The sequence below is a fragment of the Solenopsis invicta genome, chromosome 3, assembly GCF_016802725.1.
Source record: "Solenopsis invicta isolate M01_SB chromosome 3, UNIL_Sinv_3.0, whole genome shotgun sequence".
NCBI classification, from domain to species: domain Eukaryota; kingdom Metazoa; phylum Arthropoda; class Insecta; order Hymenoptera; family Formicidae; genus Solenopsis; species Solenopsis invicta.
Window position 1 is genome coordinate 11,138,022 of NC_052666.1, and position 72,089 is coordinate 11,210,110.

Below are 72,089 nucleotides of genomic sequence, written 5' to 3' on the forward strand. Positions count from 1 at the left end.
AAATTATTAGAAAACGCAATTTTTAAAAGGGTAAAGAATTCTAATGGAGAATCAATAAACTGGTTAAAAATATGTTGGATGCGTTTTGTTAGAAATAAACTGTATAAAATTTTCTATAAGACATCAATGAATGAGAATGAAAATTTTAAAGTCCTGGATTTATTACCACGTCGGGGTAGGCCAAGAAAGTTCGAAAATATTGTATTGACACCACTGTATAAAAATATCAGACAAATTACAACAGCAAAATTCAAGGACATAATTGACCTATTACGATATATACCACCGGAACATCATGATTTCTTCAAATCCCTTTCACACACACAAAATGTAGATGAATAGTAAATTGTTTTGTAATAAATTTATGTTTTTTATGTTTTGTACGTTATGTAGTTAAAAAATGTTTTGAATCGCATAAATTAAGTTTCCGAAGTGTTTTAAAGATATGTAAAATAAATTAAGTATGATTTTTTTTAATTTGAAGCATCTTAAATTATGTTGAATGGACTTGGGCACCTTCAAATTTTATAATGAATCTGGATGTTAATTTTGAAAGTGGCCTAACTCCATTCTTGATAAGAAAACGCATATTATTCACTTAATAATTGCCACTATTTTAATAGGAACTATAAATTTAACACCCTTAGATACATTTAAGCAGTATGACTCATTAGTATCCTATACGTATATTTTTAAATTCATTGTAACGCAAACCCTTAAATATCTCGATTTGAAGATAAATGGAGTTAGGCCACTTTCAAAATAAACGGCTCATTTATAGGTCTGTATAAGTTCCTAGAAAAATTGAATAAAAAAGTAAACAATGTAAGATCGAAGCTTGATGTTATACTTATTAATCAATTTAAATTTAACAGAATTTTAATGCCAGAAGAAACAATTTTTTCTAAACCTTTAAACATGCCTGCACTTCTTGTACATACTACAGAGCAAAATCACAATGTTTGAGACATTTATCTTAAATAATGTTAACTTTTCAGACACAGTGAGTAAGGTTTAATATGCTTTTATGGTAATATTTATTATAATAAAGCTAATTCTATTTCTATAATCTATGCAGCATCTTCTATACATCCTATTAAAATCATTCAGTTCTTAAGATTTTGTTTCCTTTGTACTGTTTTAGCATTTCTGTCATTCTAATGTAAGTTGATAAAAAAGTTGGTAATGGAACGTTGCAAGTCTCATTTATTATTGCACACTTAATATTTCTTTACTTAATGTTGTAATAAAAAAGGATGACTTTTGTTTTTGTTTTTGATTCTAAATTCTCTTTATATTTTAGTGTTACTATTTAAAATCTCTTCTTTTGGGAAATGATGAGATTCGAGCGACATCTAAACTTATGTCGTATCTCATTAGTAATTCTCTTGCCGAACAATTTAACTTTGATGATCATGGAGCAAAATTGGCTTTTAAATCCACCAAATTATGAGAATTGGTTAGTAATTGAGTAAATAAATAGAAAGCGAAAGAGGAAAAGAGAGAGAGAGAGAGAGAGAGCATCATATTTAATAAAAAAAATTTTTTTTGCTTCTTATATCTGCTACTAGCTTAAACAATAATTTATTAATTGAGTTAATTTTTTTTTAGTTAATCGTATCTAATTCGTGTCTTTTTAAATTATTAATATATAAGGCGATTCAGAACGACCCATGTTTTCCTGTAAAGACGTGTTCTTGAATAAATTCTGAGACGATTTTTCCTGTACGAAAATTTTGTCCGACACTTACTTTTTGAATAATAAGAGAATAAAATTAGAGAATCACAGGCCGTGTACTCATGGTAGACAAAGGCGCCGCAACTCACCGTCCAACGCGGACGCTTACCCGTGTAATCATACCCGTATAATCATATCTGCCGAGATATAATTATATCTGGTTTATCAGATCTGGCCAGATATGCAATTTGTCTGTATCTAGTCAGATCTAAAAGATCTGGCCAGATGTAATCAAATATGACTAAATATAATTATATTGTTGAATTCAGATCTGTTGAGATATGATTATATCTAGTTTATCAGATCTTGCCAGATATGCAATTTGTCTCTATCTGACCAGATCTGAGAGATCTGACCAGATATAATTATTTGTTGAATTCAGATCTGCTGAAATAGGGATGTTATAAGGGAAGTAAAATGATATAAAATCATATACATGTCTAATGTTTTTATTTTTTTTGTGAATATAGATACATATTAAACATTTTTGTGAATATATATATATATATATGTATATATATATATATATATATATATATATATATATATATATATATACATATATGTAAATATTTAATGTATCTAAAATTTAACATATCTAAAAACATAAAATAATACGGTTTCTTTTGTTAGAGATGTTATAATAAAAGTTAACATAAATTTTCTTTACTGTTAATAATAAATAGAAAATGTAAATTAACGAATTGACTAATTTTTATTATTAATTACTTTTATAACCGCGCTTTGGTCTCGGTCTACAATGGGAGTAGTAAGCCTTAAGTCTTAGGAAATTAACCAATCACAGATTAATATGAAGACAATAATTGACTATGATTGCTATTGTATATCAGGACTTACAAAAATTAACAATCCCTATAGCACACTGCTATTGTTTGTCGTCGTTTTGGCATCAAAACAACATCAAACATGTCACTTGATGTCATTTTGATGTAAAAAATTACTGAATACTAACGAAGTGTATATCTCAATAATTGTGGCTCCGTTATTTATAGCTGATGCGCCAGCAAAAGCTCAAATACAAAATATAGTTAATTTTAATTGAAATTACGGTTGCAAATTACATCTGCGAGATAAAAACAGAAAGATACAAGCCAGTTTTCGGACAAAAAATCATTTGTGTTTATAATTATCCAAAGAAACAAATCAAACTAAAGACAGCGGAAAAAATGGAAGATCAAGTTGAAAGAGTATTAATAAAAAAGAACGAGATATTAAAGGTATCAAGAGTTACTCCGTAGTTTCTCTATTACCTTCTTTAGATTTTTCCACTTGTCTCTTGCCTGAATACATGCATTTAGTTTTGTTAAGAATAAGCAAACAATTCATTAATATTTGGTTTCATAAAAAAGGTGCATGGAACATTGTACAATATTTAAGGGAAATTGATAAAACAAGCACACAAAAAACAAAAGTGTTATGTCCGAGAGACTACACCTATGTACCCCTATGTATTTTGACACCCTGAAATTGAATACGACCTCAGAATTGCTCCATCAGATCAAGATTTTTTTTACACTCAAAGAATTGCTAAACGTTCCTTAAAATTACACACTATTTAACCTGGTAAAAAAAATCCTAACCTAATGGAGCAATTCTAAAGTCATATTCGGTTTCAGGGCGTCAAAATACATAGGGATACATAGGTGCGTAGTATCTCGGACATAACACTTTTGTTTTTTTGTATGCCTGTGTAATTACCAACTCGAATAAGAATTATCAGAGATTTCATATTTTTAACTTTAATTAATAAGAACTTATTTATGTGTTAAATATATGTTTAATTTTAACTTAAAGTTTTCTGACGATGAAAGAACATTTTAGTAAATGTAACGTTATAAAGTTGAAAAATAAAGTATAAATTATTATCTATTTCCAAGAAGAATGTAATAGATCCATATTTCTTTTTTTTATCTATTTCCAAGAAGAATCTAATACCTATTCCAAAAAGAATCTATTTAACATCTATTTCCAAAAAGAATCTAATAGATCTATATTAGTAAAAAAATTACACAGACACACAGAAAAACAAAAGTGTCATGTCTGAGAGACTACACCTATGTATCCCTATATATTTTGACGTCCTGAAACTGAATTCAGAATTGCTCCATCAAGTCAGGATTTTTTTTTACCGGGTTGAATAGTGTGTAATTTTAAGAAATGTTTAGCAATTTTTTAAGTGTAAAAAAATCCTGACCTGATGAAGCAATTCTGAGGTCATATTCGGTTTCAGGACGTCAAAATACATAGGGATACATAGATATAGTCTCTCGGACATGACATTTTTTTTTGTGTGCCTGTGTAATTTTTTTACTAATATTCGACCACTTCATTCATTTCATAGAATGCCACGAAGTATTTCTCTCCATTCCTTTTACAAAGCTTCTGAGATTTATAATTGGATTTTATTCTATTCTGTTCTGATTTTGTCCAATTTTTTACCTGATAAATATTTCCAACACTAGCTACTTCTAGTTATTGCTCTCTTTATTCTACTTCAAAACAGTATCAATATAGAATTAGAGTTTAAAGAAGCGGAAATTTGCTTAAGATTATTTGTGAAAGATATTAAGTTTTGTACGGCGATAAAGAACTAACTTATTACAATGCGCTTCAACCTTTACATCTCGGTTTGTGTGTTCGGCATATGGAATCCTCTATGGACAATATCGAGATTCCCATTTGAAAGCTTTAATGGTTTTCTAGCAAATTGTGTACATGGAATTAAGAATATGAGTCAAGAGATTATTAATAATTTAAAGATAGCTCAAGGTGCAGCGGTTTAAAAAATCAGTGTTTTGCTGACAAACATACTACTAACCTTCCTTCATCTAATATCAAAAAAGATTACAAATTACTTGGTTCTCCTCAAGAATTGAAATTTATGAATGATATTGAGAGAAGAGTATTAACATTAAATGGCCTACACATCGATAATTTATCTATTTACGCTCAAGCTAAAATTAAAAATGAGCTTTATACTTCAAAACTATATAAAATTACTAAAAATGATAGCTCTAATGTATAAGTAACGACCAATGACAATAAAACTAAATATGGATCTATTAGATTCTTCTTGGAAATAGATAATAATAATTTATACTTTATTTTGCAACCTTATAATGTTACATTCACTAAAATATTCTTTCATCATCAGAAAGCTTTGAAAATTAAACATATTATACCTATTCAATATATAAATCAGTTCTTATTAATTAAAGTTAAAAATATGAAATCTTTAATAATTCTTATTCGAGTTGGTAATTATTTATGCAAATCTCCAAACAACTTCAACTTAAATTTTTAATGCAATTTATTAAATAACAATCAAATTGATATTTCTTTACTTTTTTTTAATTATTACCTAATAAGCTTATGTACTTAATAATTTAAATTCTATTCTTCTGCAATTGTCTTTTGTATTTTAGATATAAGGCACATTGATAAATAAAATTATACTAAATAACTAACGTTTTTTATTTCTAAAAAGTACTTTGTCTTCAGCAAATTATATTTGTATCATAATTGATTTATTGTAACATATTAGAGATATTTAATTAAATTTTTTAAATTTGCTATGTATAAACTAAATTTCTGTTTATATATTTAACACTTGCCGTAATTTTTTGTTTCTCGCCATTGCATTGAAGTTATTCGCGTTTTACGCTTCTATTAAAAAATACTCCGTAATGAGACGGTTTTCGATCATAGGCGGGGTGCAGGCACCTGTAGCACGTATTGTACCGAAATGATCGGAGTACACAACGCAGGAAATTTTGCTCGGACGCGAATGATCCTATGATGGCTAGTAAGAATTAAATATGAAATTAGACAAATATCATTAAACATTTAATCATAATAATTAAATATGATCAGATATCAAATCAATTTGATCTGCTCAGATCTGAATAGCTTTTAATCAAATACAACCTCATTTCTACTTATAATATTCCGAGATATGCATATCTAGTCAGACGTAAAGTATTTTGGGTCGCATTTGTTAAATATGATTATATCTAAACAGATTTGATAATATCTATCATTGATTTGTAGCGATACTGCAGTCATCTGGATTGTTTCGCTGAAAATCAATAATAGATATTGTCAGATCTGAACAGATATGTCAGATCTGAACAGATATGTCAGATCTGAATTATTCTCGAAAATACAGAATCAGAGATATTGTCAGATATGAATAGATATGTCAGATCTGGGATATTCCTGAAAAATTGATTCGCAGATATTGTCAGATCTGAAGAGATATGATTCGATTGAAGCCGTCAAAGAGTACAATATATGCCACATATAGTTATATATTGACAGATATGATTAGATCTGCGAAGATATGATGCCATATCTGCCATATCTGAGTATATCTAATCAGATATAATTTGATCTGCCGAGATATGATTTGATCCGTTCAGATCTAATTCTTTTTTCCCGGGATGTTTCTCAGTAAGCAAGAAACATAAAAATAACATTTCAAAATGCTGATGTTTTGTGCAGTTTTTAAACGTTTCAATATAATATATAAGCATTGCAAAAAGATTGACACATGATTTTTTTGAAATATTAAAATGTTTTAAAAACATTTATCCAAGTTATGGTCGAAATATGTTCATGTTGATGTTGTATAATGTTAAATATAACATATTTGAAAATATTACATGTTTATTGAACATTATTGTCATCATGTTAAACATATAACGTGACAGTAATTATTTTAAACTTAGTGGGTTATATATTGTTGCGTACGTGTATCTACATCTGTATCTACAATTTGATTATCATGCTCCGTTAATTTAGTTTTATGAAAGCCTTTACTATTACTATTAATTTGCGAAACATTTTTACGTGTGCATAATAATCTCACATTTTTGAAATGCGGCTAATGTTCATCGATACGCAAAGAAAACATCTACATCGGATTTTTATATCAGCCGAACGGAGAAGGAATTTTCTCACTATTAGCAGCGTAACTTTAATCGTCAAGATGTAGCCGGTGGCGAACATTGCAGCATAACTTAATGACACTTACCGTTAATTGCTCGTTAAATCGAAATGCCAAACGATTATTGTTCCACCGATTCATAATTATTAATCGTCAACAGAAAATATGGACCATTCCATTGTAAGTCATCACAGTAAAATTGAGTGAAGACGACATTTTTATGACTTCTTTACGTTCTCCATTTCTGTATTACTTACGTTTAAGTAAATATATTTTATGTACATTTTAATTCTTCCTTACTTGAATTGCGAGGTGACCACATTGTATTTCTTAGCTCATACTTAAAAATATTTATATATTATTTTGTACTGATTATTAATTATTAATAAGATTCTTAATAAGACCGTTAAAATATCTTCTAAATTTTCAGAAAAGGCTAATCATATAACTACTAGAGATGCATCACATGTATCAGTGCAATTAATTACGATTGTATTAATTACACTGATACCATATTATAATATGTTACATATTAAAAGTTTTATTGATCTTGTTTTATTATCGCATTTATCTCTTTGTGTTTATATTATAATCTAAGTATGTTATGCATTCCATGCTCGGTGCGTTGCGATCGTTTCTTTTCTTGTACTGCATAAAAGTCTCTAGTATGTGTGTGAGTGACATCTATCGCTTTTTCTTTTTTCTATCTCTCTCTGTTCTGTTGCACACATGTCCTTGTACGTTTAAGTTCTAATCGAGCCAAGTTTTTCATTGCGCAGATGTAAGTGACATAAATACTGTATTATTCATGTAATAAACACATTCTTACAACGAACTCAAAGAAACAACAACATAATAATATACTAATTATATTAATGACATTTAATTTAAAAAATTACTTAAAACTTAAAAGTAGCGGAGGGAAGAGAACAGTTATTTTATCGTTACTTTTTTATCGCTAATGTAAGGTTATTTCGGCATTAATCTTCACCGTCACTATGTATCTCAACAAAAGGCGAAATATCGTCTCTCCCACGTGGAAGCGGTGAAAAATAATTTTTGATCATTTGTGATAATTTGTAATTTTTTTTATTCTTGGTATCGTAAGGGCACGGTTTATCGGCCAACGATATGTTTATATTTCCACATGCGTTACGTGGGTCGCACAGTGCACGCTCCGAATCTTATTCTCTCTTCCTATCACGAGTCACCGCACCAAAAAAATCGATGATGATCGATCTCTTGTATGCGCACACGTGCAAATCATCGGTGATTGACTTCGAAGAGATAAATTTAAAGGAAGTTTGTTTGCGTTATATATTTTATATTCAATTTTATTATATACATGTATGTTATACTACATTGAAAAGTGTCAATTTTATTATAATATATATTTTATATTACACTGAAAAAAATGTTTGAAAATACCTTGTTCATTATTGTTACACTATTTCATGTATTTCTCATACGTATTTAATTAATTGTGTGCATTCAATACTACGATCTCTCATTAGGCGGCTATAATAAGTAGTAATTTAATGTGATTGGTTAGATTTATAGGTAAGAACCAATCACATTCAATTGTTACTTAACTGCTTCATTAAGCAGTAGTACTGAATGCACCCAATTAATTAAATATGTATGAGACATACATGAAATATATACGTCCCTTTCTTCGTCTATTGCACACGTCTATTAGATATGGCTATTAGACATCTTGTAGACACGTCTATTAGACCTGTATATTAGACGTCTAAAAGATAACACTTTTACGTATATTTAGATATACGTAATATAATTCTATAGACTTATCTTAGACGATCGAATAGACGATTATTAGATATCTATTCGACCGTCCGATCTCGCGTTTCTGCCTAGGTAAAATATTATATTTAGAATATCATATTCAGTTGCTTTGAAGCGTATAATATTTTTGATATATTTAAAAACATAAAATAAATGCATTTTTATTATTGATCTCATTACAGAGTGGCTTGCTTGCAAACTTTGTTCAGAAAACATTAATTCGTTGGACATTGTTCCAAAGCACAAGTGTTTTATTAGAGAAAAAGTATTTATGGATGGGAATCAAATGCTCTTTAAAGTAGAAAATGCTGATAACACTGAGTACCATTGATATTGCAAATAACAAGAAAATATCAGCAACGGAACAAAATAATATAAATAAGTCAAGTATGTAATTATGTTTTCATTTCTAGTACATGAATGAATTATCTTTCATATTTATTTTCATATAATTTATCGTACAGATACAATTTGGAACAAACATTCAATATTGGCTGTTCTTAGCTTGTACGAAGTGAATCTCCACATGTTGGACAATCCAAAGAAAAAAACCAAAATATGAGCTAGTATAGCAAATGGCTTAAAAAATTTTGGTATTGAGGTAATACGTGTATGATTTATATTTCATCTGTGATTATTTTATATGACCCGATTTACGCAGAAGTATATTCTTAAGACAAGTAGCCGAGACGAATGATTGGCCAGTTTTACAACATCTACGTTATAACTTTAGTGTAAATCGAGTCGTGTAAATATAGACTGTAATTAATAATAAAAACAATACATAACACATTATTGCATAATATGTTTATTTTCAATAGATGTCGACTGATCAAATTCGTTGGAAGATAAATACATTAACTAAAAAATATAAAAATTGCATAATAATCAAAAATCGGGGCGCAGTCCTATGTCATTTGAATATTTCGATCAAATGCAAGAGATTCTTGGCAAGGATAATAAAGCAAATATTTTTCACACTTGCTCATCTAACCTTCCAAAAAAAAAACAAAAAAACAATTAATACATCTCCGAAAGTTCAATGTTCGAATAGAACGAATCGAATTCAAAAGAAACTGAACTTGAAGTTGTAAGCTTACATAGCAGTACCTCTCCATCTAATCTTTCAACAAATAATTCGCACATTAACAACAATAATACGCACACATATAAATTTAACAAAAAAAGAAAATTCACTTAAAAAAGCGCGCATGTTACATGGATTTAACAACGCAAAAATAAAAAATGAATTAGGAAAGCAGTGGCTGGAATATCTTCAGGGCAAAGAGAAACGTCGTAAACGTGACGCTAAGTTGTCTAAATTATTAGAAAAAAATCCGAAGCAATAAATCTACGAAAACGACAGTTTGATATGCATGAAAAAGAATTAAATAATAGAAAAATAATAGCTGCAAAAAAATTAAAATACAAAAAACATCGGTATGAAGAAATGATTGCAATTGAAAGGGAAAAATGTAAATTATTGAGGAAATTTTTATATGATAAAGAAAATATTGCACAATCTAGCGATTCCGATAATAAGTAATTTTAGACTTTTATTTCACATTTTTAGTTGTCTAATTTTTCTTATGTTTTATTTTATTAAAGTACAGTACAAAGTTCAAAATATATTTAATGAGTATGTTATCTTTATTTCATATGTTAATTTCATAGAATCTTTAATTTTCTATTATTTATTTGTGCTGTGATCAAATAAGGTTTATTTTGTTACAAAAAAATGTTATCTAAAATGTTAGTTATTCAATAAAAAAAAATATAATAAAGCATGAAATATATTCATCAATTACTATATTTAAATTTGTATACAATTCGAATTGTTATTTTTTATCCTAACAGTCTTCGTTATTAAATATACACAGTATACAATAAATATATAAAGATATAATATATAAAGATATGCATTATGTGTGTATATATACAGAGTGTCCGGAAAATTGCCCGAAATATTTTGGAACCTCAAAAGAAGAAAAAAAAGACCTATATAAACATAAGTCCAGAAATAAGTCATTTTCGAGTTATAGCCACTTTTATATAAAAAAAAAAATCGTAATTTATAGTCCGCGTGGTATCCCTTTTTAAATTATTATTTTTTAAATTTGCATTTCTTATTCTTTTTATTTTCAAATTGTATTATTTTTTTAATTAATAATTTTTATTTGTTGCGGATTGCCGCGCCAGCGTTCGTACGCTCCTTAGAATTCCACGGCGAGGCATTCTCCGTCGGCTCGTCGTGCGCGCGCTATATCAATATGCGCGAGAGCCGTCGCGAGAGCGATCGCCTGGTAGCAGGCGCTTAGTGCGTGCAATTTAGAAGTCGCAAACAATAGTATTTGTGCGCTTCATCGGCTTTGCGAAGGTTCCTCGGTCGACAAATTCCTCGACTCGGAAACAAGAAGGAATTTAAGCGGGAACTTTCGGGAAGTCATTCGGCGTGTATATAAGGGGGACGCCGAATCGGCCGGGACTCCTTTTCTCGTTCGCCACTCTTATTGTGACAACATAGAGCATCTGTACGCGCGTGTACTCGCAAAAAATTAAGTTAATTAAAGGTGTGCAACAACAAGAACATCTTATTGCAACTAAGCTTTATTCCTTTTTCTTGCTTCTCATTTTTTATTTTTGGTCGTCGCAACGTGCGCTAACCGAACGTTTCGTCGGCGTTAACGTTCCGTGCGTGTACATTATTTTTTAATATTTTTTTAATTTTTCATATTTGTAAATACATTATTTTTTAAATCGAGGATAAATATGAATAGGTAAATCGAATTAAATAAGGTGTTTAAAATGACCACCTTCAGCACGAATGCAAGCCTTTATTCTTCTATCGAAAGAATTCCAAACTCTTTAAACTACGATTTTTTTTTTTATATAAAAGTGGCTATAACTCGAAAACGATTTATTTCCGGACCTATGTTTATATAGCTTTTCTCTTCTTTTGAAGTCCTGTATCACGTCCCGAAATATTTCGGGTGATTTTTCGGACACGCACGCACGCACGCACGCGCGCACGCACATATTGTAACGGTACGCGGTTTCGGTGTGACGTTGCCGTGCGGGAATTTCGGCATCGGTCCGGATAAGGCTCGTCGGTTGGTCAGGTGTCCGTAATGATCATACCCAGAGTTTAGAGTAGAAAGAACAAAAAATGATTTATACACATAAGATGAGTGGTAGCCGCTGTTGCAATAATTAATTGTAAAATAAAGAGAAAAGAAAAGAACATGAAAGAGAAGCGGCTTGCAGGTATCTTAATACTTTAACTAACAATCTAGTCGTAAACTTAATAGCGTTGTGCCATAGCACGGCGCAAACGGAAACTCAGGACTCGTCGCATATGCGATCGAACGAACGAGCTTACTTGTATTCCTTGCGAAATACTGATTGGTAGGTTACGCGGGCTGCTCGCCCGTACGGTCGGGGAGTCGCGGAGCGTGACGGGATTGGCTAGCGCGGTTGTGTGAGCGCGTGCGTGTGGGGCACCGCAAGTGCGGGCCGTTGCCGGTGCGTTTGCCTCCGCGATTCGCCCGAGCGCGCCAAATGGGCGCAAATGGGCGCTCGATCGATAGGGCGCGGATGTCCTGCCGATGACTAGGTTACAAAATTCGACCCGGTGTCCGCGTGGCGATTAAGGTACTCGTGGAATATGGTAATTGGTCAAGAATGCTCGGCCGGTGATAATGACGAGAGTGCTTGTCGAGGATCCCGGACGTGATTGATCGAGAATGTTCGGCCGGTGATAATGACGAAAATACCCGTCGAGGAACTGGAGATCGACGAGTATGCTCGTCTTCGGGGAGCGATCAAGGATGCTCGGTCGCCTGGACAGATCGGAGAGTCAGACGGATCTGAGTTCTGTGTTCTCACTGCCGGCTTATATATCCAAACGCGCGGTTGGGCGAGCCAATCCGCGCGCTCGGTCGGCCAAGCCGGAGTGGGAGCGTTGTGGAACGCCACGGCGCGCGTATCGCGCCGCGAAATTAGGGTGGCATCCCATGGCACAGATATTTCGCGTTACGTGTTACGCAAAACTTATTTCCATATGTCCCATGGTCGGCGCGCGTGTCGCCGCGCAGTTTCTATTACAATTATATTTTCTATTACAATTATAATTACCGTTTCTATTACAATTGTATTTTTCTATTACATTTTTATCTATTTTATTACGTCATTACAAAACATTCTAAATTTATTACATTTTTAAAAACTACAATTATAGATTTTTTAAAATACCGACATGCGTTCCCTCTAGCGGGTGTCAAATGACTGTGTATCCTGATATGTAACCGCTCACTAAAAGCGTAAATAACAATTAAAAATGATTGGTTCTTACTTTTAGATCCAACCAATCGTCTTTATGTTACTTATGCCCTAAGAGTGATCGCGCATATGGATGCACCCTAGGTTGCGTTCAACAAACACAATTCGTCGCATTCAACAATTAAGATTCAACAATTAAGTGAGTGCTCAGTAATTGTGATTGTACTAGACTTTTAAAGCCATCATAAATCTAGAACCAGTAGCAGCGAGCGCTCACTTAACTATTATATTTTCTAAACGCAACTAATATGAGATACCCAGAATGACATATCAATTCTATTAGGTTATAAATATGAAAATAAAGCGAAACGTGAAAGGTATACGCTTAAGAAAGTGCTTTAACAAATAAATTTAAACTTTACACGCATCAGGATATAAATGCAAAATATTGTTTATGTCTGATGGACAAGTAAGTAATTTTTTAATATATTTATGTTTTATTCATGTTTTAATACTGTCCCAATTTAACTGCAATGTACTAAGTAGTTTTGCATATATTTTACAACATATATAATTAATTTTAATTTGAGTTTGTATTTATTTATAATTACCAAATAAGAAAACTGCTTATTCAGGTTTGTTATAAATAAGTGTTGCGGAACGCCGCAATTTTCAACTTCTTTCCCAATTATTGACTCCAAAGCCAAGAATGTGCGAAGCGCTAAAATTATCATTTTTCAAATTCCGGCGATCAATTCTTGGCTTTGGAGTCAACATGTTGTTGTTTGCCGGTCGGAGCGGAGCGGTGAGCTCGGTCTGACGTCCGCGTGATCGCGCGCGTGGTCGCGCGATGCGCGCTGTAGCCGACCAATTAACGTTTGATACGCGACGATCTCGCGTATTCGAGCGGCTAAGCCCGGCACGATTTGTTCCCTGAGAAACCGCGAAAAGTTCACGTGAGACCCTCGGGACGGATCGTGTCGCAGGCTATATAGGCTCCCGCAAACGGCAGAAACGCGCCTTTTCTTCGCAGTCAGGCTCCGAGGCGTATCGTGATTACAGAAAGCGATTATCTCAGTGCGGAATAAAAGATAAATTTTTTCCGAACGCAACAAGCACATTCGAAGCAATTCATTCGGCATCTCCATCCCGCCAAATAGCATCAGTGCCAAAACCGCGCTCCAGTGCCGTGCAGCGCACAAAGAGCAATACCAAAAAACAGTAGAACCTGAGCAAAGGACTAAAATCAATGCTGTTAATAATGACTGCAGTTTTCCATTTCATGCAAATATAAAATGTACTGATATTGATAGTAGCAAAAGTGAAAGTTATGTCAAAATGATAGAAAAAGAGCAAAACGTCCCAAAAAGAAATATGCTTAAAAATTTAAATTTGAATGGAAGGAGAAGTGGAATTGGCTTCAGGAGGTCGATCATGAAACTTTTTCCCTAGGGCGGAAACGTAAAAAGTGAAAATCTTTACCATTGAAGTTAATGGAGAAATTTTTCACTTTTCACGTTTCCGCCTTAGGGAAAAAGTTTTATGATCGACCCCCAGAACATAAAAGGAAATTCTTACTGCATCCTGTGTAATAAAACTTTAATAGGTGGAATAACACATTTAAAAAGACATGCAGAAAATAACATGCACAAGAAAAAAAAATATGTCAGTCTAAATTACCAATGACAGATTTAAAAACATTATATTCAAAAAATACAAGCAGCTGAACTGAAACTGTGTATGTTTATAAGTGAGCATAATTTACCATTTAAGATATTAGAACATTTGGCAAAATTGATCAAAAGTACTTTCCCTGATTCAAATATTGCTAAAGAAATTAAACGTAGCAGAACAAAAGGCACACAAATCTTAAAGGAACATATAAAACCTTGCAGCTTGATGGAAATATGCAATATTTTAAAAACAATGAATTTTTCAGTAATAATTAATGAGACAACAGATATATCTGTGACAAAAAGTTTAGCTGTAGTTGTTCGATATTTTGATATCGAACCAATAAAGTTAATTATCAGAGTTAGATTCTTAACTTTGTTAGAAGTAAAATCTTGCACAGCAGAAGATTTACAATTCCATAGTGTCTTTCTTTGAAGCAAATGGAATACCTTTTAAAAATATGATTGGTAGGTATAAATGTTTGTTTTAAACAATTCTTATTACATAAATTTTATGTTATAAGATTTGCTGCAGACAATTGTTCTGTCATGATGGGCAATTCTAATGGAGTACAAGCTCGATTTAAAAGCAAAATCCCAAATTTATTTGTATTAAGACGTGTCTTCTATGCATTTATGTTCATCAGCTGCTTGCTTAAAGCTGCCATCAGCTATGGAAGACTTAGCAAGAGATATCTACAGCTCTTTTAAAAACAGTTCAAAGCGTTTAAACAAATTTGCTGAATTTCAAAATTTTTTGCATTTAAAACCACATAAAATTTTGAAACCTAGCCAAACTAAATGGCTATCAATTGAAGCTGTTGTCAATAGAATTTTAGAACAGTGGACTGAATTGGAATTATTTTTTACACGCGCAGCTCTTAAAGATAATTTACAATCAGCAAAAACAATTCTCAATGCTCTAAAAAATCCCATTTACAAAGTTTATTAGAGTTTTTTATCTTTTATTTTAGAAATCATTAATAAAATGAATCTTTTATTCCAAAGCAGGAAACCTCTTATTACTGAATTATTAACTTCAATTAAAAAATATTATAAATTAATTTTAAAATGTTATTTAAAGAACGATTATGTCAATAATACTCCATTAACTTTGTTAGATCCTGCTAATGCTAGAGAATATTTAGATATAAATAAAATTTACTTTGGAGCAAAAACTGAAATATTATATACAACTGTGAGCTCCATAGAACTTCAGTTTTCCAAAGTCAGAGCTTTAGATTTTCTTGTAATTCCATCACAAGAAATTAAAAAAAGATTTGATTTCAAAAATGAAACACTAAAATTGATAAAAATGTTTGACGCAAAAAACGCTTAAAGTGGAAATATTACATCAATTGCTTCTCTCATTAATAAATTTCCTAATTGCGTTACATCAAATGATTTTGAAGCCCTTAATTTAGAGTCAAAATTATTGCCAGAATATAAAAAAAAATTGTCACATTTTGAAGAAGCTGAACAATTTTGGGTAGAAGTAGGTTTAATAAAAGTAGGAAATGAAATAGTTTTCTCAAAATTATTTAAATTTGCTACAGCAATATTGTCTCTACTCCACAGTAGTGCAATAACAGAGCGTATTTTTTTGAGCCTTAATCTGATAAAAACTAAAATTAAAAATACATTAGATACAGAAACATGTGATTCTCTTTTGCATGCCAAAGAATTTTTTTACAATGAAGAGTGTTATGAATGGAAACCTTTTAAAGAATTATTAAAACACTTTTCAAAATATGCTTTAAAAAATAACAAAGAAAATTGTTCGAGGGTCTTTTGGGACAGAGATTGAATTAGTCCGGGACACCTGGTTGTATCTTCAATATTCGGGCACAACGTTTATTTAAGTAATTACAACGGGAAGATTATTAGTCGTGTGAGAACGTGACTCGACGTGATGGCGGCAAGAGAAGAAGATAGAGTGCGAGCAGTATGTAGATAGGCGCGCGTAGCGCGCGCTCAAGCGCGGAGTCTAGGGACATTAGCGGTAGAGGGAAGATATCACCATAATGGAGGATGGTAATCGAAGGATCGTAATGGGCTCATCCTCAACACTTCCCCTCGATCCGAGAACTGGTCGCCTCCTCAATTGTCGATCATCCCGAGGAGCATCAGGCATCTTCGAAGTTTCGGCGCTGCAAGTCCCTTCGTCAGAATGTCGGCGGGCATATCATCAGTAGAAACGTATTCTATCTTCAGGTCCCCACGATTCAACACCTCTCGTACGTAATGATGGCGAACATCTATATGCTTTGTCCGCCCATGAAAAACTGGATTCTCGGCTATCTTTCGTGCCCCGTTGTTGTCGCAGAAAATCGTGACGTCGCAACACTCGCTGTACTCCAATTCCTTCAGGAAACGACGGATATAAGTGGCTTGCTTGGCGGCTTCGGTCAAGGCCATATACTCAGCCTCCGTTGAAGACAGCGCCACTGTTCGCTGCTTTCGGGATTCCCAGGCTACGGGAGCTCCGCCCAGAATAAATGTGTATCCGGTATAGGATCTTCTGTCGATGGGACAGTTCGCCCAATCAGCGTCGACAAATCCCCTGATCGGCTCTCCAGTTTTATCATATTTCAATCCGAGTGATCCTTTTAAGTAACGTAATACTCGTTTGGCAGCTGTCCAGTGCGTTGAATCGTAGCAAGTTCCGAATTGGCTGAGGTAACTCACTGCGAATGATATGTCGGGCCTCGTACATGTGGCGACATACATCAATGCTCCGATGAGTTCCCGAAATGGTAAGTGTTCACTCGTTGGGCTGTCCTCACTTCCTGGCATCAGCTTGACGTTTGGATCCAAAGGAGTTGACACAGGATTAGCATGTGACATATCGAATCTTTCTAGAACATCTTGAATGTACCTCTTCTGGCTCATCGATATGCCTGTCTTGTCTTGATGGAATTCTATTCCGAGACAATACTTAACGTGTCCAAGATTTTTGATTTCAAATTCGTTCGACAGAAATCGTTCAAGTTTCCGGATTTCTGACTTACTTCTTGACGCAATTAGGATGTCGTCGACGTATGTAGCAATGACTAGGAGATCTTGTCCGCGGCCCTTGAAGAAAATACACGGATCGGCAACTGACTTCGCCGCTCCGAACTTGCTCAATATGCCGCATAGACGCTCGTTCCAGCAACGGTCAGCCTGTTTCAGCTCGTATAGTGCCTTGTTCAGGAGACAAACCTTTTCTCCTCTCTGCATTTCTTCGAGCATTTGTTTGGCCTTTCTTCGAACATCGTTTTCCTCTGATTCATCGCTCGCCTGAGTCCTCTCTGAATATTCTTGGGTATTTCCATGAAGATCCTTTTGCTCAACGTTCCGTTCAAATAGGCGGTAGTCACGTCCAATTGTTGCACTGTCATTCCCTTCTCGGCAGCTACGGCCATTAAGGTTCTGATGGACTCCATGCGTGCCACGGGAGCGAATGTATCGTCGAAGTCCACACCAGGGCGTTGAGCGAAACCTTTCGCTACTATGCGGGCCTTCCGACGTTCTAGTGTTCCATCCTCCCCATATTTGTCACGTAGTACAACCCTGCTCCCTATGACACTCGCAGATTCGGGTCGATCTACAGGCGTCCTTACTCAAGATCGACTTCAGCTCATTTGCAATTGCGTCATTCCATTCGGTTGCATCTGGACCATGAATGGCTTCCTCGACGGGGACTTCAGTCAAATTGGCCGCCTCGTTCTGAAAACATGGAAAGTCAGCTCGATGGAATAACCTTTTGGGTCTTCTCCTGAGTCCGGTCCGCAACAATCGTGGTCGTCCGCGACCACGCGTTGGAGTGGCACACCCATGTGCTGTGAGCTCTTCCTCCGCGTCACTCTCGTCCTCGAGCGTATCTGGAGGTTCCTCGACTTGATTTGGAATTGCGACAGTCGTTGGTTGCACCTCGATTCCGACGCTCTCCGATTCCGTCTTCTTCTGATCAACGATTTCCATGTAGTCTTCCGTATTTGACGAGGCTGAGTCGGCGCTCGTAAATTTCACGTCTCTTGTCACTTCGATCCGTTTCTCCTCCGGTAACCACACACGATACCCTTTCGACGTCTCAGAATATCCGACGAAAATTCCTTTTCTGGAACGTGATTCGAACTTCCCTCTGCCAGGTTCTCGTTTGAGGGTCTGAACGCTTCGACCAAATTCTTGGAAGTGGTTCACGTCCGGAATCTTTCCCTTCCAGGCCTCGTAAGGTGTCCTTCCGTTGAGATGATTGGTTGGGCAGCGGTTTCGGATATAGTTCGCTGTATTAATAGCTTCCGCCCAGAGAGACTTCGGTAGTGACGACTGTAACAGCAGACAGCGGGCCATGTCGAGCAGCGTACGGTTCTTCCGCTCGGCAACACCGTTTTGTTCCGGCGTGTAGGGTACTGTGAGCCTTCGCCCAATCCCGTTCTCCTTCATGAATGTATCAAACCTCTCATTGCGGTACTCCCTGCCGTTGTCCGATTGTAAGTATTTCACACGTCGTCCTGTTTGGTTCTTTGCAAAAACTTTGAACTCTTTGAACGATTGCAGAACGTCGCTCTTATTTTTCAAAAAACGTACCTCAGACCATCTTGAAGCGTCGTCGATAAAGGTTATGAAATACTTGGACCCTCCGTTTGACTCTGTCCTGATGGGACCGCAGATGTCCGTATGGATGATTTCCAACACTTCGGTTTTCTTCTCGGATTTCTTCGGGAATGGCGTTCGGGTCATCTTCCCCTCGGCACATATATCACAGGATATGTCGTCCGGGCGTTCCTCGAATTTTAATCCGGAAATAACGTTGTTCTGCTTGCATTTCCACAAGTCTCGGTAATTTAGATGGCCCATCTTCTTGTGCCACGTTTCCGCGATCTGTGACTTCCTAGTGATTCCGCTGTCCTGTGCAGTTCTGGCGATTGCTTCGTGGTTTTCTGTCTTCAGAATGTATAAACCGCCGCGATCACGCTTGGCCTCCAGAATGGATTTTCCTTTCGCATCCGTAATCATTGCAGCGTTGTTCTCAAAGATGACCTTGTATCCCTTGTCGCAAATCTTCCCGACCGACAGGAGGTTAGTTCGTAGCTCAGGAACGTGCAGCGTTTCCTTCAACTTTACTGCCTTTGTCACGCCGTTTGCGCTCGCCATTAGACGTATCGATCCTTTGCCCTTAATATCTGTAGATGAATCTATCGCAAGATTCACCTTGCCGCCAATGAATTTGCTTCTGTCCTCGAATTCGTTTTCGTTGCCACACATGTGAGCTGTGCAGCCGCTATCGATGCACCATATTCCGCCGGGTGCAGTTTTCGTTGTTTGGAACGCATTGAAGCTTTCTGATTCAGTTGGCAAGCTTGCGATTGCACATAAGCTTACGTCATCTGCCACGTTGGCGTTGTCCTTCCGTGGTTCTGTGCATTCCGCTGCCTTGTGCCCGACCTTACGGCATCGATGGCACTTGAACTTAAAAGGTTCTTTCTGCACTTTCGATTCCTTCTTCGACTCGTTCTCGGTTTTCTTCGATGCACCCCTTCCTCTCTCGTGTCTCCTTTTAGCAAAGATTGCTTCTGTTCCGCTGCTTCTTTTCTGATGCTTTCTCGCTTCGCTCTCTTCTAGGATTTTAATCCGAAGCGTATCCGGCGATGGTAGTACGTCGCGTGATTCAATCGCGCACCGAAAATTCCCGAAGGACGCAGGGAGACTATGCAGTAGCATTACCGAAAGCAGGTCGTTATTGATGTCAACGTCCATTTCGCCTAGCTTGTCGACGGTGTCGAAAAATCTCAGCAAATGTTCGCGCGCGTCATCGCCTTCCTCCATGCGGTGATAAGTGAGCTGCTTGATCAGCGTCGCCTTTCGTGCCGGTCCCGATGGCTGATACACCGACAGTAATTTCTGCCACAGCTCGCGCGATGTGTTGCACTCCTTCACCTGCTTTAGTTTGGATGGCTTTATTGCGAGGATTATATCCGCCTTTGCCTTTCCGTCCTCGATCGTCTATCTCCTGGCGTTTTCCGCCGACTGCGCATCTCCCGGTGTGCACTCGGGTTTCGGCTTATGTCCGCTGACATATTCCCACGAGTCATTTTTGGTCAACAACGCCTGCATCTGGATCTTCCACGTATCGTAATTCTCGCGGTTTAACAATTCGATCCGAACGGTGCTCGTCGATGCCATTATCGCGCGATGGATTCTCGATTACCTTTATGTTCCGTTGCTGCCACGTGGCGATATAACTTTCACGGTATCTTACCTAATCTCGCGTAGCGGAGAGGTTCCTGGGCCCATAACCTGTTCGAGGGGTTGGGACAGAGATTGAATTAGTCCGGGACACCTGGTTGTATCTTCAATACTCGGGCACAACGTTTATTTAAGTAATTACAACGGGAAGATTATTAGTCGTGTGAGAACGTGACTCGACGTGATGGCGGCGAGAGAAGAAGATAGAGTGCGAGCAGTATGTAGATAGGCGCGCGTAGCGCGCGCTCAAGCGCGGAGTCTAGGGACATTAGCGGTGGAGGGAAGATATCACCATAATGGAGGATGGTAATCGAAGGATAGTAATGGGCTCATCCTCAACAAAAATAATTATCATATAATATTAAAGTAGTTTTAATTTTATTTTAAGAGACTATCTCCATGTTATAATACAAAGTCTGTTCGTGTTGCAATAGTCGCACTCAACATCTTTGTTTTTTTCTCTCAATATTGTTTTTGTAATATTTTGTTAATGTGCGTTTTTTCTGTGCAATGCAAAAGTACCTTAATTTGTAGTAAATGTGATATTATAATATATTTGCATAAATTATAACAAAAAAAAACTGTTTTTAATAAAATAAAAAAAATATTTAAACAATCTTACATCCGTTTTAAATTTTCTACGTTTATTTTTAATATATATATATATATATATATATATATATATATATATATATTTCTATTACAATTTTCTTCAAAATGTAACATTTTGACACTAACAAAAGATTTAGCACATTTATGTTTTTCGTCGCGGCAACACTGTCGCCGCGTGGTCGCGCCGCGAGGTTAGGCTACACGCGCACGTGGCCTCCTGCTACGCTCGGTGCTCGTCGTTTGGTGGACGGAACAAAGGCGCGCGGACGGTAGGAAGACATATCGTTACAATATATATATATATATTCACACGCACGCACGCACGCACGCACATACAGGGTATCCCAAAGAAATATATACATATTAGCACGATGAAGTAGAAGAGATCGAGACAAATTAAAAAGTCTAATACTATTTTGTGATATTTGCAATAACTTTCGAGTAATAAAATATTAAAGTCGGCCAAATAAGAGCGCGCGAAGAGACAAGCGGTCGCTCGCCTGAGCCGTAGAACCGATCACCGCGGCCCTACTGTCGGCGACGCCGCGACGGTAAGTGGAGTATAGCGAGGGGAAGGATAGCTTGGCACCGCACCGCTCCATCATACCCCCGCACCACGCCGTAGCACGCGTTAACGCTGTACACTCGCGATCACGATTATTAAGTATTGTAAGCGTTATTTAGCCCACCGTGCGATGGCGCCAAATTACTGCGTGCAAAATTTAACTCATGTAAGAAACGCTCCGATCGGCTCCGATTGCCGGAGCAATAGGCAGAGATTCCGGAGTTCGACACTCCCCATCGTGTCGGCGTTCTGAGAAGTTCTCAAGGCGCGAGAGTCTGTCGAGTCGAACAATTGTATCTAGTAAAATAAAGAGTGTCGTTAAGCCATAAATCCTGAGTCGTTCAATAAAAATAAATATCTTACAGTTTCAGAAGTGGGATCAGCCCCATTATCCCGTGTCGTGCTGAAAGTAAAATCTTTGCGTCGTACAAAAATCGGGGAATTAAACCGGTGGCGAGTGTCGTGTCGAACTGAGAGCGAGAAACACACTTATACTGTGTCAAGTCGAGAGGGAAATCCTCGTCCGCAAGTGTAAGGAACAAGATATCTCTCGTCACCGTGAAAGTGTCAAACATAAAGTTTTCGTCGAGTCAGTCGGGCGCGCCGCACGGAAAACCGGTACCAACAGTACCGAACGCGCGCGAATTTTTGCCGTGTCGGCACGCGCAGGCCGCGTGATAACGGGCGCGGCGCAGTGCAAGAAATCGGATCTGAAGTCGGGCCGAGAGTTGAAGGCACATGTGAGTGAGGCAATTTAAAACGCGATAATAGTATCGGAGGCAGAGACAGCCGGAAGGTGTTTGCCATGAATAGGGAGGAACTAGAAAACGCGTCGATAGAGGCTCTCCAGAAGGAGGCGTGAACGGAATGCCACGTGATCGCGTGTGGCATTCCGTTCACGCCGGATAGAATAGCCTTGATAGAAACGATCCTCTCCTACCGGAAGAAACACAGGCCGCCTGCGCTCAGCGGTAGAGCAAGTAAGGGAGCAGGAAACTCAGGAGAGTGGGCCGTCACCGAGCAGCTACACCGGTCGATAGAGCTGCTAACGGAGAGCATGAGGCACCAACAGAGAGAAATGTTACTGCAACAGCAGCAGTTCATGGCGCTTGTTATTGAGCGCCTGAGTCGTGCCGAGAGACCAGGATAGAACGGTGGAGCGCCCGGTGGTGGCCAATCCGGCCCGCCACTGGTGCGAGAAAAGTCGTCCTCCGGGTCCTCCGCGGAGACCCCGAGGGGAGAGTCGGGTGAGCGCCTGGACCGTCTCCTAAAAGGTAATATCGTTCAGTGCCTGGCGACTCAGATTCCGGAGTTCTCGGGCACACGGGAGGAGAACGTCGCTGCATGGATACGACGCGTTGACCATGTCGGGCGCATACACAGCGCCACGGACGGCATGCTGCTCTTGGCTGCCTGCAGCCGATTTAAGAAGGATGTAAAAAAATGGTACGACACCCTGGAGAGTGAGTCACTCGAGACGTGGGAAGCATTAAAGAGTGAACTCGCCCTCATGTTCCAAAGCAACGAGTTTGCCTACAAAGGGCTCTAAAGGGTCCAAACCAAAATGTGGCTCCACACAAAGGAATCCTTCCACGATTACGCCGTCTCAAAGCTGGCGATGATGAACTGGCTTGATCTGTCGACAAGAGAAAAAATACATCTGCTGATTGGCGGAATCATGTTGAGCGCCGTGAAGTCGGCGGCGCTGACTTTGCCCGATGATACAAGGAGCCGATTCCTGCTAAAGATGCGCTACGTGGCAGAAGAAGCGGTGGATCCGGACAAAAGACCGAGTGCGCCAACCAGTGTACCGAAACCGAAGAATAACGCTTGCCGTAACTGTGGGAAAAAGGGCCACGCACACAAGGAGGGTAGCGACAAATCGACCTGCTTCTACTGCAAACAAAAAGGCCACCGGCAATTTGACTGCCCTACCCTGAAGCGGAAATAGTAGGGGCAGCCAACGCTCCCGAAGCCGGTGGCATCGACGGCAGCCGTCAGCGAGGAGCCGACGGAGGATGAAGAGGCGGTGATCGCAGCGGTCGAGAGAAAGCCGGGCGATTGCAGCTTACGGATCCCTGCGTAAAGATAAGCTCAATTTCTAGCAAATTTCTAGCATCTTGAAATCTTCGCGCATTAATTGGCACCGGGAGCCCGGTGTCAATAGTAAAATTCGCAACCTATAAAAAATTTGTCGAACAAGCCGAGTCAAACTTGTTTTTCCCGAGCAAGAAATTGCGGAGCATGTCAAACAATTTGCTAAAAGCAATAGGCGTAGTGTCGGTAGAGATCACGTTCCAGGAGCTCGAACTAAGAAAGTTTACTGTTCAATTATACGTGGTGAAAGATCACGCATTTATGGACGGCCTGCTCCTCGGACGTGATTTCGTGGCCGGCGAAGGATTAGCGCTGAAATATAACATTAAGGATCACGAGCCGGAAGAATGTATAGCGAGAGTAAATATTTTCGAAGCGCTGCCTGAGTCGAAAACGCGGATCGTGTCGGAGAAGCCTGAACAAATAATAATAGATGCAGAAATCGATTTCAAAGACGAGGTTAAACGAAGATTAACAGAGATGATCACAGATATTGAAAATATGAAAATAGAGCCGATAAAGGACAATTACGCGATTAAAGTGCCGATCCGTGACAATTCGATATACACCTACACGCCGCGGCGGTTCGCGTATGCGGAACGTATAGAAATAAGGAAAATAACGGACGATCTAATAAAAAGAGGGATAATACAGCCAAGTATTTCTCCCTACTGCGCGAGGGTGACTCCGGTGCAGAAGAGAAATGCAAACTCAGGCTCTGCGTTGACCTGAGGCCACTAAATAGTCGAGTCAATAAACAAAAATATCCATTTCCGGTAATCGAACACTGCGTATCAAGAACTGGTGGCAAATCAGTTTTTATCCTATTGGATCTCAAAGACGGATTTCACCAGATTAGAGTCTACGCGGAAGATACAAAGTATTTCGCATTCGCAACTCCAGACGGACAATACAAATACAAATACTTACCATTCGGGTACTCGAAGGCACCGGCCGAGTTTCAAAAGAGAATTCTGCAAATTCTGAAGCCACTAATCAGAGCCGAAAAAATTATAGTCTACATTGATGACATATTAATCGCGACAGAAACCGTCGAAGAGAATTTAGAGATCATGAAATCCGTAATAATTAAATTGAACAAATATAACTTTAAAATAAACTTCAAAAAATCTCAGTTTCTAAAGAAACAGATTAAATTCTTAGGATACGTCATTTCCGCACAAGGGGTCACGCTCAGTCCTAGACACATCGAAGCAATAAAAGCGTACAAGCAACCGCCGAACGTAAACGAAGTACAAAGATTTCTAGGATTAGCAAGCTATTTTTGTAAATTCATAAAAAACTTCGCGATCAAAGCCAAACCGTTGCAAAACTTATTGAAAAAAGACGTCGACTTCAAATTCAATAAGCGGTGCTGTAAATCATTCGAAAACATTAAATCTAAGTTTATTAAATCGCCGGTATTAGCAATTTATAGTCATGAAGCCGAGACACAAGTTCATACGGACGCAAGCGGCATCGGCCTCGGAGCTATTCCTCTCCAAAAACAGAAAGATAATACTTGGGCTGCCATAGCATACTTAAGACGACAAATAAAGCCAAACGTAACTACCACAGTTACGAGCTGGAAATGCTCGCGATGGTTCGAGCCGTAAACAGGTTTCATCTGTATTTGTACGGGATATTTTTCACGATAGTAATAGACTGTAACGCGATTGTCCATGCAATAAACAAGGCGAACTTGAACCCTAGAATAGCTCGGTAGACGCTCGCATTACAAAATTATACATTTAATGTTGTGCATCGCCCAGGATTAAAGATGCATCGTGTCGACGCACTTAGTCGCTGCGTCGGATACGTGGGGGAGCTTTATCTAGAAAGAGAATTGAAGTTCCATCAAATATCCAACGTCAGAATAAAAGAAATAGCAGACGCGTTAGAATTTGAAGATAACCCTAACTTTGCGTTGATAGACGGGTTGGTATCGAAAACAGGACAAACACTTCGTAGTGCCTAAAATTCGTAGTGCCTGAAGCAATGATTATGTCGATTATACGGTCACACCATGACGACGTAGCCCACGTCGGGTTTGAGAAAACTTTAAACAGAATAGCGAAGAATTATTGGTTCCCTTCAATGCGGAAGCGCATTCGCGAATATTTGCAAAATTGCCTAACATGCCTTATGGCAAGTGACGCGTCTAACAGATTCAAAGGCGAAACCAGCGTTTATTCCACCCCGACGGCTTCCATGCAAAGAATACACGCGGACCATTTCGGTCTACTACTCGAGACGTCCGACGGTTACAGACATCTGTTAATAATGATCGATTTACTCTCTCGTTTCACTTGGATAAATCCCGTGAAATCTATTTTGTCGAAAGAGACAATAAAAGTAATGAAATACATTTTTTCTATGTTTGGAAACCCTGCCGAACTCGTATCGGACAGGGGTACGGCATTTACCTCGCAAGAATTCGCAGAATTTATTTCGGAAAATAAAATAAAGCACCGGAAAATAGCCGTCGCCGCGACATGGGTGAACGATGCTGTAGAGAGAATGAATCGATTTATTAAGTCGTCGCTCACCAAGATGCTCAGCGAGCAATCGGAGTGGAAAAAACACGTGCCGAAATTACAATATATAGTAAACAATAGCTATCATTCGGGAATCGAATCGACACCCGCTAAATTAGTTTTCGGCCAAGATCAATTAAACAATTAAATTTCGATGCCGCTTTTGCTCAGTTTACACAGAATTTAACGGATCGATACAGATATCAAATCCGTGCGCACGAAAATCATACAGATAGCCCATCAGGTCACAAATAAGCTAAAGCAATATAATAAACTTTACCGAGATAGGCGATTGCTAAAGCCTTCTATTTATAAACAGGGCGAGTATATACTCATAAGGGACACACGGGTACGTCCGCAAAATTGAAAGCTAAATATAAAAGGCCGTATCTCGTCAACAAAGTCCTCGGCAATAATAGAAACGTAATTACCGACATACCGAGATTCAACTTAACGTCCCGCCCGATTAACACTATCCTCTCATCGGATAAAACGTTGGGTGAATTAGAACCCTCCGGCGAGCGAATTAAAACGTAAAAAATGTAAACCTTTTAATTAAGAAAAGTACCCTTTCGAGTCTTAAGATTAAGGTAAATTAGAGGTAGGATTATAGAAACATCGCGAAGGATAAAAGGCAAAATTATGTAAACTTTTTATTTAACAGATATCCATTTGATTATGGCAGGCTAGAATTAAGATTGTTAAAATAAATAAAAACAAATAGTAAAATTAAGATAAATCTAATTGGTGTAAAGACTGGCTTAAAATCTAAGATGAAACTCGATACAAAAGTACCAGATAAAAAGCGCAAAACTGACTATTAATAAGTTATATCAAATAAAGAAACCCTGAAATTAACAATTATACAAAAATATATTCAGTATTGCAGGGTAAACATCGAGGACTAACAAGGGGAGGATCAGGTGAGTCATCCTGGGATTTTGATCCCAATTTTTTTAGTTATCCTGGAAACGAAAAAAAAGTTTACGTCTCCCGGCGTTTGATCGAATAGGCCTTAGTTTCGAAATAATAAATTTGTAAAAATTGGCCATATCGCGGCGCACCATATGAGTCTTCCCGGTAACTGTTTTCCCAACCAGTGTAGTCGGCTTCATGCGTTAGGTGCTTGCTTCACAATCGTAAGATCCGGGTTTGCTCCCGGATGTGTGCAATATTTTTTTTAATTTTTTTAAATAAGTGTATTTATTTATCTTGATGATATTGATATAGTATGCAAATTTCTAAAATAAAAAATTTAATTTAATATCACTTTCTAAACATTAATTTAAATTTAATTTGAAGGATATTTGAATTCAAGTAATAATATTTGAAATAATAAATAGGTAGTAATAATAATAATATATAAGTTATTTGAAATGGATAACATATAAAGGCAACGTGTCTAAATTTTCAAATTGTTTAAATTTAACACTGGTATTCTTCTTCTACGATTAATTATTTTAAAAACTAGAATTTTAAAATACTGTTAATATTATTTCCAATTAAATTTTAAATTAAACAATTTGAAAATTTAGATACGTTGCCTTTATATGTTATCTATTTCAAATAACTTATATATTATTATTATTATTACCTATTTATTATTTCAAATATTATTACTTGAATTCAAATTAAATTTCAATTAATGTTTAGAAAGTGATATTAAATTAAATTTTCTATTTTAAAAATTTGCATACTAGATCAATATCATCAAGATAAATAAATACACTTATTAAAAAAAATTTTTTTAAATATTGCACACATCCGGGAGCGTATCTGGATCTTAAGATTGTATGCCTTTATATGTTATCTATTTCAAATAACTTATATATTATTATTATTATTACCTATTTATTATTTCAAATATTATTACTTGAATTCAAATTAAATTTCAATTAATGTTTAGAAAGTGATATTAAATTAAATTTTCTATTTTAAAAATTTGCATACTAGATCAATATCATCAAGATAAATAAATACACTTATTAAAAAAAATTTTTTTAAATATTGCACACATCCGGGAGCGTATCTGGATCTTAAGATTGTGAAGCAAGAACCTAACGTACGGAGCCGACTGCACTAGTTAGGAAAACAGTTACCGGGAAGGCTCATATGTATGTCGCGCCGCGGTATGGGCAATTTTCACAAATTTATTATTTCAAAACTAAGGCCTATTCGATCAAACGCCGGGAGACGTAAACTTTTTTTTCGTCTCCAGGATAACTAAAAAAATTGGGATCAAAATCCCAGGGTGACTCACCTGATCCTCCTCTTGTAAGTTAAAAGCAGGATGCCCGAGCTGTAAGCGTTATCTAGCCCACCGTGCGATGGCGCCAAATTACTACGTGCAAAATGTAACTCATGTAAGAAGCGCTCCGATCAGCTCCGATTGCCGGAACAATAGGCAGAGATTCCGGAGCTTGACACTCCCAATCGTGTCGGCGTTCTGAGAAGTTCTCAAGGCGCGAGAGTCTGTTAAGTCGAACAATTGTATCTAGTAAAATAGTGTCGTCAAGCCATAAATTCTGAGTCGTTCAATAAAAATAAATACCTTACAGTATTTTGTTCTTTGTAATATTTTTAGTATTTTTTATAGCGAAAAACCAAAAGTTAAATAATGTAACTTTGCAAAAATAGCATTAGATCTCTCTCTCTCTCTCTCTCTCTCTCTCTCTCTCTCTCTCTAAAGTACAAGAACACATTAAATATTATTTCCTTAAACAACAGTTCAAATTAATGCTATTTGAATCTCACCATTACGTGTAATTTCAAGTGAAAAATTTAAACTACTACCATTTCTTTATACTTTCCATATTAAGCACGGTAAACACTCGGATAAATAGTATCATGCTGATTATAATTTATCCTAGTTCTAGCGTATTTTCATTAAAAATACGAAACAATATTACGGAATAATATAGCACAGTATTACTGTAAATGTAAATAATGTCATTTAATACATTATTATAAAAAATAAATATGAAATCTAACATTAAAAAATATGTTGCTGCTGTAACTGTGCTTAAATTGATGATTTTTAGAGCGCAGCTTATTCCAAACATTAATCTTTTATACCGATATAGCCTTGAATCTGTTACAAAAGTAGTAATTTTCCTTGATTCCTCTTCTAATTCAATTTGATGATATGCTTTTTTAATATCCAATGTAGTGAACCAATTATTTCCTCCAATTACATTTAAAATATCCTCTAATACTGGTAACGGATACCTTTCCCGAATAATCGCTTCGTTTGCTCGCCGCATGTCCACGCATAATCTTATCTCACTGCTTTTCTTTACTATAGGAACTACTGGAGAGACTCACTCGGTAGGGCCCTCGACTTTTTCTATTATGTCCTGAGCTATTAAAGTTTTTATTTGTATTTCCACTTCCTCGCGCAATTTAAATGGAATTCTTCTCACGGGTTGTGCAATAGGCGTGTATGTCTTATCTATCGGTAATGTTAATTGGAAATCTTTTAATTTACCCATGCCTCTAAAAATTGGGTCTTGCTCTGTTTCAAAATCATTAATATTACTTATTTCCGGTCTTATCCGCAAAATTCCTAACTTCGTTGCCGTTTCATAACCTAATAGCGCTCTTCCTCTACCTTTTAATACTAAGAACGTCGCTCGAGCTTTCTGATTTTCTATCTCAATATCGCAATAAAATTCTCCTAGCAAATCTAACGCTTTTTCCTGACCGTACGCGTATATTTTTTTTCCGTTTTCCGTTTTTTCCGATTTACATTTAATATTCCGCGATTTACAACATTTCCACGTTTTCTCGTCTATTATATTACACGATGCCCCTGAATCTACTAGTAAGTTTAAAGTAACTCCTCCTATCGCGGCGTTAACACATTTACCGTCCACGGCGTAGATCTCTTTTCTTCTCAGGCTGAACGCATGCTTATTCTCATCTTCTTCTGTCTTCTCGTCGAGCCGTCGAACCCCTTTCCTCTGTCCGCTTTTCCTGTAGCTGTTGCTAGTTGTCTCCATCCTTGTCTTGCAAACCCTCGCGAAATGTCCTGACTTCCCACATTTACTGCAGATCCTCTCTCTCGCCGGGCACTTCTCATCTGTATATTTATGTCCTTTGTATCCGCACCGATAGCATTCGACGTTATCTGTTGTCTTCGTTGTAGCAGTCTTCACATGTTTTTTCTTGTCCGTTATGCGAGTCACCGCTTCGCCTTCCATGCCTTTCGTTTGCAGCGAGACTGCTTCCATTGTCTTTGCAATCTCTAATATTTCGTCCAATTTAACTTCACATTTTTCTAATAAATGTCTGCGTAATTTCGTTAAATGGCACTTCTCTATTATCTGACCACAGATTTCTGTATCTGCGTCTTCAAAATTGCAATTTTTTGCTTGTTGCCGCAATCTTGAAACATATTGTACCATTGTTTCCTCTGTGCCTTGAGACAGATTTCGGAAAATGTGTCTTTCATAAGTCGTGTTCATTTTCAATTTGAAATACGCTTCTAATACCTGCACGGCCTTGGTGTACGCTGTTTCCCCTTCCCCGACTTCTTCCGATGCGGAAGAAGTCGAGGAAAGGGATACCAGATGCTGGTATTGCGTAGAAAATGTCCTGCAGGTCAAATCCTCCATAGTGTAGCAACATAGCTTTCTTTCTCTCGTCGTCTTCTATCTTTTTGCTCACTAAAAACAGCTTGAACGCTCTTAACCAACGTGTCCACCTCTGGTACACATTTCCCGTCTCCGCATTCGGATCGAACGTCGGTAGATTTGTTGTTTCCATATTCATTTTCTAAGTCTTAATCCTTTTAGACTCAATCCTCGTCGTCAATGTAGTATCCTTTGGTATATTATATTCACTTTATTGCTAGCACTTCGATACAGGCTGTAACTCGTATACCACGTGCGTCCGGCTCGCAGCCATGCTAGTCTCTAATCTCTCGTCTCTACCTAATGCTCCTCTACGCGTACGCCTTACGTTTACCTCAGTAGCGTATCTATACACTATACTGGCGATTTACTTTGAATGTCAAACAGCTCTAATTGTTACTTGATTTGTTTAATCTAATTATCGTACAAAGTTTGTTGTAAAATACATATTACGAGAAAACGTATTACATACCCTGAATTCTATGGAATTATTAACTTGATTATGCAAATGTTTTGTCCCAATTTATTTTATATAATTCTTTAGTGTCTTTAATGCACATATCTATACCGTGAATACTATTTAGGAAGCCTTTTAAACTTTGGAAGTCACATCGTTCGTATGGTATATATTCTCTAACCAGAGTGCGGTATTGTTCTGCAAAAACGGATTCATTAATTTATAATATTCAACGGTACATTAAATTCTAGATCTGAATGTTTCATCAAAATGTACTTTTCGAAAAAGACCAGCATCTCACCTATATATGCGGAAAATCGGCTTTTTCGGAAGTTATTAATTTTTTGTTGATTAACTAATATCGGAATCGACCGGAACTCTTCGGAAAACGCTTTAATATGTTGAGAACTGTAGGAAAAGTGTTTTTTCCTGCACAGAACTCTTCGAAATAGACCAACATCTCACCTATATATGCGGAAAATCGGCTTTTTCGGAAGTTATTAATTTAACTCTAATCCAATGTGTTACGTGGATCGTAATTATTCCCATATAGTCAAGTTAGTCATTTATTTTAAATTATTTATGCCTGTTTATATGAACAACACAAAGATCTCTTTAAAATTTCTGTAGTAATTATCTTCTTAAATATTTATTGATACAATTAATATTTAATATTTTAAAATACTAAAATTATTAAAAAATGTTTGTAAATAATAAGATGCAAGCACACAAATGCATTAATAAAATTCTAGCTCAATGAGTTCCGAAAACACAAAGATATAAATGGCGAATTTATAAAATCTAATTGAAGAGAAGTTCAACTTCTTTAAAGACGACAAATATTTTTATCTGTATCTAAAAAAAAATTAATATGCTATTTTAACATGCTTAAATTAATTAAAATTTTATAAATTTGTAATTTTTGTACAACACTCATTATATGTAAAATAAAATAATCTTTGAATACCTATATTATATAAAGGTAAAGATTTGTAAATAAAAAACGAAAAAAATTAAAAATACAATCGAACGTAAGTTTGAGGACTTTTTTAATAATAAATGAATATCATATTACATGTTATGAGGTTTGTGTTATAGAAATGTAAATTTCTTTAATCGAACATTATCTCTTTTAGTAAAAATTTTAAAATATGTGCAATGAGGGTAGAGAAACGGAGAGACATGAAATAATGTAAGAAGGAAGAAGGAAGAATTGTGAGAGTGTAAAATAAATAAAAAATATAAAGCAGAAAGGAATCAAAGAAGGTGGAGAAAGTAAAGTTTTAAATAAAGTACGAAAGAAATAAAGTATGTAATTGTACACGAATTTGAAGGTTTCTTTAATAATGAATGCATATTATGGTATATTGACATTTTGTTTTAAGAATTACTATTTCATTAAAAAAAACGTTATCTGTTTTGGTAAAAATTTTAAAAAATGTGTGAAATAATGTAAGGAAGAAGAAAGAAGAATTGTGAGAGTGTAAAATAGGAAAAAAGTAAAAAGTAGAAAGGATTTAAAGAAGGCTGAGAATGTAAAGATTTTTAAATAAAGGACAAAAGAAATTAAGAATGCAATTGAACACGAGATTGAAGATTTTTTTAATGACCACGTATATCTCAGAAAATAAAATTTCAAAGGTGAACTTTTTACTATGATATCTCTGTCCGTAGAATACGGACAGAAAAAATAAAAACATTTACATTATAGAACTTTATTTATCGTTTGAGAGTATTTAGAACTGGTCGATTCAGAAGTTATTGAGATATGATAATCTCGTGTGCTTGGAAGTTAATGAGTCGTGTACAATATTTGTTTTTAATACAAAAATGCAATCGTATCACGTGCTAAGTATAAATGTTATTGTATATTAAATAATTATAAAATAAATAATTATAACATGTTTAAATTTTAAGTTTTGTGTAAATTTTGGTTATATAAACAACATAATAGAGTTATACATACGGGTATCTATTATAAGAATGTGATATTAACGTATACTACAATATTAATTTTATAGACATTTTTTGTAGACAATGATAATTTTATAGATTTTACTCTATCAGGAAACAATATCTTAAGTGTTTTTTAAATATTTAAAAAACATTGTCTATTGATAGAGTAATAATAAATCAAATCATATTCTATTTTTATTTATTCATAATCATCAAGAACATAATCTGTTATTTGTCATAGTGAACTCTATTATTCTTAATCATGAATATATAATTTTTGAAATTCTTATTATTTATATTTAGTTATATATAAACATGAAATTAAATAAATGGCGCGCGCGTAGCGCGCGCTTGTGTTGTTCTAGTATTGAAAAATATGCATTGAAATAAACGGTTATTAATACAGCTAATTGCTTATATACTTTAAATTAATTTATAATACTTTATAATATTTTTAAATCTAAATTCTCAACATTATTAAATTAAAACAGATCCAATAAATAATAAATAATTTGTTATAAATAGATGTATACTAACATTTGCAAATTTTAATATAGTCTCTTTTGCAAGTCCAGTAGAAACTCTTATTCTGTATTCTTTTCATTTGTTTTGGCGGATACAAGTAGGGAGTAAACTTACATTCATGGCCACTATTGCATCTGTAATATAAATTAATAACTTGAAACTTAATAAAAAATTATATACTTCCATAGATTTTTAGAAATAAACTGCATGTATTTACTGTGTGAAACATTTTTAGATTTCATAGATTCCAGAAACATCTGGGCTGTTTCGTCTTTGGGGCTAAGAGAGGCGTGCTTTAGCAAAGAATCAAAAAAATTAAACCAAACATCTTTATCCAAATTTACTATGGATAAATTTAGGCACTGAAAATCAGTATCAATTATTTCATGTCCACTAGGGTGCTTATAGAGTTTCCATTTTTCAAATATATCCACCAAATTTGTGTCAGTTGATTCTTTTAAAGCTTTGGTTCGATGAGCAGAAGTTTTTCTCCAATGGTCTAAAACCAAGGAGCTTAATTTTTATCTAGCCAGTCTAACGCTCCTTGAATATCATCTTGTATTGTTTTCACAAGATGTAATATGTATACGAATTATGTTATTGTAAAAGAATGATAATGAAAGTGTTTAATATGCAAGGTAAAAAATTATATAACATAAAAATATATAAATCAATTTTTACGAGGACACGATGCACCTTCGTGCTTCTTAAAAATTATTTGTTAAAAATAAAATATGTTTTTAATTTTAATTCAAAGTTCATTTTTTATTTTGTTTACACAAAAAAGTTACTGGGCTCAATGCTTCGACCGTTTATTTTTGCCTCATTTACTACCCTTCTATGCAATTTTTTATATTGACACTGACGGTTTCGCCACATACTAATTAACTTTTCACGAGCAGGAATGGATTTATTATAGAGAGAATTTTTTTTTTTAATTGGTGGCATAAAATACGTATTTGCTGCTTCAAATGGGAATATATCAACGATTATTTTAACAATCGCGTTTGCTACCGCGTTATCTAATCTATAAAATAAGAAATACAAGTAAAAATAAAAATCTATGGAATTAATCCAAAAATTTTCAGATAAAACTATTAAACAATATAAAATCAATATTTTAAAACAACTTTATCTATTAATTGTTTTAAATCTATACATCTTTTAAGTGTCAATATAAAGTCTTGTTTAATATTTTTCATGTCAAAAAGATTTGCTACATTTGTAATCCTCATTCAGTCATTATTTTGTTTTCGAAAAATATAAAAAAATTTTGGTTAAAAAACTAAAATTGTCCAAAAAAAATTTTTATTTGATCAACTGTAACTTTATTAATTTTTAGAATTTTTATAGATCTTAAAATATGTCTTAAATTCTACATATCATTATTATTTTTTTTTTATATTAAAAAGGATTATTTAATTGATGTTCGGGATTGCGGCTGGTCGAGCGCATCACGCTCATCGCGCGTGGCGGCTCTTTTCCCGCTCGCTCGGCGGAATGCTGCTGGTGAGCGGTGAAGCCGTGCTTGCCGAGTGGCGAATTCCTGGTTTTGACAAACAATAACAGCGAGCCTTCTCGAAGGATCTACGGACTTCGGTAACTGTCGTATTTACTGAATTCCTGCCGGGGTCTTTCGGGGAGGATCGCTGTTTATATAAGGAGAAAATCTCGGGCGCGGCTCGCAGTTCTTAGAGAGCAAATCGAGCGACTTGGAATCGACGCTGTAGGCCGATCTGCTTTGGCTAACCGGGCTTGACTTCTGGCCGTCCCCTCTTTTCGTTTCCCGCCGAATTTTCGTTGCTCTGCCTCTCACTCGCTATACATCTCCGCTCGCGCACATTCGCTGGTCCTTCGAGCCGGATTCTCTTGTTGCTGGTGCCGGTGTTGGAGTGAGTGCAGTGACGGTGAAGTGACTCGATAATCCTGCAAGCGGCATCCATTATTAGAGTGAAATGAGTCACCCTGTGGAAGATCTCGTGCAAGCACAGCACGACTTGTTCGGGTTGCTTTTGCGATTGTATGAGAATATGAAGAAAGCAGGAGAAGCTAATATCACACTCGGACTATTGGAAGCCCGCCTCCAGACGTTGGAAGGTTATTGGAATAAGTTCGTGACACGTCATGAGCAGTGCTCATGGAGTACGGGGACGACCTTGAGGAGCACGAGTATGTGACAGACGACTTGATGCTCAAGGCGGACATTTCTTATCACACGCAGAAGGGCAAGTATCTGGACGACATGCGCGCGATAACTAGTCCGGGCAAAGCGGCGGTCGCCGCGCCCGATGCTGCCGTCGCAGCAGCCGCTCCCGCCGTCGCGGTGGCGGCTCCCGTCGCTACGAAGTTGCCTCGCATTTCCATACCTCAGTTTTCCGGACGGTATGAAGACTGGCCAGCCTTTCGCGACCTCTTCACTTCTCTAGTAGTCCGAAACCCGTCCGCCTCGTCGGTGGAGAAGCTGCACTATTTGAAAACGAGCTTGAAGGGGGAAGCAGAACAGGTGACTCGACAACTGCCAACAACGGACGCTAACTTTGAGCGTACCTGGCGTGCCCTGGTCGATCACTATGAGAACAGGAGGCTCCTGGTGCGGTCCTACATCTCCAGGCTGTTATCACTGACTAAGATGAAAGGTGAGTCTGCTGTCGAGTTACGCAAAATCTATCATTGCGTGCAGACTACCTTAGGCTCATTGGAGGGGGTCGGTCGATCCTTGGCGCGGAGTAACGATCTTTGCGTGCAACTAATCACGGAACTTCTTGACACGGTGTCGCGGCGCGAGTGGGAGACGCAGCTCAGCCGGACGACGGAACCGCCGTCTCTCGATGAGTTGCTTGTTTTCATTAATCAACGGATGCGTACCCTCGAGTCTCTTGCACCCGCGAAGAGCGAAACGAACGCTTCCAAGGGCAGTTCGAGTTCTACCCGGTCGAGGACCGCGTTGCAGGTCCGTAAGCAGGACAGTCAGCGAGGCCGCTGCTTCCTATGCAATGGTGAACATTACGTGCGGCAATGCGAGAAGTATCTCGGGAAATCGGTGGCAGAGCGCAGGCAATACGTGGAGGCGAATAACTTGTGCGTGAATTGCCTCGGGAGGCATAAGTTATCCGAATGCCCGTCGCAGAAAACATGCTTATCGTGCAGCGAGCGTCACCACTCGACGTTGCATGACGCCTTCGTCGCCGTCGCTGCGGTCACGGTTCACGCCACAACACCGAGACCAGCTGCTGCTGTCACCACGCTTGTGATGACCGCGCGCGTCCGCGTAACCGACTGACACGGTGTCGATCACTTCGCGCGGGCTCTGATCGATCCTGGGGCTGAGTCCTCGCTGGTGACGGAGTCATTGGCGCAGCAACTCCGGCTGCCCCGTTCGCACACTTCTGTGGCGGTATTCGGGGTCGATGGTGTCCAGACAGGTGTTGCCCGCGGACGAATTGACTTGCGCGTCTCGCCTCGCCGGGAGGGCTCTCCGATTGTTGTGTCGGCACTGATCTTCCCTCGCTTGCCGCTCTACGAGAGCGATATGCAGGCCGACAGTACAGGGTGGTCTCATCTCGCTGGCCTGGCTCTCGCTGACCCGGACTTTCTGAGGGCGGACCCGGTGGACATCCTCTTGAGCGCGAACGTGTACGCCGCCATCCTCCAGACCGGGCTGCTGAAGGGCGGGCCTGGCCAGCCTGCGGCACAGCGGACATCATTTGGCTGGCTTCTCATGGGGCCCGTCGGCACGGAGACTCCTCCGCGTGCTCTGACCTTGCAGTGCCGTGTTGAAGACGACCTCGCTTCTCTGGTGAGAGGATTCTGGCAGCAGGAGGAGCTGCCTGTGGGACCCGCACCTCTCACTCCGCTCGACCAGGAGTGTGAGGACCTGTTCCGTCGCACGCATCGCCGTCAAGACGACGGCCGTTACATCGTGCGCCTCCCGGTGGTTGACCCGCTGCTGGACTTGACTGCTACGAAGCGCGCTGCCTTGCGCGCCCTCACCGCGACGGAGAAGAGGTTCGCTCGAGATGACCGACTGCGCGAGCTGTACCTCAACTTCATGCGAACGTATGAGGAGCTCGGACACATGGTTCGCTCGGACGCTGCAACGGGAGCCAGAGTGAGCTATTTACCTCATCATGGCGTACTGCGTGAGGCCAGCTCGACCACTAAGCTGCGCGTGGTATTCAACGGCTCTGCAGCTGGCTCCTGCGGAGAGTCGCTGAATCGGAGCCTCCTGGTGGGCCCGAATCTGTTACCTCCGCTCGCTGACGTCTTGCTGCGCTGGCGATTGCATCGCTACGTCCTGGCCACGGACGTAGAGAAGATGTATCGCCAGATTCTGGTCCATCCTGAGGACGGGGACCTCCAGCGCATCCTTTGGCGGTATAGCGCCCGGGATGAAGTAGCGGAGTTCCGCCTGAACACCGTGACATACGGCTTAGCGTGTGCGCCGTTCCTGGCCATGCGCACTCTCCGCCAGCTGGCCGACGATGAAGCGGACAACTACCCGCTGGCTGCTCGAGCTCTCTATCGGGACGTCTACATGGATGACGTCTTAACAGGTGCCTCGAGTCTGGAGGAGGCGTTTGAGCTACGCCGACAATTGACCGACCTGTGCATGGCGGGCGGCTTCCCCCTGCGCAAGTGGTCGGCCAACGAGACGCGAATCTTACAAGACGTTCCAGCGGAACACCGCATGCAGCAGGCACTGCGAGACTGGGGACCGCACGAGACACACGGTACCTTGGGCTTGCGGTGGCATCCCGCTACTGACGAATTTTCATTCACCATCCCTGCTATCTCTTTGACCGAGGTGACAAAGAGATCGGTACTGTCCTTTACTGCCCGACTGTTTGATCCTCTAGGTTGGCTGGCTCCGGCAGTGGTGCGAGCCAAGATCGCCTTCCAGTCGACTTGGCTGATGGGTCTCGGCTGGGACGATCCTCTCGACGAGGGGGCGAGACAACTGTGGCGCGAGTACGAGGCTGCTCTTCCCCGTCTGCGGGATGTACGAATTCCGCGACGATTGGACGCCGGTCTGTTGAGCGGTGACGTGGAGCTCCATGGCTTTGCCGACGCCTCTGAACGCGCCTATGCTGCTGTCACCTACTTGCGGACGGGCTCTGGTGCGTCCTGGAGGACCTGCCTTATCGCGGCCAGGACAAAGGTCGCGCCCTTGAAACCTGTGACTCTGCCAAGGTTGGAGTTGTGCGCTGCTACACTTCTTGCAAGACTGGCGGCGCATGTCCGAGCTACGCTCGGTCTTGACCGGACGGCGATGCATTTGTGGTCGGACTCTACGGTCACTCTGGGCTGGGTACGCGGCCACCCGACTAGGTGGAAGACCTTTGTAGCGAACCGCGTTGCTGAGATTCAGACCAGGGTCCCTGACACTCAGTGGCATCATGTGCCTGGCCCGGAGAATCCGGCGGACTGTGCGTCCCGCGGACTTGCGCCGGGAGAGCTGGTCCATCACCCGCTCTGGTGGCGTGGGCTCCAGGGTTGGCTCCAGGCGGAGTCGACGTCCTGGCCGGATGCTGATCGGGGGACTCCTGATGACGGCTGGCCGGAGGAGAGAGTCCGCGCGCAGGCAGCTAGGACCGCGTCCGTCGGCGTGGAGGAGCCTGCTGAGCTCTTGCGCTTCTCGAGCCTCGATCGCCTGCTGAGAGTGACGGCGTGGTGCAGGCGGTGGCTTCGTCTTAGACCGGTTGCTGCGCCGGCGGCCTTGGAGGATGGCCGGGAGCGACGTGGCGACGAGTTATCGGCTGATGAACTGGAGGAGGCAAGGATGGCTTGGGTCCGGCGGGTCCAGGCTGACCACTACCAAGTAGAGCTGAGCGTCGTGCGACGGGGTCTGTCTCTGCCAGCGTCCGGCTCTCTTGCACGATTTACTCCCTTTTTTGATAGTCAAGGTCTGCTGCGCGTGGGTGATCGCCTCAAACACGCGCTTCTCGCTTATGATGAGCGACACCCGGTGCTGCTGCCCGGGGACTCTCATCTTGCCAGGTTGGTGGTGGAGGACTGCCACCGGCGAACATTACACGGCGGAGTCCAGATGACCCTGGGGATGATTCGCCAGCGATACTGGATCCCCCGGGGACGAGCGGTAGTGAAAACGTGGCTGCGCCGTTGCGTGGTTTGCGTGCGATGGCGGGCCGCCATCCCCCGGTAGCTGATGAGCAGCCTCCCGCGGGAGCGGGTGACAGCGGGGAGACCCTACCTCGACACCGGAGTCGACTATGCCGGCCTGGTTCATCTGCGAATGACCAAGGGACGAGGTCAGCGGACTTACGAGGGCTTCATCGCGGTCTTCGTCTGCCTGTCAACCCGTGCCGTGCATTTGGAGGCGGTGTCCGACTACACTGCCGACGCCTTTCTGGCGGCCTTGCGTCGGTTCGTGGCTCGCCGCGGCCTCTGTCGTACGCTCCGTAGCGACTGCGGAACGAACTTCGTCGGCGCCGATGCGCAATTGCGGAGTTTTTTCGCCGCTGATAGCCCTGAGTTGCGTCGGATCGTCGGACGGCTTGCGAGCGATCGTATTAAGTGGCTATTCAACACTCCGTCAGCGCCTAATTTCGGCGGAATCTGGGAGGCCGCCGTCAAGTCCTTGAAGCACCACCTGCGGCGAGTGCTGGGGGACTCGACCCTGACCTTCGAGGAGATGAGCACCCTCCTCGCTCAGGTGGAAGCCTGTCTGAATTCACGACCGCTCCAGGCCTTGTCCGACGATCCTGATGACCTCGCCGCCCTCACGCCGGGTCATTTCTTGGTGGGATCTCCTCTTACGGCCGTGCCTGAGCCTTCAATGCGGGAGTTGCCGGCGAACCGCTTGACTCGCTGGCAGCTTCTGCAACAAATGCGTGACCATTTCTGGGACCGATGGTCCCGTGAGTATCTTCACTCCCTCGTCCATCGACCGAAGTGGCGGAGGGAGGTCGCAGATTATCGAGTAGGACGCCTGTGTCTCCTCCGAAATGAGAGCACTCCGCCGTCGCGCTGGCCACTCGCGCGAATCGTGCGGGTGCACGTAGGGGAGGATGGACAGATTCGCGTCGTCACTGTCCGGACGGCTGCGTCGGAGTCCACGCGACCAGTAGTCAAGCTCATATTATTGCCTGTTGGAGAGGGCGATCAGAACCAGGAGTCGCTTGACTAGCGCCGAGAGTGGTCTCCGGAAACGCTTTAGCATTTTGTTATTATCATTAATTCGACTAGCTAATCTTTAATGTCAGCATTTTTCTTGGGCAGCTTAAATCTAATCAGGAAAACAGCTTGCGTGCGGAGAGCCCTGCTGAATTTCGCTCGTGCCCCTTGTCGTCATTTTGCCTTTTGTTTGTCAACGCTCATCAAAAAATTTCAAAAAAAAAATTCATCCGCTTGTCACTATATCACATCGAGCTTCCAAGCGTCGCGTACTTGCAGGACTTCAGCTGATCCACCAGAATAGGTCAACCATAGGGCCACGCGAGGAAGTCGAATGCAGGGGTGCACGGTGCGAGGGAGGTTCGGGGGGACCTCGACCTGGACCGATCGCCCTAGCTCGGGCGAGGCGGGCGGGATGTTCGGGATCGCGGCTGGTCGAGCGCATCACGCTCATCGCGCGTGGCGGCTCTTTTCCCGCTCGCTCGGCGGAATGCTGCTGGCGAGCGGTGAAGCCGTGCTTACCGAGTGGCGAATTCCTGGTTTTGACAAACAATAACAGCGAGCCTTCTCGAAGGATCTACGGACTTCGGTAACCGTCGTATTTACTGAATTCCTGCCGGGGTCTTTCGGGGAGGATCGCTGTTTATATAAGGAGAAAATCTCGGGCGCGGCTCGCAGTTCTTAGAGAGCAAATCGAGCGACTTGGAATCGACGCTGTAGGCCGATCTGCTTTGGCTAACCGGGCTTGACTTCTGGCCGTCCCCTCTTTTCGTTTCCCGCCGAATTTTCGTTGCTCTGCCTCTCACTCGCTATACATCTCCGCTCGCGCACAATTGATTTAATTATAAAACAAAAATTTTTTGGAGAAGTAGCAGCCTATGTACATACACTTGAATTTCAAAAACGCGGTTTACCATATTCATATGTTAGTTACTTTAAAATATAATTTCAAAATAATAACACCTCAGATTGTTGATAGGTATATTTCTGCTGAAATTCCTAATCCAAACGAAAATCGTACTTTACATAATATAGTTATGAAACACATGATTCATGGACCTTGTGGCGATTGGTGTTTAGTAAATGGTTCAAAACATTATCCTAAGCCATATCAAGAAGAAACTAGGATGGATGAAGATGCTTATCCTTATTATCGTCGAAGAAACAATAATAAGAATTTTGAACGCCCTAGTGGATATGTAGTAGATAATCGCTATGTAGTTCCTTATTGTCCTATTTTATCGATTATTTTTAATTGCCATATAAATGTTGAAGTAATTTCAAGTATCAAATCAGCTAAGTATCTTTATAAATATATTTACAAAGGACACGATGCTGCTACTATCATAATTGTACCTGAAACAAATAATGTAATAGTTGATCATGATGAGATACGTAATTTTATAGAAACTCGTTATGTTGGACCTGTAGAAGCTTGTTGGCGTATTCTCGAAAAAAAATTACAAGATAAAAGTCATACTATATTTCGTTTACCAATCTATCTTCCTAACGAACAAAATGTTATAATTGAAAATGAAGTTAATGAAGAAGCAATGACTTTTGCTTTAAATCAAGTTACGATGTTAATTGATTACTTCTCTTTAAATTCTCGTGATGAAGAAGCAAGACAATATTTATATGTAGAAATTCCTCGCTTTTATACGCTCAAAAAAGAAAAAATTAATGGAAGAAGTGTAGCATATTGGGCCAAACGTAAAAATCATTACAATTGCATAGGACGAATATATTCCATTAGTCCAACACAAATAGAATTATTCATTTACGGTTATTATTACTCACTATAAAGGGAGCTACGAGTTTTGATGATTTAAAAACTGTTAATGGAGAAAAATGTCAATCGTTTTCAGCGGCATGTTTAGCTTTAGGTTTAATTGATGATGATGATGTATGGGAGCTATGAACGAAGCTGTTGGATGGATGATGCCTCGACAACTTCGTAGACTCTTTGTACGTATATTATTACATTGTCAACCCTTACATCCTGAAGAACTTTGGGAAAATTTTAAAACAGCAATGTCAGAAGATTATATTCGACATTTTGGATTGATACAAGGACAAAAGAAAGCATATACGCAAATTAATACTATGCTTTGTGCTGAAGCTAAAAGTCTTGCTGATTTTCCCCAAATGGAACAATTTATAGATAATGCTATAGAGAATGATTATATAACACTTGAAAAAGCTATGGAAGTTGATACTAAACAATATGAATAATTAAATAATAAACAAAAAGAAATAGTAGATTTCGTCTTAAACAAATTAGATACTAATAATCATGATAATAATTGTATTTATATCGATGGTCCCGGTGGTTCAGGTAAAACATTTATATATACTACTATATATCATTTAGCCAAAATTCGAAATAAACATATATGTTCAATGACTTTTACGGGTATAGCAGCCACATTATTACCAGAAGGAAGAACAGTTCATAAAATATTTGGATTACCAGTTTCATTATATGTTAATTCGACATCTAACATTAAAATTCAATCTAAAGAAGCTCATTATTTGAAAGAAACGGATATTTTTATTTGGGATAAAGCGCCAATTGCACCACGATATGCTTTAGAAATTATGGATCGAACACTGCGTGATATTATGAATAATGATTTACCTTTCGGTGGAAAAATTATTGTATTAGGTGGTGATTTTAGACAACTTCTTCCTATTAAAGTACATGGTACTCGAAGTGAAATCGTGAATCTTTCATTTAAATTTAGTTCTATTTGGAAATATTTTATAAATTTCTCTTTAACGGAAAACATGCGAGTTCTTCCTGAAGAAACTGAGTTTGCAAAATTCTTATTGGATATGGCAGATGAGATATTAAATGATTCTAATGATAATATACAACTTCCTGATTGTTGTATTACACCTATTAATGCCGATATTGTACAAGATATATATAGTGATTTAATACGAAATAAAAAATTTGATAAAATAGCGAAGTGTGTAATACTTTCTGCAAGAAATGTTGATGTTGATGAAATTAATCAACAAGTTGTTGAATTATTAGATACATTTGAAGAACGAATTTATACAAGTATAGATAGTACTGAAAATTGTAATGATAATGGCGATATTGGTGAAGCTTTGTTACCAGAATATTTAAATACTTTATCTCCATCATCTCTTCCACCTTATAAATTACGTTTAAAATCTAAATGTGTTATTATGTTAATTAGAAATCTTAGTATTAATGAAGGTCTTTGTAATGGGACTAGACTAATGATTATTGAACTTGCTGATCATTTACTAAAATGTAAAATTTTAACAGGAGATAAAATAGGAGATATTGTTTTTTTGAATTGTATAACGTTGTATTGTGAAAATATATAACCCTTTTACTTTTAAAAGAAGACAATTTCCGATAAAATTAGCTTTTGCTATGACAATTAATAAATAATAAAAACAAGGACAAACATTTGATAAAGTAGGAATTGATCTTCGCTAAGATGTATTTAATCATGGTCAACTCTATGTTGCTTTTTCACGAGTACGTTCCTGGGAAGCATTAAAAGTTTATCTTGGTAATCAGCGTGATAATAAACAAGTAAAAAATTATGTATATAAGGAAATATATATATGATCTGATGTTTTTATACTTTTTATAGTGAAAGATCACTAACGTTTATATACTATTTTATATTTAAAATTATATTTTTTTTCGCAAAAATATAATATATTTACACAATGTATTTTTTAATTTTTATTTTACATACAAGCTATAAAATATTAATCAGAATGAAAGTGATAAGACGAAAAATTGAGCTATTTCACGAATAGAAATATGGCAAACTTCGTACTCGAAAATAAAAATAATATAATTTGAAAACTTTAAAAATATATTAAATACAATTTGATATTATTAATAATATAGATATTATACTTCTTAAATTATATAATTTAGTAAAAAAAAATTGTGTAAATTTTATTTTCTTTATTTTAAACATGTTTATTTACTGGGACACTTTAATTACTTTCAATCAAGATTGCATACATAGAAATTTCTTTCCTTTAAACTTATTCATTTTGCAAGTATCACATATGCGAATACGCTATCTTCATGACAAAAAAAAAATGATTTTCTTTCTACGATAACGAAGCTTTTAAATGATTTCGAAACATATAATTAATTTTATGGAGAAAATTATGGAATCCGTAATCGAATGCTGCGGAAATATTGAATCACCCCCCTTGGGATGTTAGTGTTTGAATTTGAAAAAAAACGCTGAGAGAAAACAAATTATTTATTTCTTGTCAATTACAAGTTTTCTTCTTCAATTTCTATTTTGTCTGTTATATATCATAAAATTAAACAATTCATGTTACCAATGATGCATACTATTTCAACGATTATGTTATGTAAATGATCCGTTAAATATGTCCTTATAGTCAGACATTTACATGAAAATTGATTAATTTTAGGTATGTTTTATTATATTAAATTTTAATTATCATCTTTATAAAAATTTAAAGATATTTACAAGAAAAAAAACAGAACAATACAACAGTACCAAATAGAAGCTGGTAAAATATTTATAATGTCAATGAAGAACTTTAGCTTGGTATCTATAAACGTATTTTTCTGTCGGTTTAGAATAAAATGTTTGCATTTTAAAATACCTTTTTTAATTATAAAAATAATATATTAATAGAAAATAAAATTAAAAAAAATTAAATTAAATTAAATTTTAGCAGCGATAAAACCAGCAACTATACCATAATACCAGCAACAAATTTTATAAGTATATTTACTTATAGAATATAAAAATTTAAGTTTATTTATTAATTACAAAGATTTGTATTATTTAATTATGTGTTTCTCGTAACACATCGTTTCTCTTAACACATACACATACGAGGTGTGTTCAAAAAGTATCGCGAATTTTGAATTTTCGCGGGTTACGTATATTCGAATTTCGATCTTTTTGTGGCGTTATGTTGGTACTCATGTCTCTCACTTATGCCGACAAGCTCGGCCATTTTGAATGTTCACTTAATTGTTGACAGCTGCTTTGCTTGCACGTGTTTTGGATCGTCTTCGATTTTTACCTATTCAAAAAAATGGATCAAAGAACCTGTATCAAATTTTGTGTGAAAAACGAAATTAAGTGCGCGGATGCATTCCGAATGTTGACTGTGGCATACGGAGAAGCTACCTTGGACCGAAGCAACGTTTATCGGTGGTACAAAATGTTCTCAGAAGGCCGAGAAGATGTGAACGACGAAGAGCGTGCCGGACGCCCGAGCACTTCAACAACAGACGAAAAAATTAATGAAGTGGAGAAAATGGTATTGGCCAATCGTCGAATCACCGTTAGAGAAGTTGCTGAGGACCTAAACATATCGATTGGCTCGTGCCATTCGATTTTTATCAATGATTTGGGCATGAGACGGGTCGCCGCGAAATTCGTACCAAAATTGCTCAATTGCGACCAAAAACAGCATCGCATGAACATTGCTAATGAGATGTTGGACTCTGTCCGCGACGACCCAAATTTGCTCCAGAGGGTCATAACTGGTGACGAATCGTGGGTTTATGGTTATGACGTGGAAACCAAAGCTCAATCATCTCAATGGAAGCTGCCGCACGAACCAAGACCGAAAAAAGCGCGCCAAGTTCGGTCGAATGTGAAAGTTTTGCTGACAGTTTTCTTCGATTGCAGGGGCGTGGTGCATCATGAGTTCTTGCCACAGGGTAGAACGGTCAATAAGGAATATTACCTGCAAGTTATGCGCAATTTGCGCGAAGCAATCCGCCAGAAACGCCCGGATTTGTGGAAGAACAAAAATTGGCTTTTGCACCACGATAACGCCCCTGCTCACACATCGTTGCTTGTGCGCGACTTTTTGGCCAAAAACAACACACTAATGATGCCGCAGCCACCGTATTCCCCAGATCTGGCCCCCTGTGACTTTTTCTTGTTCCCTAAACTGAAGAGGCCCATGAAAGGACGACGTTACGCTACGCTTGACAAGATAAAGACGGCATCGAAGGAGGAGCTGAACAAGATTAAAAAAAAATGATTTTTTGAAGTGCTTCGAAGATTGGAAAAACCGTTGGCACAAGTGTATAATATCTCATGGGGATTACTTTGAAGGGGACAAAATAGATATTCATGAATAAATAAATAATTTTTGAAAAAACACAAAATTCGCGATACTTTTTGAACACACCTCGTACACACACACACACACACACACACACACACACACACACACACACACACACACACACACACACACACACACACACACACACACACACACACACACACACACACACACACACACACACACACATCTTTAGTTATACTTAATTATAACTGTATTACATACATACATATACATAAAGTTCATGTTAAATCAATAATAATAAAAAAATAAAAAAAATAGTTTTTATTAATTTATGCACAATTTTTCTAAACTTGATTAACTTTTTAATTTTTTTATATTTATTTAAATATAATATAATATACATTCACTATTAAAAGCTCTATAGCGCGCGCTTGTTTTGTTTTAGTATTTACAAAAAAAGAGAAACAACTGTACAGCTCTAACTGGAACAGGAGATAAAATGGTATAAAAATAATTTGTAAAGTATATATCACTTAAATTATCATTTAATAGTATCACGTATTGAATGTGTCTATTCGTTCTTCGTACGCTTTCCAAAGTTCTTTTTTATATTCTAAAGTGGCCTTCAGATAACCGTGAGGCGATTCCGTGATACCTCTACCAACGACTGCTAAATCGGCACCTGCATTAATAACCGATTGCGGATTGTTGTATTGCTGACCTAGACCGTCACCACTTTTAGATAGCTTGACACCGAGTGTTAATTGCAGCAGTCCGGGTTGCGCCAAGAGATTGGCACACTAGATCTACCACCAGATCGGAAGCTTTCTCTGCTATCGAGACTGTTCTCTTGACATAGTCACCGGTGGTTAATGCATCTTTGCACGACATCTCGGCAACCAGAAAAATACCGCGGGGTTCAGTGATGTTCTCCAAAGCTTTCTTCAACGCGTCAATGGTAGATGCACCCGGTACCGAATGAGCTGATTAAATCAGCCCATTCGGCGATCCTGTACAAGTCATGCCTGTACTGCAAGGATACCGTGTTGCCAATATCGCCAAACTTACGGTCCTCCATCAATAAAAATTTGTGTTGCTTCGCTAGTTCTTTAAGCCGAAATGAAGGTTTCGTTAAAGTTGTCTAAAATATCTACATGAGTCTTCAAGACTGCGATATGAGGCCCCACCACGTCCGCTAATTCCAAAATTGCGTCTATTTCCTTCAAATCGGCAGCCAAACAGAGATTTGTTTGCTTTGATTCCATTAGTTCCAGTAGCTTCGAAGTCAACGGATTTGTTGTTAACTTGGCGCGTTTACCATATGACAACTTCAATCTGTCGTCTGGTACGCCTACAAATAAAAGCAATAGATTTAATGATGCTAAAATAAAAATATAGTTCATAGCTTATAAAGTCATAAATTAGAATGTATACACACTTTGCATGTAAGTCAATATCTATTAAAAATATCTATATAACCTTGCATGGAAATGTTTGGTGCTTGATTTATTGCCAAGTAATTGTTAACATTCTTGACTAATTCAGGCGTAACCTTGCCAGCTTCGAGGAGGTATTTCATGAATTCCGTTATCACAAACAGACTCTTGACTTTGATTCCATGATTCTCGAGATACTTTCTGCCACCCTGCTCCCTATCGATTATTACATAAGCCTCTGTCACGTTCAGATTTTCCTTCTTCAACACATCGACAGTCTCTAGGACACTGCTACCACTTGTGATAATATCCTCAATGATCACGCAGGTGTCGCCAGGCAAGAAGGCACCCTCAATTAATTTCTTTGTACCATATGACTTTGCCTCTTTTCTCTTCATTAACATGGGGACTCCCTCCAGTGCCGATATCAAGGTGGCTAATGACAGTGCAGTGTACGGGATGCCACAGATTCTGTGGAAACTTTTGTAGGATAGTCCAGTAGTGTTCACAGAGCTTTCGCTAACTTCAACTATGATAAAAAAAATGAAATGATAATTTCATAATTATTTAATCATCTTAATTCCGTTAAATGCTTACATACTTACCATCAACTTAGGATGAGAAATTATCATCCGCAAGTCAAAATATATTGGTGTTGTTAGGCCGATTTTTGTCTTAAGTTCTCCGAATTTCACGGCCTGAATATCATATAATTCCACTGCTAATTCTTTTAAATCGACTATTTCTTTCGTCTCCATTTTGTCTGTAATTATAGCAACGTATTAAAAAAGATTTCTTTTGAAAAGTTAAACATTTAAAAGTGACTGTGAAAACAGTATCTCCGAAATATTCGATGAGCAAATTTAATTTTCAAATTTTGCTATAATCTTTAGGTATTATTACTATAGATATTTTTTAGAGATTTTATAGTAAAAACTGTAAGTGTTACGGGCAAAGATAGAATTTTAGAGAAAAATAAAATGTTAAATATATCTAACGTATATACTTCTTATAATCACTTGAGGGAATCACGTGCATGTGTTGCTTTAACGGTTGCGACTAATGGCAAAATAGAATTGGCAGGAAACTCGTTACGTTTATAAAGGAATGTTACTCAAGAAACTTGACTCCAATGTCATAAGACAAATTATTACAAAATTCTAACAAACGTTAGGAACTTATTTTATGAAGAGTATCATTACTGTAAAAAATATAATCCGTAATTTTTATAGTACCAGCATTTTGTACTAGATAACTCTTGCAGGATACGATTAAACAACAAAGCATGTACAATTGCTTACAAGTTACAAATAAATAAATAGGAGTCAATAAAAGTATAAATTACACAGGAAAAACTTCTATATACAATTATTTATAATTATATATATATATATATATTATATATATATATATATATATATATATATAAAGTTTTTTTCCGGGTAAAAAATATTTTTATCTTTTATTTATTTGTATCGTACCCTTCTAGAATTATCTAATACAAAACGCAGATACTATTGTACAAAAATTACGGATTATATTTGTTGTTTAAAATAATGCATACTTATAATTATATATATTTTAATATATGTAGGCATATTTTGTATGTAATCATATATAATTATATATAAATATATATGAAAACTATATGATAGTTACACATAATAATTGCACATAATTTTCTGTAATCATTATACATATACAATTGTTAAAAATGTAAAAGGTAAAATATTTAAAGTATGTAGAAATGTATACAGGTAGAGAATAGAGAAATAAAGAATAGCTGGCGAGCGCGTAGAATTGTGTGGATGGATGCATGGATTTTAGAGTAATATTGTAAACTAATGTAAGACCCCTTCTTGGTAATCTTTTGTAAGCTGAAGAGAAATATATATCTATCTACATATACAACTGTAAGCAAATATGTATGGTTACATAAAAATACGTAAAATATATATTTTAATGTTAAAAAGTAGAGTTTCACCTTTTTTATCGTGTGGTTTGCATAATAGTGTAATAAAACAACATTGAAGTAATGTACGTTGCTATTATTATGCTTCGTCAATGATTTAATTTAAATACTTTCATCTTTTATGTCGTCGTCAGTATACATATAATATTGTCGTGCTTAAATAATTGAAAGCTATGTGAAATGTATGTTAATAATAATTAAATATCTCTGAAACTATTTGAATAATGGAGCTGCTAAACAGACTTTAAATATTCGATGAATTATACTGATTTTTCTTTCATTTATAAGAAATATGACAAAAAATGATTATGAAAAGTGTGAAAAGGTGTAGAGATTTTCATATAAATTTACGAAGAATAAAAAATTAATTTTAAGGATTGGTGATAGGGGTAACTTGAACAACACGAATATTTTCATTCTTATCTATACTTAATCGCGTAGAGCAAAAGAAAATGAGATGCAACTTCGGTTTAAACGTTTTCTTATACGTGTCATCATTCTCGGTAGTTACTTAGTTGAAAAGAAAATGTACATTTTCTTCAAGAAGTGATTTCATCCCCTAAAGATGTAATTTGGTAAAAGCAAAAAATAATTTTGTGAACTATTCTACTTACACACAATATTTTTAAAAGTTTACTGAATTTTTGGGTTGCCGTTCGTCAATAAAATACCATTGCAATCAACTGTTCTACAGTCAAAATTAAATAAACGATATTTTGCAAAAATAATAATTTCTCTATTTGTAACAAAACGCCCCTCCACCTCGCGCGCACGGCCACTCCACTCCGTCCACCCGAGCAATACACCGGCAGAACGCCACGTGCGCGCACCGAGCTAACCTGCCGTCGCGATCACGCGGCAGCACGCGCGCCGCCCGTGGCGTTCGGTAACGCTCCCACTCCGGGCCAGCCGACCAAACGCACGGATTGGTCCGCCCAACCGTGCGTTCGGATATATAAGCCGGCAGTGGGAACGCCGAGACAGATCTTCCCGGTCCGCCGAATCCGACAGGTCGAGTATCCTCGACCGCACTCCGACTCCCAAGAGGACGAGAATACTCATCCTGACTCCCCTCGACGAGCATCCTCGTCGTTCCGGCTAGCCGAGTATCCTCGGCTAATCCTGTCATACCGAATACCGTACACAGCCAATCACGCCAAGCATCCTCGCCGTGCTCCGTAGTCGAGTATCCTCGGCGAATCACCGCCCACGACGAGCATCCTCGTCGAGTCCACAGGCTGGGTATCCCTAGCCAATCCCATCCGTCCTCTCCCTCGGGGAAGAATCTCTTGTAACCTAAAGCCTCGTCAGGGCATCCGCGTCCTGACGAGAACTTCGCCTCTTTTTGCACGAGGCGGCTCGGGCGAGACGCGGAATCGTCGCCGTCGCTCCGAACCCGCGTTCCGCGGCTCCCCGACCACCCCGGACACCGAGTCCGTTTCAAACCACGCGATTTAATTTAAGTTGGAGTTATTTCTATTCTTATGATTTCGTAGTTCTAGTACTTCAGTTCTCCTTATAAGTTAGAATTATTATTTGTCACTCTACCGTTTCATCCGTACTCTCGCGGTTATTATAGTTCTTGTAATTCAATCTTGGCTCCCGCCTAGCGCTCTCGTTATTCCACGCGTCCCCGTGCGCTTATCGTTACCAACGCTCGCAATTCCGACCGCTCAGCGGCAATTGGTCGTCGCGACCGCCGCAAGCCAATCGCGTCCCCGCTTAGGCTGGGTCCATTTGTCACGAGGCGTTAGACGCAATCAGCTATGAGGCTACTTGTAAATATCACATCCAAATAAAGATCTAATATGTTTATCAGCTAAATACCGAGTGCGATTATTATACCGAACCCGACCAATCCGGCGAGCTTATCCGCAACCGTATCCTGACTCCCACCGCACCGCACGGAAATCACCAGCGTTACATATTCATAACTCGTTTTTAATTGTACAAAGTATTACGTACATACTTTGATATCGCCAAAGATATTTGACTGATTCCAGCAGTCGAGTTCAAAAAACTCATTATTATTTTATTATTTCAATTATTATTATTATTAACCCTTAATCAAAAATTCCTCATATTCGCCTTGTTACATAAGTAAATTTTTTAATAGAAATGACAATAATATAATTTTTTTTTTTGAAAGTATGAATCTTTAGCTTTAAAACGCCGTATTGTAAAGTTTTTTAAAGTTTTTTGTTGCAAAGATATAATTTTTTTTTAAAACATGGATTTTTAGATGCCCAAAAATACCTCATACTTTCCATGTTACATAATTATAACTTTTTAAAAGAAATGACTTTGCCAAATTTTATTTTAAAAATGAGACTCTTTAGCTTTAAAACGCCGTATTTGGGAGTCTTTAAACGTTTGTTGTTGCGAAGATATGATTTTTTGAAGGAAAAGTGGATTTTTGCCCAATTTCTCATTTTTGCTTAAAGGTTTTGCTTTTATAACTTCACAATAAATTATTTGTCGGCAATGCCGATTATGCAGTCACACTCCTGAGATTTTGCACTTGTGTTTAAAAAAAAAAATCGTAGAAAAATATTGTTTGTAACCAAAGTTATAGCTTCTCAAAATTGAAAAAGTCTCCCAGATCCAACAATGTGTTTCCGTATTTTACAGGATCGGTGTGTTTAAGGGATAAAAAATTCTTATTTTAATATTCTTTGTACTATACTCATTTGTCTTTAACGCTCTTTCGCGTAATACGCGATGAACGGGAAAAATCGAGCGCATGAACAGGGTGCGTATAGCATGCATATATAAAGAGTTTATTATTTTTCAAGAATGGTACATAGGAATGACACTTTATTATATATGGTTGGATTCGTATAAAAATAAGTTTTAATTTGGCTGAAAAAAAAATTTTTTAATTAAAAAAAAACGTTGGGTGGTGAGGGTATTTTGTTAAACTAACAAAAAAAAATTTTTTTTAATTATTGTTGTAAAGTACTCTTCGAACCATTCAACTTTTATTTAGAACATTTTTTTCTATCTCATAGTTTCGACAATATTCGCTTGGAAAGAAAAAAACCGATTTTTTCAAAAGAGTGTTTCATCCCCTTAAACTGAAATTGGGCACGAACAAAAAATATTTTTGTGTTACGGATGAACTCCACTATGTGTACCCCAAATTTCAGATTTTTTTGAATTTCCGGGTTCGCAAACCTTCCTTGTGAGTAAAAAATAAATATTTAAAATATATTAAATAAACGTTATATAAATGTTTACTAAAATCATTTTTTCTAATGTAAAATTTATGGCGAAGAAATGTTTACATAATGTTAAATAAACGTTAAAAAAATATTTTCTAAAATTGTTTTCTCAAATAAATAATTAATGACAAAAAAAAATATAAAACGTGAAATAAACGTTTAAAAAATGTTAACTGAGATCATTTATTTCTGAAATGAATAATTCATAAAAAATTAAATGTTTAAATAATATTAAATAAACGTTTTTCAGAAATCATTTTTAATGAATATCATTTCTGAAAAAATGTATTGCATCGATTCTCGAATTATCGAATTTATTGTTGTCGCTTTTCCGAAGTGCTGATTGGTTCTATCGCTGTGCTAACTTCGTGATCGGCTGACATAGCGGAGATCGTGTTAACAGTAATAGACATAATAACTGTTACATGCATAAAGAGGTTAATAGTGTAATATTATTATATTATCGAATTAATTATTACAAATTTATTTATTGTGTTGGTTCTGTTTGCTGTATCTAAAGATTTTTTATTTCCTTTGGACGATTTCATGATTGTTTCAGATAAGTTTTAATAAATTTCTTTATTTATAGTTGTAAAAATTATCTTTAGAAAGAATTGATACTTTGTGTTATACTTTATTTTCAGATAGCGATTTCGTTTAACATTTATTACATTATTGTTGTTAAAATGTTCTTTTGTATATAAACATTATTATTGTGAGGTTGGATTAGAAAAAGTATAAAAATGAATTAATGATAGAAGGAAAAAGAGTTTTGTGGCACTAATACAGAAAGAAGAAGGGAATTTAACAAGGTGGAGAAAGTAATGATTTAAAGATTTTTAAATAAAGGAACAATGGGTAAATATTATGTGATATTTGATATTTTGTGTTAAAAAAATAAAAATTTTTCTAATAGAATATTATTAATTTTACTAAATACTTTTAAAAACGTGAAATGATTATAAAGAAGAGAAGAGAAAAGGAATAGTATTCTATAATATGAAAAGAAAGGAAGGAAGGAGGAAGGATCAAAAGAGTTTAGAATGGAAATAAAATAATTAAAAAGAAAAATGAATTGAAGGTGTTGGAGAAGGTAAAGATTTTTAAATTAGAGTTGAATAAAGTAAGGACATCAACTAAACATCAGATTAAGAGTTTTTTTTAATAATAGGCAAATATTACATGGTATATTGATATTTTGTGTCATAAAAATGAAAATTTCTGTAATAGAATATTATGTATTTTGGTAAAATTGTTAAAAATGTGAAGTGAAGATATAGAAAGGAATAGGAATAGAATAATATCAAAAGGAAGGATCAAAGAAGTGTAAATTGGAAATAAATTCAAATGGAGGTAGGAATTCAAGGTGTTGTAAAAGGTAAAGGTTTTTGAATAGAATATGAAAAAGAAGGAAGGAAGTAAGAAGGATAAAAAAATTTTAGAATAGAAATAAAATTGAAAGGAAAAATGAATTAAAGGTGTTTGAGAAAGTAAAGATTTTTAAATAAAAGATGAATAAAGTAAAGACGTAATTAAACATCAGATTAAGACTTTTCTTTAATAATGTGCAAATATTACATGATATTTTGATATTTTGTGTCATAAAAATAAAAATTTTTTTATTAGAATATTATGTATTTTAGTAAAGTTTTTTAAAAATGTAAAATAAAGATAGAAAAGAAGGAATAGAATAATATAAAAAGGAAGGATCAAAGGAGTATAAAATGTAAATAAAATTGTATAGAGGAAAGTATACAAGGTGTTGGACAAAATAAAGACTTTTGAATAGAATAATATGAAAAGGAACGTAGGAAGGAAGAAGTATCAAAGAAGTTTCGAATGGCAGTACAATATAAAATTGAAATGAGAAATGAATTGAAGGTGTTTAACAAGATAAAGATTTTTAAATTAAGGATGAATAAAATAAAGACATCAATTAAACACCAAATTAAAAGTTTATTTTTAATAATAAGCGAATTTTACATGATGTTTTGTTATTTTTTGTCATAAAAATGATAATTTTTTTAATAGATTATTATATATTTTAGTAAAGTTTTTCGAAAATGTGAAATAAAGACATAAAAAGGAAGAAGAATAGAATAATATTAAAGAAAGGAGTGTAGAATAGAAATAAAATTGAATAGAGATAGGAATTGAAAGTTTTGAAGAAAGTAAAAATTTCTGATTAGAATAATATGAAATGGAAGGAAGAAGTGGGGATGGATCAAAGGAGTTTAGAAAGAAAATAGAATTGAAAAGAGAAAAGAGTTGAAGATGTTGGAGAAAGTAAAGATTTTTGAGTAAAATAATACAAAAAGGAAGGAAGGAAGGAAGGAAGGAAGGAGGAAAGATCGAAGGAGTTTAGAATGGAAATAAAATTGAAAAGTGAAAGTAATTGAAAGTGTTTGAGAATGTTAGGATTTTTCATTAAAGGATGAATAAAATTAAGACTCGAAATGAACACCAGTTTGAAGTTTTTTTTTAATAATGTGCAAATATTATGCGATAATATTTTCTACCATAAAAATAAAAATTTTTCTAATGAAATATTACATATTTTATTAAAGATTTAAAAAATGTCAAATAAAGATAAAGAAATAAAGAGGTATAGAATAATGTAAAATTGAAGGAAAGGAAAAGGAGAGATTTAAGGATTTCAGAATAGAAATGAAATTGAAAGAAGAATAGAATTGAAGGTGTTGGAGAATATAAAGATTTTTGAATACAATAGTATAAAAAGGAAGGAAAGAAGGAGAAAAAATCAAAGTAGTTTTGAATGGAAATAAAATTGAAAGAAGAAAGGAATTGAAGGTGTTTGAGAATATTAAGATTTTTTAAGAAAAGATAAATAAAATTAAGACATTAATTAAATACCAGTTTAAAGGTCTTTTCTTAATAATGGGCGAATATTACATATTTTGATATTTTCTGTCATAAAAATAAAAGATTCACTAATAAAATATATATTTAAGTAAAATTTCTTAAAAATGTTAAATGAAGATAAAGAAAAAAATAAGGAATAGAATAATAATAAAAGAAAGGAGGAAGGATCTAAGGAGTGTAGAATGGAAATAAAATTGAAAGTAGAAAGGAATTGAAAGTATGTTGGAGAAAGTTAAGATTTATATAAGAAATGAATTAAATTGAGACATTAATTAAACATCAGTTTAAAACTTTTTTTAATAATGGGCCTATATTACATAATATTTTGATATATTGTGTCATAAAAATAAAAGTTTTACTAATAAAATATTACCTATTTTAGTAAAAAAAATTTTAAACATGTGATATAAAAAAAGAAGAAAGGAGTAATAAAATAATGTAAAAGGGAAGGAAAGAAGGAGAAAGGATCAAAGGACTGTAAAATGGAAATAATATTAAATGGAGAAAGGAATTGAAGGTGTTGGAGAAGGTAAAGGTTTTGGTATAAAATAATATAAAAAGGACGGAAGGAAGCAGGAAGGATCGAAGGAGTTTAGAAAGAAAATAAAATTGAAAGAGGAAAGTAATTGAAGATATTTAAGAATGTTAAGGTTTCTAAATCAGAGATGAATAAATTAAAAATGCTATTGAATATTGGTTTGAAGGTTTTTTTTAATAACGAGTGTATATAATGTGATATTTTTATAATTTTTGTCATAAAAATAAGAATATCTTTAATATAATATTATTTCTTTTAGTAAAGTTTTTTAAAAATATGTTTTAAAGAGCAAGAAAAGAAGAGGAATAAAATAATATGAAAAAGAAAGAAAGGAGAAAGAATTGAAAGAGTTCAGAATGAAAATAAAATTGAAGGAGGAAAGAATTTATGGTGTTTAAAAACGTAAAGATTTATGATTAGAATAATATCTAAATCAAGGAAGAAAGGAGGAAGGATCAAAGGAGTTTAGAAAGAAAATAAAATTGAAAGAAAAAAGAAGTTGAAGGTGTTTGAAGAGGTTAAGGTTTTCAAATCAAGGGTGAACTAAATTTGAAATTCTATTAAATACTGGTTCAAAAGTTTTTTTTTAAATAATGCGTGAATATTATTTGATATTTTGATAATTATCATAAAAATAAAAATTTCTCTAATAAAATATTATCCATTTTAGTAAAGATTTTTAAAAATGAGTATTAAAAATGAAAGAAAGTATAGAAATACAATAGAATAATATAAAAAGGAAGGAAGGAAGGAATAAGGATTGAAGGAATTTTGTATGAAAATACAATTGAAAGGAAAAAGAAATTAAATGTATTAAAGATGGTAAAGATTTTTTAATAGAATATTATAAAAAGAAAGAAAGGAAGGAAGGAGGAAGGATCAAAGGAGTTTAGAATTGAAATAAAATTGAAAGGAGAAAGGAATTGAAGTTGTTGGAGACGATAAAGATTTTTGAATAGAATAATAGAAAAAAGAAGGAAGGAAGAAGAAAGTATCAAAGGAGTGTAGAATTAAAATTAAAAGGAGAAAGTAATTGTTCGTGTTTGAAAAGGTTAAGATTTTTAAATAAAGTATGAATAAAAAAAATTTAAGACATCAAGTAAACACCAGTTTGAAGGTTCTTTTCTAATAATGTGCTACTATTACATGATATTTTGATATTTTGTGTCATTAGAATAAAAATTTGTCAAATATAATTTTATTTATGTTATCTGTTTATTTCGACAAATTGTTTAATTCAGTGCTCGGAGTTAGTTGCTCAGTTCGAACCGATTCTCGAAGCGACGCCCACTGTCCCCCCACTACTGCTCGCCGCTCGAAGATCGAGCCGACGATCGCGCGGCTGGCGCTCTGCATCAGGAGCGTCTCTGAATGAAAAATACGCTGGTTGCGTACCATTCGAGAAATTCGTAAAAAATTTTTCTTTTTACATAATTTTTATAAATAAAATTTTCTGTTATTTAGAGAAAATTTTATTTATAAAAATCTGTTACATTTTCTGTTATATATTTTTGCAAAAATATAAATGACAATAATGTACGATAATTAGAATTAAAATAAGTTTTTCGCATCACCTTTGAAGTACTATTGCAGATGCGTTTTTTAAAGTGGTTTTTCTCGTATGTCTATTTGACTACAAAAATATCTAAGAAAATTATAAAATATACGGTTCGAGAATAAAATATTTTAATGTAAAACATTTAATTAAACACGAGAACAGGAGAATTAACTAATTTTCTTAAAAATTAATTCGATTTTCTAAGTCGTTTCTAGGACATACATCATCTTTAACGCGGGAAAAGAATACGATGCTAATAAAAATTTTAATTTTTTTTCTAAAGAAAAAGCTCTCATCGATTCTTGATTTTACAATTTTGTCACTTAATGAAATGTTCATGCTCACTTTTTCAATAGTTAAAACATTTTTGAACGACTCTATTGCTACGATAAGGCATTTCTTTACAAATTTCCCTTTAGTGAACGGCTTAAAATTTTAACAATTAAATTCAAAATTACGTACGACGCTATAAAAGCTTCTACTGAAGATGTAGCATTATCGGCATAAGGATTCGAACCTTATATTTGTAGGAACTACAATCTTTTTGATGAATTTATTTTAAAATTCCTCAATCAAATCAAATTTCTTCTTGTCCATATATTTTGAATATTCACTTGTGTGTATGTTTAATATTATAATGTCTGACGATGGCATTTTTTACGGCAGATAGTAACTACATAAAAGGTGGTTTTATTATATAATAAATTAATGCAAAACAAATTCCCACGCCTTGTCAAAAGATTACACATATCTATCCATTCCTTAAATGCATTTAATGGTAATATTATACTAAAAAAAAGGAAATAATGTTTACAAGTTCACTATTATACTTTGCTTGTAGTATTTTTATAGCGCGCACCTACTCCTGCTGCGCGCTGATATGCAATTGTTTTTCCTCTTTCGCTGTTTCTCAATAGTTGTTTACCAGCGAGGCGCAGGCGACACGTGTACGTTAAAATTCTTACTTCTTTATATATAATCTTATATTTTCATATATAATTTGTATATATAATCTTATATTTTCATATATAATTTGTATATATAATCTTATATAATCTTATTTCTTATTAAGATTATTGAGTTTTAAGGATTCGTAGCTAAACGCGTAAAAACAGAAGATATTATTAACGTGTTAGAGCTATTTGTGATTGTGCTATATGTGATAGTGATACGTGTGATAGATAGAGGATGGATAAATACGTTCAATCTTTTGATAAGGCATGGGAAGAATTTTTTTTTGCATCAATTAACAATAAAACCACTTGTCTTCTATGTGGTTATGAACCATCCGTTGTAAAAAAATGTAATGTTCATAGGCATTATAATATCCAACATTCGAGTGATTATTCAGAATATGTGGACAAAGAGAAATTCGATGTAATTGAGGGCTTAAAATTAGTTTATCAAGAAGGTTATTCGAATTCTTTTATCAAAAATCCTACACCTACAGTAAAAGCTCTTACAGCGTCATACGCAATTTCGAATTTAATTGCGAAAAATTTTAAGCTCTTCACTGAAAGACAATTTGTAAAAGAGTAGTGCCTCATCACAACAGTAGAGTCATTCGGAAATTCTTTGACTCTTGAAGAAGCTAGCAGCATTCCACTAAGTGACAAAACTATAAAATCAAGGATCGAAGACATTGCTTTTTCTTTAAAAAATAAATTAAAATCTTTATTAGCATCTTGCACTTACTTTTCATTATGTCTCGATGAAAGCACCGATAATCGGCATGTGAGTCAATTGAGTATTTTTGCTCGAATCGTGCAAAACGATTTCTCACATGTCGAGGAGCTTTTAGATTTAGTTCCATTACATAATACAACAAGGGGAATTGATATTTTTGAAGCTGTTAATCAAACTCTTCAAAATTTGATATAGATTTTTCAAAATGTTCGGTTATTGTAACTGATGGTGCAAAGACAATGGTAGGTTCAAAAAACAGATTCTTCGGTCAAATAAAGCAGCAAGGTTTAAAATTTCCTATTATTCATTGCATTATACACCAAGAAGCGTTATGCGGGAAAGTTGTAAAATTATGCACTGCAATGCAAACCGTCACAAAAATTATTAACGTAATTAAAGGCGGTCACAAATTCCTTTCTCATCGGAAGTTTCAAAACTTTCTTGAGGAATATAACGCACTTTATACAGATGTGCCCCTTTATTGTGAAATTCGGTGGCTCAGCGCAGGGAAATGTCTAGAAAAATTCTTCGCAATAAGAAAAGAGGTCTTCCTTTTCTTGCAAGATCAGGTTTCTGCTGAATATGATAAATTTAAATTTTTTTTTTTGAAGATTTAGATTCACTTTGCAAGCTTTCTTTAATAACTGACATGACGAATCATTTAAATACTTTAAACTTAAAACTGCAAAAAACTGACCAAACCATTTCAGAACTCGTTAGCCATGTCGATTCTTTCCGCAGAAAATTAATATTATTTAAAAATCATTTAGAAAATAAAAATTTTCATTTTTTTCCATCCTGCCAGATTCTCTTTAAAGAACACGACAAAAAATGTAATTTTGAAAACCAATTTCATGTAATTGAGTCTTTAATACGCGCTTTAATGATTTTGAAACGTTAAGACAAGATTTAATTCTTTTTGAAAATCCGCTCACTGTACAAATCGAGGAACAAAGCCTAGAATTTCAGGAAGAACTTTGCGATTTACAGTGTGACATTTCTTTAAAAGCACGGCAAGAAAAAGGGGTCGAGTTTTTCAAAATTTTAGATGTATCACGTTATCCACAACTTAGAAATTTTGGTCTTCGAATTTTTTCTATGTTTGGATCCACATATCTCTGCGAATGCTCCTTCTCTAAAATGAAGATCATAAAAACGGATAAACGTTCCTGTTTGAATGATGCATCATTATCTTCATTGATGCGAATTGGTACATCCACAATCTCAGTAGATATATCATCTTTAGTATCGTGCAAACGACCCAGAAGATCTAACTTTTTAGAAAATTAGTTAAAAAATCTATTCTGCGTTTTACGCAGTAAAATACATAAAGAAACATTCTACTCTACCGTGTTTGTATTTCATCAAGTATTTTACATTATAAAATATTTTAATCTTGAGCTGTATATTTTATTTCCTTAAATTTTTTAGTGGACTAGGCCTACTGGGGAAACCACATTAAAAAAAACGCATCTGTAATAGTACCTCAGAGGTGATGTGGAAAACTATTGTTTAAATTCTCATTACCGTACATTATTGTTATTATAAAAATTAAGTTAAAAGGAAAAGTTTTTCAACAAATTTCTCGAATGGTACGCTACCAACGTGTTTTTCACTCAGAGACGCTCCTGATGCAAAGCGCCTGCCGCGTGATTGCCGGCTCGACTGTCGAGCGGCGAGCGGTAGTGGGGGGACAGTGGGCGTCGCTTCGAGAATCGAAACGAGCAACTAACTCCGAGCACTGGTTTAATTTATTACGTATATCACGGATCCTGCAATATAGACTCTAATCCAAAATGTTTTACGTTGATCGTATTTCCAGTTATTATTCCCATATAATCTTCTCAGGTTAGTCATTTATTTTAAATTATTTATGCCTGTTTATATAAACAACACAAAGATCTCTTTAAAATTTTTGTAGTAATTATCTTCTTAAATAATTATTGATACAATTAATATTTAATATTTTAAAATACTAAAATTATTAAAAAAAATTTATAAATAATAAAATGCAAGCACCCTAATGTATTAATAAAATTCTAGCTCAATGAGTTCCAAAAACACAAGGATATAAATGGCGAATTTATAAAATCCAATTGAAGAAAAATTCAACCTTTTTAAAAACCATAAATATTTTTATTTGTATCTTAGAAAAAATTAATATGCTATTTTAAGTTAATTTACTTGCTTAAGTTAATTAAAATTTTATAAATTTCTAATTTTTGTACAACACTCAATATATGTAAAATAAACTAATCTTTGAATATCTATATTATATAAAAGTAAAGGTTTGTAAATAAAGAACGAAAGAAATTAAAAATGCAATTAAACGCGAGTTTGAGGATTTTTTAATAATGGTTGAATATCATATCGTGTTATAAAGTTTTGTGTTATAGAAATAAAATTTCTTTAATCGAACATTATCTCTTTTAGTAAAGATTTTAAAATATGTGCAATGAGGGTAGAGAAACGGAGAGATATGAAATAATATAAGAAAGAAGGAGAAAGAATTGTGAGTGTAAAATAAGTAAAAAATAGAAAGCAGAAAGTAATTAAAGGAGGTGGAGAAGGTAAAGTTTTAAATAAAATTCGAAAGAAATGAAGAATGTAATTTTACACAATTTGAAAGTTTTTTTAATAAAGGGTGCATATCATGTATATTAATATTTTGTGTTTTAAGAATTACTATTTCATTAAGCGGACATAATCTTTTGCAGTAAAAATTTTAAGTGTGAAATAATGTAAGGAAGAAGGAAGAAGAATTGTGAGAGTGTAAAATAGAAAAAAAGTAGAAAGTAGAAAGGTTTTAAAGAAGACTGGGAAATGTGAAGATTTTTAAATGAAGGACAAAAGAAATTAAGAATGCAATTGAACACAAGTTAGAAGATTTTTTTAATGACCACGTATATCTCAGAAAATAAAATTTCAAAAGTGAACTTTTTATTGTGATATCTCTGTCCATAGAACACGGATAGAAAAAATAAAAACATTTTTATTAAAAACTTTACCTATCGTTTGAAAGTATTTAGAACTTGATCGATTCAAAAGTTATTAAGATATGATAATCTCGTGTGCTTGGAAGTTGATGACTCGTGTATAATATTTGTTTCTAATACAAAAATGCAATCATATTACGTGCTAAGTATAAACGTTATTGTATATTAAATAATTATAAACTAAACAATTATAACATGTTTAAATTTTAAATTTTGTGTAGATTTTGGTTATATAAAAAACATAAAAGAGTTGTACATATGAGTATCAATTACAAGAATGTAATATTAACGTATACTACTATTAATGATAATTTTAGAGACATTTATCCTATCAGAAAACAATATTTTTTAAATATTTAAAAGACATTATAATGAAGAATATGTATATATATATATATATATATATATATATATATATATATACAGGGTGATTCAGAATAACCCGTTGTCTTTCAAAGGACGTATTCCTGGTCGAATTTTAAGACGATTTTTCCTTTGCCAAAAATTTGTCAGACGCTTAGATTTTGAAATATCAGTCGATTAAGTTAGCGTATCACGAGTCGAATACAGATGGTTCGTAGGGGCGGCGCACTCACCGTTACGCGTGGGTTTGTCGTGAGGTGCCTGCTGCACTCAGCTGGTACAACACACAAGTTTTTCTCCCCTCTCACTCTCTCTCTCTCTCTCTCTCTCTTTCTCTCTGTCACATCACAATGCTGGCTTTGACTTAAAAATGTAATTAATTTTCTTCTTAATTTTAATGATTTTAATAAGAGAAGTGCAAGGAAATTCTTAATACAGTCGAAGAATCGAACAAAGAATTGCACGAAATCTAGAAAAGTATTTACATCTCAAGTTTTTAGAAACAGTAGTATTTGTTTTGTCACAGAGAGAGAGAGAGAGAGAGAGAGAGAGAGCCAGCGCGCGCGTGCTTGCATGAACAAGTTTGGACATGCATTTACTTACGTATTATTTTATACAGCGATCAATTAGTTGTCTCCACGATGAGACAGACCAAAGTTTCGTTGATCCTTTCGTAAATTATCACTTTAGTATCATAATACACAATTCATTCACTTGATCGATAAAACTTGAGTAACTAATTAACGATCACTTCGAGTAACAATCACTGCAAATAATTATTAGTCATTCGGTGTGCGAAAATATGTAGCTCGATAAAACTCATGTTTACGCGCGACGAACAGACAACACGTGTTTACTCGACAACAGGAAAGAGCCGACTGATTTTATGGGTTATGTTATGATCGAATATGAATGCGTGATTGGTCGAACAGAAGTTAGAACGCGGCAATTTAAAAGTAAAGTAGTGATTAATATTGTTTTTAATAATAAAATTTATTAAAAAATATTTTTTTATTTATTTTATTAAAATTATTTTTTTATATCAAGAGATTCTACACTGAAAAAAAAAGTTATTGAATTTTGATAAATTTTTGTTTGAATACTTCCAATGACATAATTTATTAAATGTAATTAAATATTTCTTTAATACAAGAATCACTAATGTAATTTAACTTTCATTTTTTTACTAAATAAATATTTAATGTGTACAAACTGTACAAAGAATTTCCTGGCACTTCTCTTATTAAAATCATTAAAATTAGGAAGAAAATTAATTACATTTTTAAGTTAAAGCTAGCATTGTGATGTGACAGAGAGAGAGAAAAAGAGAGAAAGAGAGAGTGCGTGAGAAGGGAGAAAGACTTGTGTGTTGTATCAGTTGAGCGCACAGGCACCTCACGACACACCCGCGGGTAACGGTGAGTGCGCCGCCCCTGCGTACCATCTGTATTCGACCTGTGATACGTTAACTTAATCGGCTGATATTTTAAAATCTAAGCGTCTGACAAATTTTTGGCAAAGAAAAAATCGTCTTAGAATTCGACAAGGAATACGTCCCTTAAAAGACAACGGGTTATTCTAAATCACCCTGTATATATATATAAAACATTTAAAAAACATTGTCTACTGATACGGTAATAATAAATCAAATCATATTCTATTTTTATTTATTCATAATCTGTCATCAAGAACATGATCTGTCATTTGTCATCGTAAACTGTATTATTTTTAATCATGAATGTATAATTTTCGAAATTCATATTATTTATACATAGTTATATGTAAACATGAAATTAAATAAATGGCGCGCGCCTAGCGCGCGCTTGTGTAGCTCTAGTTTCATGAAAAAAGAAAATGTTAAATAAATATTTTTTCTCAAAATAACAAATTTTAATGAAAAATAAACATTTTAAAAACATTTCAAAATATTGTCTGCTGCTTGAAAAGTTGCAGCGTTACGGAAAAAAAAAATAATTTTAGAGAAAAGGAAAAATAAAATTTTAAATATCTAACCTGTATTTCTTACATACACTCGTAAGCGAGATTATAGTGGAAAGTCTGTCCCGATTTACAGAGAGAGAGACTCCCAAGTTGCCAGGATGGCTAGTCTTCTCTGTATTTTATTCTGGACACGGCCTAGGGATTCGACCTTGATCAAACATCGACTTCTCGACGGCAGGAACTTGCTCCGACCACGTGCTCCGGCTTATGTAATATGGCGGTACTCCAAGAAGAATGTCCTGCCACGTGCATTGTGAATACTGAGTCAAGCGAGAAATTACTGCACAGTATTTTATATGTGAAATAAATCAGTCTTTATTCAATACACGATACAGCCTGCTTTTTTTTATACTACACGACTAAATGATTCGATTACGATTAAGTTCTACAAGGCGACGACTCGCATGGAACTGATCCGTTTTGCGTGCCTTCACAAGGGAGAATGACGATCGCATTCCTTCCCTTCGTGGAGCGGCGCGAAAAAGAGTCTGTTCGAAGGCTTTAGACTATTCTCGAAGTTGGAATATTTCCAGCTCCGAAGTGCGGCACGCTCTACACTCAATCGTACGCTCTACACTCAATCGTACGCTCTACACTCAATTGTACACCCATGGAATTTGATTTTGTCTATGGGTAAATTTTCTAAACTGAGAAGTCTCCACTTTCTACATACTCGCAGTTTATGATTAATGTAACGACTAGAGCTTATTGGTTGTTACGTTAACTGTAAGTATGTAGAAAGATAGGGACTTCTTAGTTTGAAAAATTTCCCCATGGACAGAATCAAATTCCATGGGTGTACAGTCGTGAGCTAAAAGGTTGCAACACATTTTCTTCGATGGTTTTTTGAATGTAAACTTGCTCATCAATCGGCGAACGTAATTGGTTGGATCCACAGGTAAGAACCAATTACGTTCGCCGATTGATTAGCAAGTCTACATTCCAAAAACCATCGAAAAAAATGTGTTGCAACCTTTTAGCTTACGACTGTACACCCAAGGACTTTGATTCTGTCCATGGGGAAATTTTCTAAACTGAGAAGTCGCTATCTTTCTACATACTTACAGTTTATGATTAACGTAACGACCAATAAGCTCTAGTCGTTTTATTAATCATGAACTGCGAGTATGTAGAAAGTGGTGACTTCTCAGTTTGGAAAATTTCCCCATGGACAGAATCAAAGTCCTTGGATGTACATACGTTCGCACGACTGTACGCTAACGTCATCAGTCGGCTGTCTCGCCAATTACATAACTCAGACAACATGATAATGAAGTCTTAAAACTGAAGTAAGTCTTAAAACAGTAAATCCGTAACAAAAAATTTTAGTATATTTATATAACAAATTTTTTTTAGGCAATTACTAATACTTCAGAATTTTCACTGATAGCAGAAAATAACGTAAACAATGATGATAGAACGCTAGTGTCCTCCAATTTGGAAGATTACAATATTTGCAACAAATTAATAAATAATGAAAATCAAGATACAGAAGTAAGTCTTAAAACAGAAATTCTATAACAAAAAATTTTTATGTATTTTCATGACATAAATTTTTTTCAGATTACTTCTTCATGTATAAATTTAGAAAAAAATAAAACTCATTGTAAAGGATGTAAACAGACAACAGAAACGATAAACAAACAATATCTACAAATTATAAATCTGAGAAAAAAAATCAAAGCTCAGAGAAAAACTATGCAAGCTATTCGAACTAAATTTAATAATGATATACGTAACAGCTTTAAAATCAATTTTTACTGAGGATCAAATCCAGGTTTTACTAAGTAAAAAATAGACTACAAAGTGGTCTAATAAGACTATTTATCATGCACTACAAGTAAAATTTGTTTGCGGACGCAATGGCTATAATCGACTTATTCAACAAGGATATCCATTTCCAAGTTTACGAACACTGCGGTGAAAATTAGAGAATTTTAAGTTTAAGCCGGGAATTTCAAACAAAATGTTTGAATTTTTATATAAAAAACCATATTTTGAAAAAGAATCTGATTTGGAATGTGGCCTGGTATTTGATGAAATGGGAATTACATCTAAAAAATGTTTTAATTCATCAATAGGAGAGATAATAGGAAACATCACTTTCCCAAACGAAGAAGGTAGAGCAAAGAAAGCTCTTGTTTTTATGCTTGTTGGCATTAGTAATAGATGGAAGCATGTGGTGGGACATTATTTTACTGGTGATAGTTTTAGTAGTAATACTTTAAAAGATATTATTTTGCAGATAATAGCTAAAGCAGAACAAATAGGATATCATGTTAACTTTCTTACATCGGACATGGGTTCTGGAAATGTGGGGTTATGGCGATTGTTAGGTATAAGTACGGGAAGATTTGGTAAAATAATTAATTCTGTTGAACATCCATTTAATACAAATCGACGTTTGTATATTATTGGGGACCCACCACATATTTTGAAAAATTTAAAACAAGCTTTAGTTAACAATGAAACGATAATCATTTCTAATGATGTAATGATAAAATATAATTTACCTTCTAATAAAATTGAATTACAATATTTTTATGAACTGATAAATATTTAAAAAGATTCTGAACTCTTTTTAACTAAATTAAAAGCAGATGATATTAAATGTAATAATTTTAATAAAATGAAAGTTAGCAAAGCAAAACATGTTTTTTCTAATGACGTGAGTAGCTCTTTTTAGTTATTAGCAGATGAAAATGATAAGCCTGAGTATGTCACTACTGCTTGGTTTGTTAGAATTGTATCTAAATGGTTTTCTTTTGTAACATCCAGACATTGCAAATTAGCTCTTGGCACAAGAAATGAAAATGTTTATAATGAAAAGATTACATACAAAAAAAATGAATTCTTAATTCACGAATATTTTTATTCTTGAATGCTATTTGTGTTCATTTAAGTATGAAATGTTCTATTCAATTACAACTGTTCACTTTCATCAATAATAAATAGATTTGTGCAAAGTATATTTTATTCTTAAGATCGTATTCTTGTTTCTAATATCATATTGTTCTCACGACGAGCTCAATCATGTTATTTGAAAGCTATTTATTCTTGGATTAAGAATTACATATTTGAAAGTGCGCTCGACTTATACTCGAAGCTCACACTTGTTTCGCGTTCACGGGCAACAGATGCAACAGTGTGTATGATACCCGGTGGATCCTAGTATCAAACAAGATGATTCAATGATTATGAGATAAGTGAGAATAGTTTCGTAAGAGAAATATTATATTTACAGAGTATATCTCCAAAATGTGATTCATACTTTCAAAGATATGTAAGATGTTTAGCTCGTCAAACCTAACCTATATTCATAATTTACAGACGGCCGAATTTGTCACAGTGAAAGAGAAACGCCAGTGCCTGCACAAACAGGCGGATATGCCGCGACGGATCTGCCGCAGCGGATCTGCTACCCGCAAGCACAAACTTATTATTGTCTATCCTTTGACTAAATTTATTTTCAATTCAAAATATCTTTTCGCTTATTATTATTATTATTACAAAATCAATAATATATTTAACACAATATCTTATTAATCATAAAAATTTTAAATTTATTTTAACGTCTCAATTCACTTAGGATTGTGTAGAAAACCTCTTTTCACAAATTCGTCACAAAAATATGGTACCAAATCCGTTACAATTTACGAATGATTTAAAATTAATCTCTATCGCAATGTATATGAAACAAATAAATAATACTAATTATGAAAATGATGATCAAGAATATCTTTCAGGATTGAGTATTTATCAGGGAAACAAGACAATGAACATGTGGTGAAATCGAATAATAATAACACTGTAGTTAATATTGATACAACTTTACCTTATAAAAAAAAATACAATAAAAAATTTAACAAGCGTTGAGTTAACTTCACTGTATAACATTGCTGGTTATATTGTAAGATCAATTATAAAAATATGTAAAACATGCATCGATTGTATAAACTCTGTAAAATCAGAAACTTTATTACAATATTCTTTCATAAAATATGTTCAATTTAAATGTTACAATAAGAGTTCATTATTTTTTGTAAACATTAAGACATTCAAAGTATTTATAATATTAGAAAAGACGTTCCGACATTTTTGTAAATATTTTGATAATAACAATATTAATTGGAAGAATTATTTAATTAATAAATTTAGTCAGGTTTCCGCAGATCACATATTAAATTGTCATCAACTATTTTTTAAAATAATTACAAGATTTACAGTATTCAGATTGAGGATAATGAACAAAAAGAATGTTGATAATAATTGTAAACGTTACAATAGTAAGTCTATGGCTGTACACACATCTTTCAAATAAATTTTGCAAATTTGAAAGTGTTTGTAATTTCAACAATTATTTTTTTACTTTTATTTAAATATTACTCCAAATAATTTTTCTCTTAATTCATAGAATTAAGAGAGAACATTAAATATAAAAATTATTTTAACATATATTAAATATATTAATATACAAAACGAATTTGTAGTATTTTTTATAATATTTATTGATAAATATTACGTATATTTAAAAAAAAAGAGTAATTACAGTTTTAATTTATGTGGAAGTTGACGAAAAATTCTGCTCCAATCAAAAGTGGCCCTCTTGCTGGCCAATCTCTTATTCTAGGGTCTCTATTTAAAGGTAATACGCATTATAGCGTGTTCGTTACATGTAACGTCCATGTTAGTTATAATTTCCCACTCTTAGAACAACATGGTTACATTATATCAACGTAACGTGTAACTGAGAATAAACATTGCTGTTATATAACAGCAAAATTGCAATTATGTACCAATAACCTAGTTTGTTATTTTGTTACTTTGATGCAACGTAGCTATTACGTAGCTTTAGTGTCACTACATTGCTGCAATGATGCTATTTTATCAATCTCACTTAACCTAATTTGCTTCTCGCACATCTTAATCCCAGAAAAGTTTTCGAATTAATTCTAAGCAAAAGCAAACCAAACAATTTGTTTGTTTTTACAGAGAATTAATTCAAAGATCTTTTCCGAGATATGTGTATGCAAGACATATTTCAATTATGTTTTAGCAAGGAAAGAGAAAAAAATATAAATCTTTTATAATTTATCGTTTCTCGCATTAATTCTCCATGGAAGCACACGATAATAAATATGACTGCATAAGTGAGTTTTGTGTCTAGACAGAGAGACTAGTTTTACGATAGTTTTTATTAGGAATCTCTAATGAGGAGATAAAGCCATAAAGATCATAGTATTTTCATAAGTATATATTTCAAACGGTATATACAAGATATAAATGAGTTTTTTTAGTAACTAGAAAAACATAAGCGCGCGCTACGCGCGCGCCATTTATTTAATTTCATGTTTACTTAATTAAATATAAATAATAAAAATTTCAAAAATTATACATTCATGATTAAGAATAATAGAGTTCACGATGACAAATGACAGATCATGTTCTTGATGATTATGAATAAATAAAAATAGAATATGATTTGATTTATTATTACCCTATCAGTAGACAATTTTTACATGTTTTTTAAATATTTATTCTTTATTATAACTTTATTTTTTTGAATATTTAAAAAACATTTAAAAGATATTGTTTCCTGATAGGGTAAATGTCTATAAAATTATCATTAATAGTATACGTTAATATCACATTCTTGTAATAGATACCTGTATGTACAACTCTTTTATGTTGTTTATATAACCAAAATCTACACAAAACTTAAAATTTAAACATGTTATAATTATTTATTTTATAATTATTTAATATATAATAACATTTATACTTAGCACGTGATACGATTGCATTTTTGTATTAAAAACAAATATTAAACACGACTCATCAACTTCCAAGCACATGAGATTATCATATCTCAATAACTTCTGAATCGATCAAGTTCTAAATACTCTCAAACGATGGGTAAAGTTCTATAATGAAAATGTTTTTATTTTTTCTGTCCGTATTCTACGGACAGAGATAATAAAAACCTTTGAAATTTTATTTTCTGAAATATACGTGGTCATTAAAAAAATCTTCAAACTCGTGTTCAATTGCATTCTTAATTTCTTTTGTCCTTTATTTAAAAATCTTTACATTCTCAGCCTTCTTTAAATCC

At 35.5% G+C, this 72,089-nt stretch overlaps 4 protein-coding genes and 1 pseudogene across 4 annotated transcripts; 3 read left to right on the forward strand and 2 right to left on the reverse strand.

The window, feature by feature from the left end:
* Positions 1 to 29,826: 29,826 nt before the first annotated feature.
* Positions 29,827 to 31,122, reverse strand: LOC105193091. Its single transcript, XM_011157462.1, has one exon. The coding sequence runs from the start codon at positions 31,120 to 31,122 to the stop codon at positions 29,827 to 29,829; it is 1,296 nt and encodes a 431-aa protein (XP_011155764.1).
* Positions 31,123 to 36,215: 5,093 nt separating this feature from the next.
* Positions 36,216 to 37,358, forward strand: LOC120357384. Its single transcript, XM_039447564.1, has one exon. It carries the CDS (start codon positions 36,216 to 36,218, stop codon positions 37,356 to 37,358), a length of 1,143 nt encoding a protein of 380 aa, XP_039303498.1.
* Positions 37,359 to 37,607: 249 nt separating this feature from the next.
* LOC113004001 lies at positions 37,608 to 40,241 on the forward strand. The gene has a single exon (XM_026135862.2). The coding sequence runs from the start codon at positions 37,608 to 37,610 to the stop codon at positions 40,239 to 40,241; it is 2,634 nt and encodes an 877-aa protein (XP_025991647.2).
* A 3-nt stretch (positions 40,242 to 40,244) lies between these two features.
* LOC113003998 lies at positions 40,245 to 41,225 on the forward strand. The gene has a single exon (XM_026135854.2). The coding sequence runs from the start codon at positions 40,245 to 40,247 to the stop codon at positions 41,223 to 41,225; it is 981 nt and encodes a 326-aa protein (XP_025991639.2).
* Positions 41,226 to 47,781: 6,556 nt separating this feature from the next.
* Positions 47,782 to 49,514, reverse strand: LOC105203977 (annotated as a pseudogene).
* Between the last annotated feature and the right edge of the window lie 22,575 nt (positions 49,515 to 72,089).

What these genes read in the sequence shown, in the direction of transcription:
- LOC105193091 (XM_011157462.1), bottom strand. Translation starts at nt 31,122, where the DNA reads ATGGAGGATTTGACCTGCAGGACATTTTCTACGCAATACCAGCATCTG.
- LOC120357384 (XM_039447564.1), top strand. Translation starts at nt 36,216, where the DNA reads ATGGAGTACGGGGACGACCTTGAGGAGCACGAGTATGTGACAGACGAC.
- LOC113004001 (XM_026135862.2), top strand. Translation starts at nt 37,608, where the DNA reads ATGCAGGCCGACAGTACAGGGTGGTCTCATCTCGCTGGCCTGGCTCTC.
- LOC113003998 (XM_026135854.2), top strand. Translation starts at nt 40,245, where the DNA reads ATGAGCAGCCTCCCGCGGGAGCGGGTGACAGCGGGGAGACCCTACCTC.